Raw genomic sequence first — 72,089 nt, forward strand, 5'->3', positions numbered from 1 at the left:
ACCACAAAAGATCTCAAATAGCCATAGCAATCCTAAATAAGAAGAAAACTGCAGGCATTATCACTCTTTCTGGTTTAAAAAAGTTACTAAAAATCTATAGTAATTAAAACAGAATTGTACTGGCAATAAAAAAAAATGACATGAAGACGAATGGGACAGTATTGAGAGCCCAGAAGTAAACCCCACATACATGGTCAACTAATATTTGTCAAAGGAGTCAAGAACACTCAATTGGGAAAAGGATATATATTTCAATAAATGAAGTTTGGAGCACTGTGTAACTCTTTTGAAACAATAAAATTGATCCCCTATCATACACCACTCAAAATGGATTAAATATTTAACATATGACCCTACACTTCCTATAAGAAAATGCAGGGAAGAAACTTGACATTGGTCTTGAAAACAATTTTTTTTTTTTCGGCCAAGCCACCAAAAGTGCAAGCAACCAAAGCAGAAATTAACAAGTGAGACTACATCAAATTCAAAAACTTCTGCACAGCAAAAGAAACAATCAGCAAAATAAAATGGTAACCTATAGGATGGGAGAAAATATTTGCAAACCCTAATCACATATGAGGTAATATCTAAAATATATAAAGAACTCATATAACTGACCAACAAAAAATATGATTAAAAAATGGTCAGAGGAACTGAATAAACATCTTTCAAGAAGGCATACAGATGTCCAGTAGGTACATGAAAAGGTGCTCAGCATCATATATCATCATGAAAATCAAAATTAAAATCACAATTTGATATGACCTCACATCTGTCAAAATAGCTATCACCAAGAGGACAAGAGATAACAAGTGCTGGCAAAGATGTGGAGAAAACAGAACCCTTGTGAACTGTTGGTTAGAATGTAAATTGATACAATTCTATGGGAAAGAGTTTGGAGGTTCCTCAAAAATTTTAAAACAAAACTACAATATGATCCAGTCATTCCACTTCTAGCTATATGTTGAAAATAAATAAAAACAGATTCTTAAAGAGATAGCTATAATCCATGTTTATTGAAGCATCATTCACAGTAGCCAAAATATGAAAACAACTAAGTGTGAGTTTATGAGTGATGGTTAAAGATGTACCTGTCAAAGGGGCTGAGAAAGAATTTACATTTATAGTTTTTTAAAGTAAATACTCTAAGAAAAAGTAGGTCAGGGGAGAAGAACTAGGAAAAAAAAAGAAACAGTCTGAGTTTAGTCAAGCTGAGGGGATTATTAGACCTTCTTGGTTAACACTTAAGAACCTGACTTTTATTAAGATATCATTATAATTTGGATCTTATTAGAGAAAGTAAATAATTTTTGCATAGTCACAAACATTTAAGTCTCAAGTCAGGGTTGTGAACCATGCAGACTTGATTTTAACATCAATGATCTCAATCATTGGGCTAATCTGAGATGCTAAATTACAGTCTCCTTTATGTGTCTTCCACTGGGCATCTGGCCTGGTGATTTCGATAACCTTTTATGCTATAAGATGGTCTACCTTTACAAAATATAGTTGTCAATTGTTATTTTTTGAGATGTTTCCTGAAACAATTATACTATCAGAAGCTATTTTGAACACGGTATTTGAAAAAGCTTTGCTCAATATTCCCCATCTCTTCTTTGAAATAATCTCAAGGCAGTAAATATATTACATGCTTAATTCTACCTCTAAAACAAGGAAACCCTAGTAAATAAAGCTCAGGCCCTTAATAGGTTATTAAGATCTGTTGTCCATGGAAAACATTCAATTAATATACCCCTTGTTTGTTTTTTGATTCTTTGGACAAACAGAACCAGAATAGAAATGAAATTGTTCAACTTAGTTTTTGAGATTCTACAGTTAGATGAGGAAAAGAAAAACTTGAAGGGAATTTTGCTCCTGGAGGGACACCTGAGGGCAATCTAGAAGTAAATAAATTAGAAAATTATGGGCCATGGCTGGATCACTCAGTTGTTTAGAGTGTCATTTGGATATGCCAAGGTTGCTGGTTTGATCCTCCATGAGGATACAGGCAAGACTCAAACAATGAATGCATAAATAAGCGGAACAACAAATTATCTCTCCCTCTCTCTCTCACACACTCTTTCTCTCCAACCAATAGAGCAATATTTAAAACAAAAGAAAATTATGAAAGGTAGCATATATGTTTTTAAGAAGTGCACACTGTGTACATGAACAATTTAAGGAACAGTTACAAAGTTGAACATTCTTGTACCACAACTGCAAGAAGGTACCCTAGTAGTCTCAGGGAGTTCCAGCTTGTTTTTTACCTCTCAGGAGGTTGAGAGGTTCATAAGAAAATTCAAACTCTCTAGTCTTAATCAGAATGAACATTTCTGCCTGTGTTTTTCTGAAGCCTTCCACCTCATTACTGCAACAATATATAAAAACTGAAATTTAAAATTCTCTTCAACTGGTTGTTTCTGTATTCGTCAAGCCTCAGGAGTGTCCTTGACAGTCCTGTTACAGTCAATGTTCCTTTCCCTCTACCAGAAGAATCAAGCTGTTATTTTGAAATTAATTTATGTCATCTTTCTTTACACTAGTCAATGAGATCCATTTTGTCACCTACATTTCACAGTGTGACATCTTGTCAAAGCCATTATGCTGCATGTCTTTTGAAACCAATTTCACAAATCAAATGGCTGGTCTATAAACTAAGAATAAAAATCTCTCCAGTCAGCTAAAATGTGGCTGTTGTCATTTTTAATGAAGTTGTCCTGTAAGAGCAAATCACCCAACTCTGACAAACTCACTTACACATGTACAGGTATGACAGGTGTAAATGAATGAAACTTTAAATAAAAATTGCAACTGATAGTCCATTTAGATGAAGCTAATTTAATAAACCAATAAAATATCTTCATTTGATAGGAATTATATCTGGGTAATTGTTTGCTGTTGACATGTCTGCCACTTGATAGAATTAGGAAGAAGGCTGCCAGTGGAATGTTAAGGCAATCAGCAAGTCGTCATCCTTGGCAACAATGCAAAGGCAGCACTCTATTCCCATCAGTCACAAGGAAAATTCAGTTCCTCAGCATCTGAATATTTCCTTTATTAAATAATATGGGTATTATTTTTAATTATCACTTTTCTTATTAAAAATAACTATTTGCTTTTTAAAGAGTTCTTAAATAAATTTTGGTATTGTAATATATTTGTTTTTTATGAATTTATTGGAGTGACATTGGTTAATAAAGTTATATATGTTTTGGGTGTACAGTTCTAGAATACATCATCTGTGTATTTTATTGTGTGTTCACCATCCCAAGTGAAGTCCTCTTCCACCACCATTTGTCCCCCTAATCATCTCTTCTACCTCCCCCCACCTCTCTTTCCCTCTGGTAATCACCACATTTTTTGCTTGAGTCTCTGAGGTTTGTTTGTTTGTTTCTTTGCCTAATCCCTTCACAATTTTTTTTTTTTTTTTACCTGGCTGGCAACACCACTCCCCTATGACAGCTGTCAGTCTGGTCTCTGTATCTATGAGTCTGTTTCTATTTTGTTTTTTAGTTTATTCTGTTCATTAGATTTCACATATGAGTGAAACCAAATGGTACTTCTCTTTCTCTGGTTGGCTTATTTTACTTAGCATAGTGTTCTTCAGGTCCACATATACTGCCTTAAAGGGTAGGATTTTCTCCTTTTTTTTTTTTAATGGCTAAGTAGTATTTTATTGTGTAAATGTACCACAGCTTTTTTATCCACTCATCTATTGATTGGCACTGGGGCTGCTGCAAAATCTTGGCTGTTGTAAATGATGCTGCAATAAACACAAGAGTACATATATTCTTTTAATTAGGGTTTCAAGTTTCTTTGGATATATTCTGCCAAGTAAAATCACTGGGTAATAAGGCAAATCCATTTTTAAATTTTCGAGATAACTCCACACTGTCTTTCACAGTGGCTGCACCAATCTCCATTCTTATCAAGAGTGCACCAGGATTCCCTTTTCTCCACCTCCTCACCAACACTTATTTGTGAATTTATTAATGAAGAAATAATGCCATTCTGAAACATGTGAGGTGATATCTCACTGTGGTTTTTGTTGTTTTTTTTTTAAGTTTTTATTTATTTATTTTTAGAGAGAGGGCAAGTAAGGGAGAAAGAAAGGGAGAGAAACATCGATGTGTAATTGGTTGCCTCTTGCATTCCCCCAAATGGGGGCCTGGCCTGCAACCCAGGCATGTGCCCTGACTGGAAATAGAACCGGCAACCCTTTGGTTCACAGGACAGTGCTCAATCCACTGAGCCACACAACCAGAGCTCATTGTGGTTTTAATGTGCATTTCTCTGATGATTAGTGACACTGAACAACTTTTCATATGTTTATTGGCCATCTGTGTGTCCCTTTTCGAAATGAGTCTATTCAGGTCCATTATCTAATTTTTAATTGAAATGTTTGATTTTTTGGTGTTGAGTTTTATAAGCTCTTTATAAATTTTGTACATTAACCCCTTATCAAGTGTATGGGCTAATATGTTCTTTCATTCAGTGGGTTGTTTTCTTTTTAATTTTGTTGATAGTTCCCTTTGCCCTGAAAAACCTTGTTTGATGTATACTCATTTGTTTATTTTTTTTCTTTTGTTCCCTTTGCCTGTAAAGCTCTTCCAGAAAAAAATGCTGCTATGAGTAATGGTCTGAGATTTTACTATGTTTTTTTTCTAGGATCTTTATTGTTCAAAGTCTAACATTTAAGTCTTTAATATGTTTTGAGTTTATTCTGTGTGTGGTGTAAGAAAGTGGTCTAGTTTCATTTTTCTGCACATATCTGGCCAATTTTTCTAACACCTCTTATTGAAAAGTCTGCTGTTACCCCATTGTATGTTTTTACCTCCTTCATCAAATACTGATTGACTGTAAAGGCGTGGGTTAATTTCTCGGCTCTCTATTGGGTTCTATTGATCTGTATGCCTGTTTTTTTACCAGTACCATGAAGGCGTAAACCATAGACAAATTTTTAAAGATAACTATTAAAAATAAAAATTAAATTTCTTAAGGAATTTTATCAAATGATTTCAATTGAGGCTATTTGCTTCACTCCAAGCAAAGGAAAATGAGACACTTTATATTAAATGGTACATGTGAGGCTTTTTTCTTGGACAGAAGTACAAGCGTATTATACATTTGTGGAGAAATTTAAAATTTTACTACATATTGAGGTAGTGCTTAACTATTTTCAAAGTTCTTGGAGATTATAATCACAGTATAAAAAAAGAGAAACGTTGAATATTTTGGGTGAGAAAAGCAGAAGATTGTCTGTTTTGGAATTGTGGCAGGGAAAAATCAGCATAATATACTGAATTTGGTTTTCTACAGGAATTATTCTCAACAACAAGTGTTTTCTTTTTTTTTAATGGACCTGTCTATGTTAATGTACTTTTCTAATCTTGTAATGAAGCAAGTTGGTCCACAACGCTCATTGAGAAATTAAAAATGAAACATTATTGTTATTAGTTGCATTAAAATGTAATTTTTCAAACAAGTACTATTAAATCAGCAGTGTTTAAGTCTGTATGTGATCCAAAGAAAACAAATAGAGAAAATAAGATTTTATATATAATGTCTATATCAGAGTACAAACATTTTGAGTAATTGGTTTATTGTGTGTGTGTGTGTGTGAGGAGACGGCAAACTAAGATGATGGCACATACCCGAACAATTGGATTTATTTGTATTTTTCCATACAGGCCGTGGAGCTGAGGCTGCTTTCGGCATTTTTTTATGGTCCCATATAATATGGTTATATACATTCTCACATAATACCTCAGTTTTGTCTTCTGACCCCAAAAGAATAAAATAGTTGCTATATGGCTCCTTAAGAAAGTTTAGTGACTTGTCTTTTAGAACACTGCCCATACCTCCAGTATGTGATCCTCTTGATAAACATCATACTCGATTGCTGACCATAGAGAAATGTTATCTAAAATTTTTCATATTTTTTTTCTGAAAAACCTAAGTTCCCTTATACCTTTTGATTCCTAAGGAATTTTCAAAGATTAATAGGAATTGAAAGGTATGAAATAATTTCTGCAACCATTGAGATAATCATATAACATTTATCCTTTAATCTGCAAATGTGTTGAATTACATTGATTTACTACTGTTGGACCACTTTATATTTGTCTAATAAATACTACTTTACAATGATATATTATTATTTTCAAATAGTTCTAAGGTTAACTAAAATTTATCTATGTATTTATTTATTCTCTGTTAATCTTGTTTTCTTTCATTGTTTTACATTGTACTAACATTTTTTCAAGTTACATAAACCTTATAAGACAATCTGGTTTATAAAACAGTCCACATGTAGTTTAGATTAAACTTGCATATCATATGAATTTATCATCTCTTGCATATTTGTAAAAAAATAAATTATAAAGCCATCTACACTTGATTTTTTTTATTGGAAGGCACACTTGTAATCTTTTGTAGTGAAACACTGTGGTTATAGAGAAAATATTTTTATGATTCTGCATAGTTAAGACTTTGTGAAGAAACTTTACTGAAACTTGGAACTTGTGTTAAAAGAGCAAGCCAGAGAAATTAATTTACCACTTTGTAAATGTTGAAAACTCCAAGAGATATATTTAACTACAGAAGGATGTTTTTACACTTGAAGAGAAAATAAGTCATCTTGAACTGTAAAGCTTAAAGTAATGGCCTTGTATTTTCCCTGGATGTTTTATTTAAACTCCAATGTATTAGGGTAGAATTTTCCAAGAAGACACTCTATAATGTGTAAAGAGAGTCAACTGCCTAAATGTTCAGTATGTAAATACAGAAAGTTTATTTTCTCTATTCCTGGCCTAAAAGACAGACTTTGTATGTGTAGGAAATTTGACCTAACAGTCATAATGTTGGTGTAAGCATAAGAACTTAGAGCATAAGCACAACATGCTCATTATTTTCTGTGAGGTAAATAATAACAAATCTGCTCTGATTCAGAAATCTCCTGTGCACAAGTCAGGAAAAAAAATAAAGATAATTACTATAGCCTTATAGTATAGTTTGATATTAGGTAGCATGATTCCTCCTTCTTTTTTCTTCTTTCTCAAGATAGCTGTTTCTATTCAGGGTCTTTGATAAGTTCCATATAAACTTTTGAAATATGTGTTCTAGTTCTGTGATATACACCATTGGTATCTTGATAGGAATTGTGTTGAATCCATACATTGTTTTGGGGAGTATAGACATTTTAATAATGTTAATTCTTCCTATCCATGAACATGGTATAAGATTCCACTTACAAGAGAGGACCAAAATAAAATTCAGAATTCACTTACAAAAAATCATGCATTTATTCTTACATGTTTAAATTTCAGTTGCCTTCAAACCACTCTCCATTTGATGCAAGACACTTATCAAGATGGTGTTTGCGCTGCTCAAAAAGTTTTTGAACTCATCAATTTTGATATATTTTAGTACTTCTGCCATTTTCTGTTTTACCTCTTCCACGTCAGCAAAATATTTACCTTTGAGGACCTATTTCATCTGGGGAAACAAATTAAAAAAGATTCAATCTGGGCAAGATCGTGTGAATGGCGAGGGTGGGGCATGGGGTTCATGTGATTTTTGGTCACAAACTGCTGAATACTTAGCACACTGTAGACAGATGCACTCATAAATACCCATCCTGAAATGGGCAAACACATTGAAAGAGTCTTAACAAAAAGATTCACTGAAGCCCAACACAACCTCTCACAACAATGCCAGCTGATACACTGATGGACATGGATTCTTAAAACACTCACCTAGTAGAGGAAGTCTGTACTATAAGGGGCCTACCTTCCAAAATATAATTCTACCCTGTATTTGTATCTTCTTCAATTTCTACCTTCAGTGTCTTATAATTTTCTGAGTATAGGTCTTTTACATTCTTGGTTAAATTTATTCTAAGTATTTAAACAGATGCATAGATCAGTTGAACAGAATAGAGAGCTCAGAAATAAACCTACATCTTTATAGTCAATTAATATTCAACAGAGGAAACAAACACATAAAATGGACCAAGATAGTTTATTCAATAAATGGTGTTGGAAAAATTGGATAGGTACATGCAGAAAATCAAACTAGACCACCTTCTTACGCCACACACAAGAATAAATTCAATATGGTTAAAAACTTAAATGTTAGACTTGAAACCATAAAAATCCTAGAAGAAAACTTAGTCAGTAAAATCTCAGACATTGCTCATAGCAATAATCTTTTCTGATTATAGCTCCCCAGGCAAGGGAAACAAAAGAAAAAATAAACAAATGAGACTATATCAAACTAAAAAGTTTTTGTATGACAAAGGAAGTCATCAACAAAAATTTTTTAAAAACTCACTGAAATGCAGAATATATTAGCCAATGATATATCTGATAAGGGGTTACTATACAAAATTTGTGAAGAACTTATAAAACTCAACAACAACAATAAGAAACAAATGTTCCAATTAAAAACCAGACGAAGGGCCTGAATAGACACTACTCCAAAGAGGACATACAGAGAGCTAATAGAAATATGAAAAGAGGCTCGACATCACTAATCATCAGGCAATTTAAATTAAAACCACAATAAGATTATCACCTCGCAAATCTCATAATGGCTATCATTAATAAATTCACAAACAAGTTCTGGCGAGGATGTGGTGAAAGGGAAACCCTTTTGCACTGTTGGTGGGAATGCAGACTAATGCACCACTGTGGAAAGCATTATGGATTTACCTCAAAAAATTAAAAATGGGACTGCCTTATGACCCAGTGATTTCACTTCTTGGGTAAATTTTGGGAAATTTACCCAAAGAACCCCAAAACACTAATTCAAAAATATATAAGCACCCCTATGTTCACTGCAGCATTATTTACAATCACCAAAATCTGTAAGCAGCCCATGTCCAACAATACATAAATGGATAAAACAACCATGGTCCATTCACACAATGGAATACTACTTGGCCATTAAAAAAGAAGAAAATTTTACCCTTGGCAACAGCATGAATTGACCTGGAGAACATAATGCTAAGTGAAATAAGCCAGTAAGAGAAAGACAAGTACCATATGATTTCACTCATATGTGGAATCTAATGAACAAACTGAACTAACAAACAAAATAGAGACAAACTCACAGATAGAGAGCCAGCTGATACTTGGCTTGGGGGGCTGAGGAGGAGGCGGGACCTAGCAAAAAGGAAAATGGACATGGACAACAATGTAGTGATTCCAAGGGTTAGGGGTGTTGGTGGAGGTGGAAGAGAATATAAAAGAGATAAGTGGTAACTGAAAAAAATACAATAAAAGTATAAAATAAAGATAAATATTGAAAACTCATGCTGTCTAAAATGTTCTTGTGAAGATTTTCATTGAAATTTCTTCAAACCTGTAAGTAAGGAAAGAATCAACATTTTTGCCAGTGAGTCTTCCAGTCCATGAATATGAAATATCTCTACATTTATTTTGGTTTTCTTAGATATCTCATAATTTTTGTTGAAGTGATTGTAAATGGTTTGTGTCTTAATTCTGAGTTCCACACATTCATTGTTCATATGTAGAAATGTACAATAACTAGTTTGTGTGTTGATTATGTATCCTGCAATACGTCAGAACTAATTAATTCTAAAGGCTTTAATTTGTAAATTTCTTATGTTTTCTATATAGCCCATCATGTCATTTGCAATAAAGACAGTTATATTTTATTATTACAAGTCATATGCCTTTTTTCTTTTTTATTGCTGTATTGCAACAGCAAGAAATCTCAGTATTAAATTGAATAATAGTGGTGCATGTGGATATCCTTCCTTTTTTCCCCAGTTTTAGGGGAAATACACTGAGAATTTCAGCACTAAGTGCAGTGGACCTGGAGATGTTTTGTAGATGCTTTTATCAAGGTGAAGAAGTTCCCTTCTATTCTTAGTTTCTGGGAATTTTATAATGAATGATATTACATTTGCACAAAAAAAATTTCTAGGTCAATTGACTATAAGTTTTTTATTTCTTAATCTGAGATATTGTGTACTATGTTCTATGACTTCAGAATGTGAACTATCCTGTGCATTTGGAATACATCTTACTTGCTCGCAGTTACAATTCTTTTTAAGCATTGCTATAATTCAATTCGTTAATGTTTTGTTAAGTACTCTTTATTCTATATTCATGAGAGAAACTTGCTTAAAGTTCCAATTTTGATAATATCTTTGTCTGTTTTTTTGGCTTTTTTTTTTTTTAATCAGGCTAATCCTGGCCTCATAAAATCAATATGGAAGTGTTCTGTTTTCTGGAGGATACTGTGTAGAATTGATGTTAATTCTTATTGAAATGCTTGGTAGCACACTGGAGTCAACCTCTCTAGGCCAGGGATTTCTTCTGTTGGAAACTTTTAAATTAAAATTTAAATTAAATTTAAATTTAAATTTTTTAATTAAAAATTTTAATGGTTATGTAGATATTTAGACTATATTTCATATTGTTTGAGTTTTAAGTTTGTGGTTTGGAGGTATTTATATATTTTTCAAATTAATCAAGTATATGTGTTAGATTGTTTATATTATTCACTTATTATCCTTTAAATGACTACACAATATGCAGTGATATGCCTCGTCTCATTTCTAATGTTGATAATTTAGGTCTTTTAAAAAAAAGTTTTGTTATTCATGTTGTGTTAATCACTTTTATTGAAGTTTTTGAACATCCAGCTTTTGGTTTCAATGATTTTTGTATATTTTTGATAATTTTACTTGTATTCATTTTTGTTTATATCTTTATAATTCAATGTCTTCTGCTTGCTTTGATATTGCTCTTTTTCCTACTATCTTAAGTTAGAAATTCAAGTTATTGATTCAAGAACGTTCCTCACTTATTTTACAATTATAGATGACTTTCAATATTATTTTATGTTAGTTTCAGATATATAGCATGGAGTTTAGACATTTATATAATTTACAAAGTGATACCCCTGGTAAATCTAGTACCCACCTGGCAACATACACAGATACTGTAATATAATTCATTATATTCCCTATGCTGCCCTTTACATCCCAGTGACTGCTTTTTTTTTTTCACTATCAAGTTGCACTTTTTATTCCCTTCACCTTTTTCACCTAACACCCCCAAACCCCTCCCATCTGGCAACCGCCTTTTTATTCTCTGTATCTATGAGTCTGTTTCTGTTTTGTTTGGTTATTTATTCTGTTCTTTTGATTCCATATAGAAGTGAAATCATATGACATTTGTCTTTATCTGATTCATTTCACTTAACATAGTGTTCTCTACGTCCATTCATGTTGTCACAGATGGTAAAATTTCATTTTTTTTTGGTCAGTGTAATATTCCACTGTATATATATATACCACATCTTTGTCCAACTCTCTATTCATGGGCCCTTGGTTTTTGCTTCCCTATCTTGGCTATTGTAAATAGTGCTGCAATGACCATAGGGTTGCATAGCACAGATTTTAAAAGTTGTTTCTGCAAAGATCTTCACCCTTATCCAAATACTTTTCTTCTAAATATGTTTTTTATTTAAAGGAGACAAAGAGTTATAATTTAACTGGTATACTTTATCAGTTTTCTTGTCCATGGCTGTCAGTGACACTGGTAACCACTTGCTAAAGAGTGCTAGTCGGTATGCATGATGCCTGACTGCCAGCAGCAATATTCGTTAGCCTTAAAACCATCTGTTTTTTGGCTTCCTCTCTAAGAGCTGAACCATTATCCTTAGTTACTCTATCTAGCACTAGTTAAATTAGATTACTATGCCATTTCTCCTAGTGGATTTCATTTCAGTTTTGAGAAAGTTCCTCTCTGGAATAAAGAAGCTGAATTTCGACTTGTTCTTAAAACAAAAGTACAAGCCTGTAAGTTAAAATTTATTCATTGGATAGTTTGAACCATAGTCTCTAAAGCCAACATCTTTGTTCTCTTATCAACAACATACTTCTGGTTCTCTCATTTAGATATTTAAACATTTTTTTTTATTTCTACATTTTGCCTATTTAAACTTTACCTGTATGTCAGTTTTTCCTATAAAACAAAGTACCCCAAAATCAGTGACTTAAGACAATGAGCATATATATATCCCATCATTCCATCAGTTAAAAATTCAGGCTGTGCTGAGATCGTTGCTTTCTCTTCTTTCCACTGGGCACATGAAATCCGAGGATGCTAGAACTGCCTGGCTAGTGTGGGGGACCTCAGGTTGAATGGTTTGTCAAGCTAGTCCAGGCCTTCCCACATGTCAGTAATAAGGTCTCAAGATCCTGAGAATAAACATACAAAAAATCTCGAGGTCATGGCACAGAAATGGCACATTCTATATGCCAAAACAAGCCAATAGACTAATATACGCAAAGAAGTAGGGAGGTAGCATCCAACTCCTGATGAGAGGAGATTTGCAGTCTTATAAAGGCACTCATACTGGAAAGGACTCAATTGCAGCCAATTCTGCGAAGCAGCACTATTTTTTTTTCATATTTCTGTTCCTTTATTTTCATTTATAATGGTTTTATTTAATTATTGAACCATTTTTTTACAAAGTTTTTTCAAATTGTTCTATTAACTCATATTTTGGAGTGCCAATCTCTGGTTTATTGAGTTTTATTATCTTCTATATCATGGTCATTTCTTTGTGTAGTTGGTAAATTTTATTGTGAGACCCATATGGATGGTGTGTGTGTGTGTATGTGCACATGTGTGTAATGATGGTGAAGGGAGGGAAAAAGTCTCATTTTTCCTGAGACGTGGAGACTTTGTTAAAGATTTTTTTTTGTTGCTGCTTTGGGGTTTTTAAGTATTATTTCTACTTAATACTGAGTTCTGTTTGTATATACATGTTGATGGAAGATTCCCACACAATCAATGCAAGGGATATAAAATTTACCTCTAATCTATACCCACAGAATAATACTTTTTTTCTTCTTAAAATATCAGTCAGAGGTAACCATCCATGTTGCTTGTCAGTGCAAATAACAGACTTTTCTAGTTTCTATTTCCCATGTGAAAATGCTTTCGGGGCCTCAGCTGGTCAGGCCTTTTAGTTTCAGCTCTCTTATTTGGGCATATGCTGATTAAACACTGGCCTCAAGCTCCTTCCCAGCACTTACAGCAGCCTTGGTGTTTCCTAGACTTTCATGATATCAGCTTCTGGATTTATATTCTTTGCCTGAAACCCATATTGTTTTTCTTGGCACAAAGGGATTTTTCTTTCTTTTATATTGATTTAACTTTTTCATTTTTGTTCTTTTATTTTTAAATTTTGATGTATTTGAAGCAGGATGGATATTTTGTATTATCTCTCTCTAAAACACTCCCCAGATCATTAAGAGGGATGTTTTTATTTCTTCTAAAGTTTAACTAATCTCGACTATAAAACATACTTCAGTCAGTAATAGTAGCTCATTTTGAAAATTCACCTCAGTGTTTAAAAGTCAGACACGCCTGTCTTCAATATTAGTGTCTCCATGTTAATTGATTCCTGAGATTTTTATCAATAAACTTATCTCATTTGGAAGTAGATATCTCCTTTGTTCCACTGTAGTATTTGAAGTTTCTACAATATTCCAACACAGGGGTGCTGTACGAGGTTAAACCGACTACTAAAATCCTGACGTTCTCTATTACTCCTGACATACTCCTTAAAGATTATGTTTCAATATCAGAAGTGGTTTTATTTACTAGCAGATCTAACTTTTTAATCTACAGAGACTCCACAAGCTAGTAGTTCTAGGTGATAGTCTCTGCCTTTAACCCAGCACACTCTATAATCACCAGGCAGGAATATCTCTTCCAGATTATACCTTACATATACTGTTTTAGGGTAGACTAGAAGAACATTACTCAAATTGAATTTCAACAAACACTAGTTGAAGATGTATCAGTAAAAAAAAAAAAAAAAAAAAAGAGCCAGGTGGCCAAACAGTTTTGAGAAATACAATACATTATATGATTTGGGGGTATTTATAATCCAGGTTCGTATTATAAAAAGTTCTAGAAATCCTAATGTAAAGACTTAGTTTTATTTTTGACCACTATATATTTTTAAAAATTTTATTTTTTAGAGCAGTTTTAGGTTAACAATAAAATTGAGAGGTAGATACAGAAAGTTTCCCTATATTTTCTGACCCTACACATGTATATTTTCCCCCATTATCAACAATAGTCACCAAAATGATACATATTTTTATTGAGGAGGAACCTTCATTGACACCTCAAAATCACCTAATGCCCAGAGCTTACTTTAGGGTTCACTCTTGGTGTTATATATTCTATGGGTTTAAACAAATTTATAATGACATCTGTCCATTTTTATAATAATATAGAGTATTTTCACTGCCTTCATATCCTCTGTGCTCTGCCTATTTATCTCTTACCACTATTCCATAACAATTACTGAATTTTTTAATCTTTTTTTCTTCTGATGTGCACCCCCTCAACTTGAATTCCATTATTAAAAATTGGATCAGTTTGAAGTATACTAAAAAGACTGGAATTTGGCCCTGGCGCAGTGGCTCAGTTGGTTGGACAGTCGTCCTTAGGGTCTAACTTACAATTACAATCTTTTAGTTGTAGGTTTGACCCTCAGTCAGAGCACATACCTAGGTTGCAGGTTCGTATCTGGTTGGGGCACTTACGTGAGGCCACTGACCAGTGTTTCACTCACACATTGATGTTTCTCTCCTGCTCTGTCTCTTTCTTCCTTCTTCTCTAAAATCATTGAAAAAACCCTTGAATGAGGGTTAAAAAAAAACCCCTGAAATTTGTGTTTCAAAAATGTGGGTTAGGACATAGGTATTTTACTTGAAAAAACAGGATAAAGAACACCCAAATATCCTTATACCTATTTAAAGAATACTTGAGGCATATAAATAAAAAAATAATATTAACTTTGGACCTCCTTCACCCACTTCTCATACCTATACATAGACAATCTCTTTATCATCTCCATAGTGTTGCCTTTTCCAAAATGTCTTTTAGTTAAAATCACACAGTATATCACCTTTTCTGAATGGCTTCTTTCACTTAGCCATATGTATTTAAGGTTCCTCCATGTTTAAGATTCTTCCATGTCTTTTCATGGCTTGATAATTCATTTATTTTTAGTACTGAATAATATTCTATTTTCTGTATATACCACAGTTCATTTATCCATTATCCACCTAAAGACATCGTAGTTTAATACAAGTTTTGGTAATTATGAATAGAGTGGGCGTAAATATCTTTGTATTGGTTTTTCTGTGGACCTAAGTTTTCAGTTCTTTTGGATAATAAATCACAAGGCACACAATTGGTGAATCATATGGCAAGAGTATGTGTATTTTCTAAGGAACTGCCAAAATGTTCTTCAAACTGGCTATAGAACACTGTGTTTCCAACTGCAATGAATAAGAATTCTTTCTCCTTTTTACACAGAACTCTGTTTTTTAAAAATTTTTATTGTTTTATTGTTGTTCAAGTACAGTTGTCTCCATTTTCCACCAACCATTCTCCCCTGCCTCACCCACCCCCACCTCCCACCCTCAATCCCACCCTCCTTTGGTTTTGTCCACGGGTCCTTCATACATGTTCTTTAATGACCCTTCCACTTCTTTCTCCTATTCTCCCCCTCCCCCCTCCCACCCGGTTACTGTTAGTTTGTTCTTTATTTCAGTGTTTCTGGTTATATTTTGTAGCTCTACATTATTGCCAGCATTTGTTGTTATGAATTTGGGCCATTTTAATACATGTGCAATGGTATCTCATTGTTTTAATTTTCATTTTTCTGATGACATATGATGTGAAGCAACTTTTTATGTTTATTTGTCATATATATTTTATTTAGTAAGGTACCTCGTCAAGTCTTTGGCCCAAATTTTAATTATTTTTTTATTGTTCCATTTTGAGTTCTTTGAATATTTTGGATAGCAGGCCTTTATCACATATGTTCCTTGCAAATATTTTCTCTCAGTCTGAGGCTTGTCTTCTCATTTCTTAAAAATGTCTTTCATAGAGCAGAAGTTATTATTTATTATGTTTTTATTTTAATAAAGTTCAGTTTCCAAATTATTTCTTTCATAGATTGTGCTATTGGTGTTTTATCTATAAAAGGCAACTCCATATCCAAGGTCATATAAGCTTACACCTAAGAATGATCTTCTACGTTTTCTCCAAAGATTTTTATAGTTTTGCATTATACATTTAGGTCATTGATCCATTAAGAATTAATTTTTGAATAGTGCAAAGCCTGTATTTAAATTCATTTTTTTGCATGAAATTGTCCATTTGTTCCACCACCATTTGCTGAAGAGACTATCTTTGCTCCTTTGTCAAAATGAATTGACTCTATTGATAAGGGTCTTATTTCTGACTCTATATTATGTCCCATTGATCAATTTGTTCTTTCATAAATGACACATTGTTGTGATTACTGTCGCTTTATAGTAAAACTTAAATTCAGGTAGTGTCATTCTTCCAAATTCCATTTTCTTCTTCAATATTGTACTGCTTATTATGAGTGTTTTTCCTCACTCTATAAATTTAAGTATCAGTTTATAATATCCATAAAATAACTTGCCAGGTTTTTTTTTTTTTAAGAGGATATGAGATCAATGGGGAAGAAAGGCCCAGATCTCTTAAAGGCCAAGATTAGGTGTTTTTTTTTTTCTTTTTGTTTTTTTCAATCTTTTTTTTATCCTTACCTGAGGATGTGTTTATTAATTTTTTAGGTTCTTTAGAGAGTTTCAGCTTGTGAGTCTGTGCCCTGGTAATACTTCACTTCTTCTATTTACCTATTTTTGCAGTCTTGGGAGCACAGCTTTGCCCTGGGTTCATGCCTCCTTTATGGACCAAGAACATTTATTAATAAGGGACATAGGGGACTAACTGGTAATGGAAAAAAAATACAATAAAGATTAAATTTTTTAAAATGCTGAAAAAATATTTCAGTCTTTTCCTCTTTTTTTTCTTTTTTTTGTTAGGATGAAAGAAAAACCACACAACGTAATTCAATTGGATAAAAAAAATAAAAGTACCTTTATCCCTTTGCCAAGATCGACAGTCTTACAAGCTTTATCAGAATGTTAGGTATGTGTTTTACCAAATGGCTCTGTAAGTCACCAGTTTCTAAGTCCTTTCTACTATAATTATAAACCTAACACAAAACAATGATCACAGAAAAAGCAAAGGAAGAACACATCGTAAGAAGAGACTGGGTTGGATTGGGCCTGTTCTGTTCATCCATGGCAGTAAACAGAGGAGGCCACTTATCAATGTTTATGACGTTAGGTGTTATGCATTAATATCTTGTTCATTTTGCAAAAGAAAACCATTTTATGTTCCATACGTAATTTGAATCTTTTCCAATGAACTACATATTCATTTTAAACTAAACATAATAATGACAAGGAGAAATGTAGGATAATAGAAAAAGTTCAATCCACGACATACACTTGAACTTTTACTAAATTGCTCCATGCCCCAATCACTATTTTAGGTGTTATAGATACAAATTGAAGAGTTGGACTTTGTGATTCTCTCTTGTCTTCTAGATATTATCTAAATCTATATTCCCATGCTGAATTATTTTGGGTTTGTCCAACATGTTGGATGATTCATCTCTCTTGCATTATAAATCTCTTCAGGATTCTAGGATTAACTCCTTATACCATCCTGGATATAAATGTTTTATTATTTTTATACATTAGACATGGCAGAATCTCTTTATCTGTTTCAGAGAGCCCTATTATACTATCAGCTGGAAATCTTCACATTTCCTATTTTTCACCCACTCATGCAGAATTCTAATCTCCTAGTGTCTACCCTATCACCTTGAAGCCAAGTTGGCAATATTTCTTAAGGCACCACATAGAGAGATTTAATCCTAAAGTGACCATGAAAAATGATGCATGTACTACCAATTTAAATGCTGCATTTCTTAAGCGCAGTTTGAAAGGAGAAATTATAGGTAGTTGCAATGAGTTTTGAAACTTCTTGTAAGAAACAGTGTTATTGTAAGAAAACCAGTAAGTTATCTGAAAGATTATAAAAGCCAATGCATTTATTTGTATTCACAATTAACTAAATGATATGTAAAAATTTACTGTTCCATGATCGTATTCTAATTTTATTCAATGTAAATTTGTTACTATATTTTTACTGTATGCAATTTCAAATAATACATAATAGAGAGACAGGTATTTGTTTTTGTTTTTGTATTTTTGCTTCAAGATCCTCAGTGAAAGAGTAAAACTTCTTACATTAATCCAGAAAAGCAATATGTTAATGTAAGTGTATTTGTTTATAAATTGATTCAACATTTGTTAAACAATACCTCTCTCTAAGGAAATGTGCAAGTTTTTGTGATTCAAAGATGGCTTAGACAGGCTTAGTTGCTCAATACATGCTTTCAAAGAGGCTTTATGAAATTGTTGTTTGTTTGAAAATAAATAATAATTTCTATTTTTTCTTAGAGTTGATAAAGAGCTAAAGGAAACTACAACTTTATATTAGTACCAGTTATGTTATTTTCTATCCTGATGATTGAAAAAATCAAATAGCCTTTTGGAGACTAGGTATCCTCACTTGTTTATTATCAATTTATTTTAGATATCCTAAATATGCCAGACACTGTGTTCAGCACAAATTTTCAAGAATCTTGTCATGTAATATTCTCATCAACAAAGAGAATATTTCTTTCTCACTGCAAATAAGAAAATTATGAAAAAGAAGTTAAATTCATTGTGCAAAATTATTCAGGTTTGTAAGCATTAGACCTAGGATATAGGATAGGCTTAGTTGGCTAAGGTAAGGCTTAAATTCTTAGTATTAGATGCCCGTGCTTCTTCTGGTGACGTAATGACTTCTATTTGAGAGTGATGTGAAAATTCTTCAGGAACTGAGAAAATATCTGTGAATTTTAGTGAACATTACAAGTATAAGGCATACATTGATAATTCATTTAAGCTTATTGTTTCTCTGAAAAGTGTTACAAACTCAAAGGTAGTTTATACTTATATAAGAAAAATGTTCTTTGATATCTTGTTTTGATTAACTGTGACAAAATATCATGTTTGTGGGACTGTTTGACAGTTACACAGCCTAATAAAAGTAGAAAGATACATAAATGCAAATTGAGCAAAGGAAACCATGTGATAATGAAAGAAATGTTTTAGCTTTCCAGTCTTATTTAAAATGATAGAAGAAAGGAAAATGAAGTTACAGATATTTTAAAACATTAAAAACTGCAATATTTAATTTTAGTTCCAAATAACTGATTACAAATAGTGTCAAAATAAATGTGGCAAGAATCCATATCACCTTTTTTTTAAATCTGAAACTGTGTTGATTTCTCTTTCATTTTTGAAGGACATCTTTGCAAACAAAAATCTACTTTTGCCAATTCTCTCTCTCTCTCTCTCTTTTTTTTTTTTTTTAGCATTTCCTTCTTGCCCCAGTGATTTCAGAAGGAAAACCTGTTCTTATTGGAATTGGAATTCCTGTTAAAGGCAATGCATAACCACTTCTGGCTGCTTTCATTTTATTATTATTTTTTATCTTTTGCTTTCAAATGTTTACTTATGGTATGTCTAGAAGTGGATTTCTTTAAGATTATTATTTTAGGTTTCACTCAGCTTTTCTATCAGTGAGTTCATGACTTTTGTCAAATTTGGGAAGTTTTCAGCCACTATGCTTTCAATTACTTTCGATGTTTTTCAAATACCCTTTTTTTCTCTCTGGGACTTTAGTGATATAAGTGTTGGATCTTTTGTTCTGTCCCAGAGATCTCCAAGGCTTTGGTCATTTTATCTCCTTTTTTCTCTGTTGTTCATATTGGATAAATTTTGTTGTTCTTTCCTCAAGGTCACTGATTTTATCTTCTGTTATCTGTGTTGTAGTCCATCCGGTGAGTGTTATTTATTGCTATTGTGTTTTTCAATTTTATAATTATCTTTTGTTTTTTTTTTATATAACTTTGAGAAGGTTTTAATTTTATTTGTTTCAAGAGAATATGTATTTGATTGTTAAAGCATTTTTATGATAGTTGCTTTAAAATCCTTGTCAGTTCCACAATTTGATTCACCTAAATATTGGCATCAGTTAAATGTCATTTATCATTTAAAAGTTGATTTTCTAGGTTCCTGATATGACATGTGATTATACCCTGGAGATTTATGTGTATTATGTTAGAAGATTCTGGGCTTTATTTCCATTTTTAATTTTAGCAGCCACTCACCTTGCATAGGTTTAGTACATGGATCTTAGCTTACTTTTGTGGGCTGTAGTTCCAATGGTGGTTTAATTTTTGAAGATTTTGTGTTAGTTGGTAGGTTTGTCTTTCTGGAACTACTGGGGCTCTCACTCATCCCTGATGGTGCTGCCTGGGGCAATTGAAAAGGTTTCTCCTGTCTGATATTCTTCAGGGCATGCCATGCAATGAGATCTCTTTCGTCAGTGGCCGCCATCCTGCCTGGTGCCTTTGTGCAGGCAGGAGAGTCTTCTCCTGCTCAAATAAAACAGCTTCTCACACCAGAACACTAATGATGACTGGTTCTGTCTGCCTGCCCTACTGCAGGAAGAAGGGCATTAAGGAAGTACCCAACAGGTTTCCTTGGACCAGTTTGCTTCACATAATTTGGTGTCTCCTGCCAGCTCTGCTTGCTAGCTTCCATATCGCTTAGCATCATTGTCCCAGGCATTATTACCAAGTTTATGCTTTTGCTTAGTGGCAAGGAACAAGGAGACACAGGTCTATACCATCTTGGTTTAGACAAAAATTCCAATATAAACTTTCCTAATCATCAGAGATATAAGTCCAGGGAGATATGAAGTATAAAAGTTACTAATCATTTTCTATGTATTTTAGGAGTGTTTATTATTATTATTGGCATTTTACTAAGAATAAATATTCAGATAAAATAAATACAACATCTAGAGTTGTCTTATCATTGCACCAGTTCTCTTTCTCCAATGTATTATTTTAGCCTTGCCCACATCAGGAAACTCTAGCCCTGATTTTAAATAAATTATGTATTACAACAGAATTCTTGTGAGGATTAAGTAAATTAAGCTATGTAAAAACCTGGAGCAATATCTAGCAGCAATTCTTTGTTCCTATCTATATCTATCTATCATCTATAAATATCCATCCATCTAAAAAGCATTTTGTTAAGATATGATTGACATTCAAAAAGCTATAGATATTGAGTGTATTCAATGTGATGAATTTGAAGATAGGTACACATTCATAAAACCATGGCTGTAACCAGTGCCATAAACCTATCTCTTCCAAAAGTTTTTTCCTATATACTTATTGATAAGAACAATAAATGTAATATCTACTCACTTAGGAAGCTTTTAGGTATTCAGTAGTGTTATTAACTATAAATACTGTCCTCTCCAGTAGACTTCTAGGACCTTTATGACTTGCATGACTGAAACTTTATACCTTTTGACCAACACTTTCCCATTTCCCTCTCTCCCCAAACCCTTGTAGCCACCATTCTACCCTCTGTTTCTAATAGTTTAACTGTTTTCAATTCATCATGTTAAGTGGGATTCTATAGTATTTACCCTTCTGTTTCTGGCTTGTTTCACTTAGCGTAATATCCTCCAGATTCCTCCATTTGTTGCAAATGGTGGGATTTACTTCCATTTTTAAGTCTGAATAATATTCCACTGCATGTAAGGACAACATTTTTTAACCACTTATTTGTAGATGGACATTTAGGTGCTTCCATGTGTTGGTTATTATGAATACTGCTGAAATGAATATAAGGGTACAGTTATCTCTCTGAGATACTGACTTGATTTCCTTTGGATATGTACCCATAAATGGGTTTGCTCTATCAAACGGCAGTCCTATGTGTAATTTAATATTGCTACAGATAAAAAGGGCTTAGAATGGACAGTGGACAAGCTCCTATTTCATGAGAGGAAACTTACTGGGAGAAAAGAGAGGATCTCAGTCTTTATCCTCCTGATTTGTCAGTAACATTTGCCACATTTTTAAAATTAAATTTATTGGGGTGACATTGGTTAATAAAATTATATAGGTTTCAAGTGTACGGTTCTATGATATATCACCTGTATATTGCATTGTATGTTTACCACACAAAGTTAAATCTTGTCCTATCACCAAATATTTGGCCCCCTTTAAGCTGTACTACTACCCTAACTCCCATCCCCCTGGTAATCACCACAATCTTGTCTGTCTCTGTTATGTGGTCATTTTTGCTTTTAGTTTTATATCTCACATATGAGTGAAATCACCTGGTTCTTGATTTTTTTCTGTCTGGCTTATTTGTCTTAGCATTGTATCTTCAAGATCAGTGTATGTTGTCACAAATGGCAGTATTTTGTCTTCTTCTGGCAGAGTAGTGAACATTCTTTATTCATTAGAATGTTTTCTACACTTGGTTTCCACAATACTGCACTTCCCTCATTCTAATTCAGTCTACCATTGGCCACTCTCCAGGCCTCCTTGCTTGTTCCTGCTAATTTTTTTTCAATTTCTATGACTCCTCTGTGCCTTTAAAAAAAAATTATTTTTTTATTGTTCAATTACAGTTGACCCATTTCCCCCCATTACTTTCCCCTGCACTGTCCATGCCCCTCCCACATTGAATCCTTCCCCAGAGTTGTTCTTGTCCATGGGTTCTTTTTACATGTTCCTTGACTTGACCTTTCTCCTTCTTTCCTCCATCATCCCCCTTGCCCTGTCCCTCTGGTCACTCTCAATTTGTTTTTTATTTCTGGTTCTATTTTGCCTGTTTATTTGTTTTGTGAATTAGCTTCCACTTATAGCTTAGATCATACGATATTTGTATCACCACTTGGCTTATTTCACTTAGCATGATACACTCCAGTTCCATCCATGCTGTTGTGAAAGTGTAGGAGCTCTTTTTTTCTTATTCTACTGTGTAAGTGTACCACAGTTTTTGACCCACGCATTTACTAATAGACACTCAGGCTGTTTCCAGCACTTTGTTATGGTAAATAACTCTTCTGTCAGTATTGGGGTGCATAGGTTCTTTTGAACTGGTGTTTTGGGATTCTTAGGTTATAATTCCTGCAGCAGAATTGCTGGGTCAAGAGGGTTCCATTTTTTAGTTTCTTCAAGAAATTCCATACTGTTTTCCACAGTGGCTGCACCAGTCTGTATTTCCACCAACAGTGTACAGGTGTTCCTTTTTCTCCACATCATTGCCAGCACTTATTTGTTGATTTGTTTATGATGATCATTCTGACTGGTGTGAAGTGGTATCTCATTGTGGCTTTAATATGCCTCTCTATGATTGCTAGTAATGCTGAGCATTGGTTCATATGTCTCTGGGCCCTCTGTATGTCCTCCTTGGAGAAGTGTCTGTTCAAGTCCTTTGCCCATTTTTCAGTTGTATTGCTTGACTTCCTGGTGTAGAGTTGTGTGAGTTCTTTATATATTTTGGAGATCAAACCTTTATCTGAGGTATCATTGGAAAATATATTTTCCTATATGATTGGTTCTTCTCATTTTCTGTGCTCTTTTTTAAAACCTATTTCACCTTATTGGAAGTCTCATACAAAGTTCAGGCTTTAAGCAGTATACATGTCTATGTGTCTAAAAATTAGACCTTTACTCCAGAACTCTTTTGTGCATTCCTGACTTATATTCCTTATTGAACAGTGAATATCTTGAATGTCATGTAATATCATAAGTGTAACACACAATATTGATTGTATAAACTTCTTTTGATACTTGTTTTTTCCAAAATTATTTTTACTTAACGAAAACACAAATATTCTTATTCCTCAGGAACACAAAAAAACAAAAAAAGCTATTTAAATCAGCTTCAATTCCTTTCTCTATCTTACACTCCACACTTAGTCAACAAGTTCTATATAATCTAAATTATACCCAGAACCCTCATCATTTCCATTGCAGCTGTTATGGTCCAAGCCCACTCTATGTTACAATAGATTATTACAACAGACTAACTTCCAGACGTTTCTACAAAAAAACAATTTTCAATATAAGTTAAAACAAGTCACTCCTCTGCTCAAAACCAAAAGCTTTCATCACACCGAATGTGGGCCAGACTCATTACAATGTCTGCAAGTCCTATTGTGATCTTTGATACGCCTCCACCTCACCTCTTCCCTCTCTCCCAAGTCAGTTGGTCTTATCCTGCCAAAATTATTTCCTTCAAGTCCAGCAGGCAGACCCCACCCTCATGCAGCTGATACTTGCTGTTTACTTTGACTAGCTGCTACTTGCTCTGATATTTAACAGTTCCCTCTTTCACCTCTTTCTTTTCTCTTTTTGCTTTCTTGTCCTGTGAAACCTTTGCTAAGTGTTTTATTTAATGTTATAATATTTTAGTTTCTCTGTAAGCATGTCCTCTGTACCAACTTTTACCATTACAAAAAAAGCATAAATTTAATTTGTTTATGGGTTTTTTAACTGTATCCTGACATGAAAATCCACGTTCAGTGAAGGCAATAATTTTTGTGTGTTTTCTTTGCCCTGTCCCCTAGTACTTAGAATCGTGCATAGCAAATAACTATCTGTTGAATGCATGCAATGCATGGTGCCCTGCCAGATACAGGCAATAGTTTTTGGTGTCCCACACTGATAAATATCTGGTTACCATGTTATTATTTTTTATTTAAATTAAGCTAAAGGTGGGTGGTATTGAGGGTGGAAGGTGGGGGTGGGTGGGATGGGGGAGAGTCGTAGGAGGAAAAGGGAGACAACTGTACTCGAACAATAGAAAATATTTGTTTTCATGGTTATTTATAGCTTTTGAGTTCAAATGCAAATTCTTAAACTCTACAGACCATACACTTTCTGACTCCTACCTGGTTACTTTAGGCTCCAGTCACTGTTTCTTCCTATCACACAGAGAATTACTTATCATTTTCCTCAGCTGTATTATTTTATTTCACACTTTCTTGACACATATACACACATTTGTATATATGTACGTACACACACACACACACACACACACACACATATATATATATATTCCTTTTGGAAAGAATAGCTAATTCTTTTATTTTGTTTTAATGATAATTATAAAATTTATAAACATAATGTTTAAGATATATGAGAAGTTTAAAGAAGATTATTATAAAATTAATTTCCAAGTACATACCCTTCAAGTTAAAAAATAGAATATTTTAATTAGCTTGAAAACCCCTCCCTGTTTTTCACAGATCATATTTATTCTAATCCCTGCTTCACTTCTTCTCAGTGATAAAACAACCTTTAATTCTTTAAGATTTTTACTTTATTTTTAAATATTTTACCAGATATCTACTTAGACTTAAATAATATATTGTTTAAGTTTTCTTCTTTTAAGACTTTTTAATATGAGATTGCATAATCTACCAGAGTATTCTTTGAATGTGAGGAAAAAATGGAGATTGATCAAGAGATAATAAAAACAATGACTGTATTAAAGGTGTTATAACAAAATGGGATAAACCTAAAGGAAAATAGTCATTTACAAAGAATAGAAAACAGAATGAACTGAAAATATTCATGGAGAATGGTCAATCTTATTCAAAGGTCTTAACTATGCATCACCTTCTCACAACAAGCTTCACAGCTGTTTCCATTTTTCCTCCTAGTGTACATATTTAGTTGAAAGAAGCTCTACGCTGATTTTAGCTTTGATCTGTCTTCCCTGCTTTCTGTACTGGCCATTGATTCTGAATTCCATTTTTGCTTTCTGTGTCTTTGTACATAATGGTTTGAGTGTTCCTTTGTTTTTCATGCTTACTCTGGAGAAGAGGCATCAGTCATGCTTTTCTCCATGCTCACATGACATGGGTTAACTTACTCACTTCAGAGTAAACTATGCCCAAAACCTTCAGCCTGAGCTAGAATCCCAAACATTATACTACCCTGTAAAATAAGGTTAGCTACACTAGAAAAACATGCATCCTCAAACTTTTCAAGCTTAATTGTAATTAGAAATGGATTGCAATTTTTAACCGACACATATATATTTCTGACAAGATTAAAATTACCCCCTCCCAGGCCTCGTTTATTGTTTGGCACATAGTTGGTACTCAATGAATGCTTATTACATAAATAAAGGAGTGAATGAATGAATGCCAACTACAAAATATTACAACCTAAATAGATTTCTCCCAATGACTGATAATAGAAGACAACCGTTCACAGATTTAAAATTTCATTCCTAGATTCACATCACACATCCTCTGCATTCTGAATCTGTGACCTTGGACAAGTTATTTATTGTCCCTGACTCTCAGTCCACTCATCTATAAAATAAGAGATAGTAATAGGACCTACCTTGTTGAATTGTTATGAAAACTAAATGAGTAGAGCGCTTGGTATAAAGTAGAAAAAAATATTATCAGAAGTATTATGGAATGATATACAAGTAAATCTTCTCTGTATTTCTATTTTTAAATGTCATATCTTTAAAACTAATTTGCTTGTACTCATTTGTTTTCCTTGAGTTCAAGGAAATGTTTCATCTATCTGAATTCTTAACACACCTTGGTCATATTAATTAGAAAAGATGTACCCTTCACTACATTAATAATAGTAAGTCACACTATAGAAATTTGAATGACCTTATTATTGCCTCACCAATTTTTCTTGAAATAGGCAACAGAGTGTCTATTATACACAGAAAGGGTTTCCTTTGAAACATAACTATAGAAGCATTTTTTCCTATTTTGTATTTGCAGGAGATGTCTATTTCTTTCTTGAACACCAATTTTCAGTTGACAGCCAGAAAAAAAACTTACTGCAGTAATATATTTAAGCTTTTGGTCTGGTTCTGCATAATTTAATTTTTATATACGCTGCACAAATTGTACCCACTTTATCAATGTCTTATTATTTTTTTCTCTTAACAATGCAATGACAGTGATTAATTTCTAAAGACTGGTAAACAAAAACCTTACCTTGGAAGTGATTAAAACTGAGCGGCATACTCTGTGAGGGCTGACAAATTAATACACACTCTAACGTACCTCACGAACTCATGAATGAGAGAGTCTGCATGCCTAAATGTTCCTATAGAAATAAATAATTGAAAACAAGATAATATGCTTTGTTACATTTTGATAAACATATATTCCCTACAACTGGATACATTTAATTATTAATAGGCTGGATGTTAGTGACCACAAATAAAAAAGTTAAGTGAATTCTAAAGTAATGATTTCCATATAAAATGAAGCACAAATAACTTATTCTTTAAAGAATTTTTATGAAATGCTTACTTATGATTTTATTTTAAAATTATGCTAAATTTCTCTCTATAATAAAGTCAGAGTTGGGCCGTTTGATCACAGCCAAATCAAGTCAGAACAAAATTGGTAGTTTATTTACCTCGCTTAAGGATATTCTTAGTTATTTTAGAGTGAGAAAATTATTGTGTTTTTATAAATAGTTCTTGATTAGACCTTTGAAATTAACAATGAAAACCAAGCAGCATTTTTTCTATGATATAATTTTGTGTATAGATCGTACTCATCATATATTAAACAACTGAACAAGAGCATTTCAAGATAACTTTGTTGCCAGCAGATTTGTAATGCTATTATAAAAAAGAGAATAGGGTGCTGACCACAGGGACTTTTAGTTAAATTCTATACAATAGGAATAAAGAGCAGAAAGAGGGTGAATGAGTCTTTGCCCTAGAAGGACCATGCATTTTATAAAAGACAGGTTATAAAACCAAAATAAATATATTTACAGGGATTGTAACCTTCCCAAACTTTCTTTAGGATGTCAAATTAAAACTAGCCATGCAGTCTAAACTTTGTACAAACTATTGCAAAACACTTAAACAACAAAGTGGAAGATGGAATCTTAAGTCCTTCCAGAGCATATGCTCCAAAGTCCATCTGAAACATGCAAAAGTGGTTTCAGGAAATTCAGCCAAGAGGCTCATTTCCTAGAAACTCAAGAAGACCTATATACATTTAGTAATAGAAGAATAAACATTATACAGAAATGCTTAAATAGTTGCAAAGATTATTTTTTTTTGTCTGGGAAGTTAATAAGTAAATTGTTAAAGTAATTGCTATGCTACCTGGGTAAAGATTACTTTATCAAAGGTTGTGACACATGGAAATTCATTATCTGGATGTATATGTGAATAGAGTATAAACTATGTACTCATAGATATTTTGAAAAGGCAGATATTTAGACCATGATTCTTGTACTTGCTTTATATTGCCAATTAAATAATTTGAAACATGAGTCAAATGCTAGAAAACAGTGAATTCTGATTCATTTGCCTCTTCTGTACTCATTTGTATGACATTCATGGGTACGCCCTGATATGAGCAGCAGTTGAAGGGTTTAGATCCACTTCGTCTAATATAGCAGTCATTACCTACTGTGGCAGTTGAGCACTGGAGAACTAATTTTAATTTTATTTAGTTTTCATTTTAAAATTAGTGTAAAATATAATTTCCTTTAATCATGACATTATTGTGTTAAAAAATACACTTATCTTTTGCCATTGCCACATCGAAAGTATTAATTTTGTATTTGTTGCATAAGACCCCGGCCTGATGACAGAGATGCTAAGAAGGCCTGAGGCACTAGCCTGTGCCAGGCTTACACAGAGCGAACCCCTACAAACATTGCCCCTGTCTGGCTGAATCATCCCTGTGGTGGTTATTATTGCAGGATACACTGCAACAACACCATCAGGGCACTTTGGGCAACAAGGTGTATGTTGCCAGCAATATTCTTACCTTATGAGTATTCACACTATAGTCTTTCCTACAAGCCAGCTTCCAGCCTTTGTCATGGAACAGAGGCACCAGGCTGCCTATAGGGCCACCAGCCCTGCAGCCAACACTGGCACCAAGGAATAATAGTGAGTCAACGCAGGTAACTATGCTATTAACTCAGCTTTTATTAAGGATGGTTCAAACAACACATATAATAACCCAATAGCAATAATAATCACTCAAACAATCAGCAATAACATCATACAAGAGAATTTGGGGATAACAAATCTGAGTCCCAAGAGTCCATATTGGGTCCAGGTATGGGAGGCAGTCGGTCAGCATCTTGCAAGGCAGAGTCTACTGTGGCTTTAGATTCAGTTAGAGCAGGGTCCATTAGAGCATCTGAGTGTCTCTTGGCCATCTCAGCCCCTCTCAGCTGTCTCAGCTATCTGCTCAAAGGCCTTTGCTTTCATATTCTTGTGTGATTCAGCATTGCATCAGCCTTTGACTAGCACGTGTTATTTTGTGCCACCTCAATAAGCACATGTCATTATGTCACTCTACTGAGATTGATCTGAGAGGGTGCTGTTACCCTTCAGATAAGTGAGAGAGGTTGCATCATCCCTCTGAGTCATTGCTCTACTGTGCATGCTCAAAATATGGCTTCTTAGTTGACGGGACTGACACCATCTTAGTTCAGTCCTGTTCTCCACAGTTAATTACTCACAAGTTCTAGGGGCCACACAGTAAGTTCATGGGAAGAGAGAGAGACAGAGAGAGAGAAATAACAACCCGAAACTCTGATTTTATCAAGGTCCAACGGTGGGGTGTCCTGTATTTCTTGGGTTCACTCTTTATAGACTAATTTAAAGCCTAAGGATGAGAATTAAAGCACAGGGAGGAAGAAGTAAGTGAAGTCACTCAAACAGCCAGTTATTTAGTTTATCCTAAGTTTTCTGAAAGAGGGACCCCTATGGGTGGGGTGGCCTAATTCCTTATCTGTTTCTTTAGCTAGGACTTGTGTCATACACCTGGCAATATGTTTATTAAAGTGGATGCCTTTGAAATGAATCTCTCAGTAATCAAAATGCTTAATGTCAGGCACTTGTAATACAGCATTATAGTGTACACTTACTTGTCAGCCATATGTATCATACCTTGTATGACACATGAACACATAATCAATCTAGTTTATATCACTGAGTTGATTCAGTTCCAATGATTTTTATTTCTTATCTATTTATGTAAACTCCTATCATGTTCATTCCATGATTTTATGTGGACAGCCCAAATTACAGTGATAAGCTGTATAATTTACAATTGGATTTAGAATTAATATAATTAATTTTTTAGTTTAAAGTATTTCCATATTCATTTTCTGTCTAGATAATCTATCAATTGGTAAAAGCGAGGTATTGAAATCCTCTACAATTATTGTCTATTTCTCCCTTTACATATTTTAGTATTGCTTAATATATTTTGCTACTCTGCTACTGGGTACATATATATTTACAATTGCAATATCTTTGGTAAATGGACCCATCATTATACAAGGTCTGGCAGAAGTAAGGCTTGCTTGAGCATGGTTGGAAGGGCATAAGAATGTCGTGCATGAAATGGACAGCAATTTGAACATTTCACCTAAAATGTCATATGGTTTCCTTGAGCGCGATATTGTTATGTTACAGAATTACATGCTTATGATTTTGTAATAAAAGATTTTGTAATAAAAAAGGGCATTATTTGTGCCAGATCCTGTATAGTGACCTTGGCTTCTTGTTAGATTTTTTTTGACTTAGAGTCTGTTTTATCTGATAATAGGATAACTACACCTCTGCTCTCTCGGTTTCCATTTGCAGGACTATCTTTTCTATTCCTTCATTCTGAATCTGTGTGTGTTTTTAAAGCTAAAATGAGTCTCTTCTAGGCACCATATTTGCATCTTGTTTTTATAATCCATTCAGCTACTTTATGCTTTTGTTTGACTAACTTAATCCATTTAAATTTAAAGTATTTATTGATAGGTAAGGTTTACTAATACTATTTTCTTGTTTTCTGGCTGCTTTGTAGTTTTCCCTCTTCCCTTCTTCTTTTGCTATCTTTTTGTAAATTGACAATTTTCTACAGTGGTATTGAGAAACTCCCAGAAAGTAGGTTCTTCTTGCCAATGCAACAATTAGAGATCAGAGAGTCTATTAGGATGGGAGTAGGTTTTATTGGTGATCTGTTCTCATGGAAGAGAACAGGTTTAGTTAAGGTAGGGGTGGGCTGCTGAAGGACATAGGTTCAAGGTGAAGAATGGTATGGGCAGCAAAGATAAGAGCAACCAAAGGCCGGGGTGGCAAGCGCAGGGGTGGTGAGGGCTGGGGTGACAAGCACACACATGGCCAGAGGCCACATTGCCTGGCCTGGTGGCCAGAGAGCCAAGAGTGCCAAGACCCCGAGTCCTTTGTCCTGAGGGTTTATACAGTTGGTGGGATGGGGGAGGGTGAAGAAGTTGCATATTGATTGACAGGTAAAGGTAGTGCTAGCTTTCCAGGATGGGGGTATGAATACCTGAAGGTATTAACAAGGCTTCTTCCTTTAGGTACTATGGGCCCTTTCTGGCTTTCCAGGCCTTGGGATGAAGGCACAGTTTCAAAGGCTTTTGTTTCCCAGATAATGGAAGAGATACAGAGGATTTCAAGGACTACTGAGTCAGTGGGTGGGACATGTATCCCTCTTCCTCTCTGGCTTAGTTTCCCCTCTGGCTTCTTATTCTACCATACAGTGTGCTTTGATTCCTTTCTCTTTATAATTTGTATACCTTCTGTAGATTTTTGCTTTGTAGTTTCCACCAGGTTTACAAAAACTGCCTATATCTATAGTAGTCTATTTTAAGCTGAAAATCACTTCAATCCCATGCAAAAACTCTGCCCCTTTACATCCCCTAATAATTTTGTTTTTGCTATTATAATTTACCTCTATTTATAATGTGTATTCATTAATAAAATATTGTAGCTATAGTTAATTTTTCATACTTTTGTTCTGTTAACTTTTCTACCAGAGTTAAGTGCCTAATACAATCATGTTATAGTATTAGAGAATTGTGAATTTCACTATATACTTATTTTTACCAGTATGGTTTATAATGTCCTATTTTTTAAGTCACAAACTAAGCAAAGTGATGTCAGAGAAAATGGCATAAAAAGGAATTCTAAAAACTTCATTATAAAAGCAATTTCAAAAGTGGCAAAAATATTAGAATCAACTTTTTGGAGCTCTGAAAATTTATAGAATTTCAGCAACATAGAATGCATTTATTCAAGAGATATGACTAAATCTTGCTAAGCAATAAGCTTTTTGCCATTTTCATTTTTTTTTATACCAGCCTCTCCTTCTCCAGCTCTAATATGGCCTTAGAAATTAACAGGCCTCAGTGATAATTAAAACAGGTACTCTTGCCTTCACTAGAGGAAATAAAACAGTGTTAGAATTATTTTAAAAGATTTATTCACAGATATTCATCTACACTTGTAGTTGTAAGAGTCTATGAGTAAGGCTGTCTTTATCTGAGGTGACTCAGTGTGTTGCGGGAAATCAGACTCAGACACGATTCAGGGAACGGAGTAAGCCTTTATTCACACGCGGGGGCTCAGAGGAGACGGTCTCCAAGTTCTGAGCCCCCGACTGGGGTTAGGCCGGGGTTTATAGGCCTTAGCGTTGGGTGGGAAAAGGATCGGAATGCGGAAGTAGATTGTAAGGGTCAGGAGGAGGGGCTTATTGCAGCTGGCTGCGCAGATTTACAGAAGCGAGAGCAGAGCTGGTTAATAGTATCGGGCTTTCTGGTTTTTGGTTTTTCTTCCCCCCACAAGTGTCCACCCACCCACTAAAAAGCCTTGCCTCTGGAGACACGGTTGAACATAATGAGTCAATTGTTTACCAAATTTGTGGCTACTTGAGCTGCTGTTGGATAACAGTTGGAAGAAAACAATAGTGTAACCAAAAATCTTATAAGGAAAAAAACCTATCAAATAAGATATACACAACGGCTTTTAAAAAGTGTCAAATTGTTCATGGGAATCTAGAAAACCATACATGTGTTTAAGGTTATGTGCTTGTTCAGAGCTGTGCGCAACTCTGGAAAGCCTTGAGGAGGCCATAGTCTGTGAGGCTAGGAATATGTCCAAGCAGTAAGTGAAAGCAAAGGCAGAAGTTTTAACTACCTGCTTGAGTGTTAAAGAAGTACTCCAGCATATACACACACACAGACACACACACATCCTCAGTCAAGATTGTTACTGGTTCCAATTTTTTAAAGAAATTTTTATCCATTAACTGACAATAAATACAAGCATGCAAATACTTTAATGGTCATGCATGACAGAGAGTATACATTTTACAGGATTAGTCAGATATGTCACTAGGCAATTCACCATCAACAAAAATGTAAATAAACAGCAATAAAATCAAGTCCAAAGATGGGAGAGAACCTAATTTCCAGAGTTGCCACATTATATTATATAGTGTCCAGTTTACACCAGCAACAGAAAGCCTATATGCAAAAAGCAAGAACATATGGCAATCAATAGAACTTGAGAAATCCTGGACATTAGACTTACTAAACAAAGGTTTAAGTCAACTTTTAAAAATATGTTTGAAAACTGAAGGAAAACATGAATAAAGGAAGGAGAAAATTAAGTTATATTTAAAAAGCTTTGCATACTTTTGAAATTAAGTTGGTATCAATGCAATTCAGTTTGTTTTAGATTAGAATGTTAATTGTAATTTTCAGGGTAATAACTAAAAATAAATATTAAAAAAAGATACTAAAGGAAACAACAACAGAATTAAAATAGTATTACAGAAAACATTTAACACAGAAGAGGCAGTGATATTAGACAAACATTGAAAACTAAGAAATATAAACAACATATAGCAAATTGTCAATTATACATCGTACCTAATAGTAATATTAAATATAAATGTATTAAAAACTCTAATTAAAACACAGAAATAAGAAAATTAGATTAAACCATATTATTTGACTTTATGCAGTCCACAATAGATACACTATGGATTCAAAAACACAGTACTTTAAAAATAAATCAATGGAAAAAGATGTACCTTGGAAAGTTCAGCTATACTCATATCACACGAAATGCACTGTAAAACAAACAAAAAAAATTACTACAGACAAAAAAGAACATTTAATAATAATAAAAAAGTGAATTCATCAGAAAATATTTTAAACACATATACACCTATAACAGAGTCCACAATACATAAAGTAAAAGCTGATAAAATTGTAGAGAAAAATATGTAATTCAATAATAATAGTTGGAAATCTGAATATCTTAATATTAATAATGAGTAGAACAGGTAAAGAAATTAACAAAGAAATAAAAGATTTGAACACCATTACAATCTAAGTAAATATAATCAACATACAGGGTGTGGCAAAAGGAAGTGTACAGTTGTTAGTATATGAAACACAGAGTTTATTCTTGTACTATTATCTATTCACTATTTTATTATTTATTTGTATTATGACTGCCAGTCTACTTTTGCCCCACACTGTGCACAGAGCACCTAAAAATAGAACACCTAAAAACACATTTTTCTTGTGTGCACATGGCACATTCTCCAGTATAGACCACGTTTTAGATCACAGTACATATACTAATGATTTGAAAAGGTTGAAATCATACAGAGAATGTTCTCCAAACAAAATAAAATGAAACTAAAACCCCATAACTAAGGGGAATGCGGAAATGTACATATATATGAAAAACAAGGCATTCTAAATAAGCAATGGACCAAAGAAGAAATAACTAATGACATAAAAAAATACTTTAATGTGAATGAAAACTTAAACACAAACCTACCAAAATTTAGGAGATATAGCCAAAGATGTAATTATAGGGAAATTGTAGCTGTAAATGACAATTTTTAAAAAGATCTATGTTAAATCAGTAACATAAACTTTCACCTTAAGAAACTAATAAAGTGAGCAACATTAAAACAATGCTAGAAAATTCATTATAAATTTGAACAAATAAAAAGAACTGATAAATTTAGTTACCTGAAAACAAAATTTAGTATCTACCCATAACATTTAATTTTTTTCAATAGGATCTAGCTTATAAGTTTGGATAGGTATAAAATAATTTTGGTTCTTGCTAAAAGAACAAAAGGGAAATTATTTTTGATTAAAATGGTAAAATAAATTATTTTATTTTGAAAATTTGTTTGAATCTAAAAGGAAAAGACTAAAACAGAAAATTTGCAAAAAGTTAAATATGTTCAAGCAAGCCACCAAACAAGTGACAATAAAAAATTTTTATAACAATATAAAAAATGAGTTATATAAGGCTCAATTAATTTTTCATGTAAATTTTGTCTTCAGAGGTTTTCAAGTTTATGAAAGTGTCAATCTACAGCCTAAAAAGTTAAAACAGTAAATATTCTTTATATATATTTTTAAAGAATAATCTCATTTAAATATAATTTACCTTTTATTACATTTTAGAGTTCTTCAAATATTTCATGTTAGAAGTCTGAATTTAGTAGTGTTTTAAGAGAGGAACTTCATGTTTCTTTTAATGAATCATACTTCTCTATGATGCAGATTGAAAAATTTGTCACCATCTCTATAAAAAATATTATGGACATTGCTGTTACTGTCATTGAGGATATATGTACAAACACCGTGGATGATTGGCAGCTTATGGAAATGCTTGGAAAGATAGAAAACGATGAATTGAATGATTTAGTGTTCTCAGTGATACTCATCAGTTATGTTGTGAGAAAGTTTTACAAAGATTTATTGTACTGTTAACCTCTGTTCAAGTTTACACGAAAACAAAAGAAGTGTAAACAAGAAAATATTTGTTAACTAAAAGAAAAAATAGCGGTGTAATTTATCTTTATAATAAATAACATAATCATTCTGCTTTTGAATAAGCTAAATAGAAAACTGAAGAAATAAAAACACTTCTCTGTGACTTAACTGGAGAGGTATGAAATTTTGTTGAAATTAAAATGTTTTATAAAACAAAAATATCTGTACATACCTCTAACCTGAACCAATATTAGAAATCTTACTTGTAATTAACAGTAAATTGGCTATAAAAATTGAAACAGAATTTAAAGTTGCTTTTCAATTTATTGAACACTTCATTGAATTTGTACCTTGACAAGCACCTATATCCAGAGGACAGAAATTGTTCTCAAAAGCTGAATTATCATATGATCTCTCAAGAATTTTGAACATGTATTACTTCAAAATGATGTTAATTCCATCATTTTAGACATTTTTGGTTGTTTTCTTTGACAACATATTGTCAAAATAATCTGTTATAAAACTACATGAACTGGAATTAGCTTTTCTGTTTTTCTTCTTGTTTTGAAGGGAACCTTACAAATATTTGTTGTTGTTGGGATTCTCCACAGGCTCTCTCTTTAGGTTTCTTGACGTACTTTTTATAAACCTGTGATTTTCATATTAGTCTTTAATCAATGATACATACTCCTTCCATTTTGAGATATGTAATTATTTTGTTTACTTCTATGAGTTTTTAATGGCTGGTTGAGAAAAACATGCATGCAATGTTAGAGTACTCAAAGGGTACACAAAAGTGTATATACACCTAAAGGAAAACTGAGTTGGCTATAGACAGACTTTCTATAAAGCTGCAAGGAGTGCAGATAGCTGGCAGCCTCTAGTTGTTATATCTTTAGATATTATGTACATTTTAATAAATTTTCTATGTTCCATCCTGGAAATTCCTTTTCTACCCCATGATGGTTAGTTTTTGTGTATGTTTGTCTAGACTATAGAGTCAAACATTAATTTAGGTATTGCTCTGAAAGTGTTTTGTAGTTGTGGTTTACATCTACAAGCAGGACTTTAAGCGAAGGAGATGACCCTTCACAAGGAGCTCAGGCCTCATCCAATCATTTGAAAGCTTTAAAGGGTAAAAACTGAGGTTTCCCAGAGAAGATCTTCCTCAATATTGCAGCCACAACTTCTGGGTTCCAGCCCAATGCCCTCCTCTACAGATTTTAGACATGCCAGCCCCTGCAACTACAAGAGCCAATTTTTTCAAAAACACAAATAAACACATTCATAACATTCATATGAACATATAAAATGTATTATATTTAATATATAATATAAAACATCTAAAATATAAATATACCCATTCTATTAATTCTGTTCCCCTGTGGGACCCTGAATGATATATGTCTCCTAGAAATAAAGGTATTTATTTTGTTTTCCTTTTGGTAAAAGAAAATAAGACCAGAAATATTGATTGTCAAATAATATTATAGTTCTTTGTGACTTAAAACGACTTTTTGTTCCAAAAAATGATTTTATTTAATGGAAACCTTGATATTCTATGTCAAAAAAATTTCTTAAGAGCAGTTATTGGAAAATATGGGATTATACAACAAAAACATTTGCTTTACAAGAAACTAGTGTAAAAACACTTCCATAAAACAGTATACATTTATAATGAAGTGAACTAAATGCCATAATGTTGTATTTCTTTTTTTTAGTATTAAATGTATTTTAAGTTTTGGCATTGGAATATATAATTTATTCTCATTTTTCATCATGTTAAATTTTCATATTGGAAATGGCTAGTGTCTCAATCAAGAATCTGGTCTAGAACACACAGCATATAAGATTTGAATGCTAAAAGTTTGAAATGCAATTCAAACTCCATTCAAACTCCATGCAAATATCCATATAGTGGGATATTTGCAACTGCATATTTGTAATTTTAAAGAATTAGCAACAATGTAATACTAATACAAAATGACAACTAAATTTATTTTTTCAAAGAGTAAGCCAAAAGTAAGTACCAAATTCAATACAACATATGGTAAAGAAAATATGGGGCAGATTTATTCTAGCTTAGAAAATCTTTCTTTGAAATGAGACAAAAAACAATGTAAGTGATATCTAAGTAAACACTGGTGGTCTTCCTAAAAACATAAAAATATGCTCAGGCAAAGGACTCTCTAACAAGAATGCCCAACCTCCAGCCCGCGGGCCACACGTGGCTCAGGATGCCTGTGAATGTGGCTCAACACAAAATCATAAATTTACTTAAAATATTATGAGATTCTTTTGTGATTACATGTCTCATTGTATTTAGTGTGTGGCCCAAGACAACTCTTCTTCTAATATGGCCCAGAGATGCCAAAAGTTTGGACACCCCTGCTAGAAGATTTCTATGAATGGATTGGAATGGAGTCCGATCCAACTTAGAGTTGATTCTGATCAGTTTAGCTTCATTGGGATAAGGTGCTATTTCTCTTATAGGGTGAAGTGGGGTGGAGGAACAGAGGCAAGGCAGCTTTCAGTTTAAGTGAGAGGTTAAGTGAATCATCTCAAGGTTCAATTTCTGGCAAGACTGACGTTACCTATGTAGTTCAAAATTTAACTCATCAGTCTTAGGGTGCTCAAAACCTGCATATTTCAAAGAAATGACTAACCTTTGATTAGGTCCTATGAGATTAACTCTGAACCCTTGGAAAAAGGTCTGGTGAGATATGAGTGTCTTTGTATACCTGAGACCTTAGGCCACATCACTGTAGTTTAGGCTACACCCTGTTATTTACAGTGAATATCTGATGTTTATACCTAGGACCCTAGTATACACTGTATCAGTTTAACCTCTGGGGCTTTGCATACTGGAGACTACATTCAGTTACATAAACACTCCATGAATAAATGACTGACTTCCAACAAAGTCGTAGACACAAAGTCTAGAGTGAGCTGCCCTGCTTGCAAACAAAGTCTAAATGCTGACTCCTGATTACTGAGAGAAGGAAGCACTGTCCACTGGAAGAACACCTGAAATCCCCTGCGTGGTTTCTCCTGGACATCACCCTATAAAACCTTTCTTTTGCTGATTTTATTCTGAATTCCTTTCCTGTAATCATCCACAGTTATAAGAATAACAGCTTTCCTTTTCCAAGTTCTCTGAGATCTTCTAGCAAATTATCAAAACTGGCAATATTCTTGAGGTTCCTTGACACATTAAATCAGTGGCACTGCAATAATATTCCTTAAAATGCAAAAAAAAAAAAGAACAAAAGTAAATAAAATATTCTGCCATTATACCGTAATAAGGAGAATATGTTATGCATAAATTATGGATCTAGAGCTGTCCAGTTTGCACCAAAACAATTACAATCTTCTTGATATCACTGACAAGTGGTGTACACCACCAAGAAGTAAAGTGTAGCTATTTCTGAATAAATAAATTTAATATACACTAATGCTTCTCAGTAATTCTATTTGTATTCTTAATTGTAACTGAAATTTATCAAGTACCTGTTTAGCACCAAGGATCATATATACATATAAAGGATCATATATAAACTTTCTCAGATTACTTTGTCCCACCCCATCTGATATTGGAATCAATAGGGATTTTTGTCTGCCTATTCCAGATAAAAAAAGTAAAGAAGAAAGAAATAACTTACCCCAAATTACTCATATAGCTGTTATGTGACAGAACAAATGTTTGGAATTATGCGGTGTGATTCCTGATTCTTTTCATGTTGCACAACATATACGCAACATGAAAATGAAAAATTTTGATTTCTCTTTTGTTCCCTTTTTCTTTCCTCATGTTTTATAAAATCTTTGTTGAAATGAAACATCAGTTGAATAGTACCTGACAGTTTTTGACTGTGACAGAGCTTGCAAAAACTGTGTTATCATTGGAAACACACTATCTGGGGACTAGGAGTGTTGGTGATGGAAGAACCAAAGTCAGAGAATCTCAAAGGACAAAGCTCAAAGGGACAAAGCCAACAGACCAAATCAATTGCAGGTGTCCATCTGTTAAAATTGGCTTTTGCCATGTGGGTTGTATAACAGATAGAAGGTGGTGATTGGCACATTGACCATAGCTTTTCAACCCTTGCTCTGGAGAAACCGGTAGGGTAGTCAATGGTTAGAGCAGAGAGAGAGGCTTTTATTCGCAGCTTAACTTCCACCTATCTGGATGTGGTAGAAAGATCCAAGGTAAAATGTCCAACACAGAGATTCAGTAGCTGTAAACTGGATTACTGTGAATGTTCAAAATACTTACAGGGAAGAAAGCCCCACATGCCGTGTGTCTCAATCTCCTTCCCATATCAGTTGTCTTTGAACAAGTGATTCCTCACTTATTACATAGAAATCCTAAGTCTCTAAAAACTTCTGATTACATATTAAATATTTATTTGTGGACCAAAAAATTGAGACCTGTCTGAGGAGGCCTATGTGCTCCTCCTGTATTTTGTACCCTTTTTAGTAGAAGACTATTGACTGAAATATCAGTTCAAGATTACAAACAGATACCATATGATCTCACCTATAAGTGGAACCTAACCAACAATAATACAAAGATGCAAGGAAAATAAGACCAGCAACACTGAAAGGAAAAGAAATCAACAAAGACAAGAGGGAAGGAGGGAGGGGGGGTGGGGAAAAGGGAGGGAAGGGGAAAGTCAAGGAACATATAGCAAGGACTCATGGACAAAACCAAGGGGGAGGATCTGAGGGAGGGGGGTAGGGAGGGGTCCGGGGAGGGGGGGGGGAGGGGGAAAAAAACAGATTACAAACAGAAAATCTTTGAGTTTTTCAATGAAGGAAAATAAAAAATATTTTTACACACTATAAAAAATGAATATCAAGATAAATTAGTCTCAATTAATTCAATGTAGCAAGCAATGTTATTCATGAATTCAATGTAGCAAGTTTGCCTAGAAAGAGATAATAAAAAATTAGATTTGAGACTCTATTTTTTAATCCTTGTATTTTTAGCATCAATGCAAAATCAAGAAGGGGAAAAAGTGAAACATTAAAAGGTAAGATCCTGTTTATTCGACCCTGAGCAATCTGAGCACATCAGTTTCTAAGGCCACTTATTCTCAGAGAAACAGGTACCTTGGAGCAGAGACCCATAGAAAGGGAATCAGAACTGGAGACATTCTTAGATTTTCCATTTTGTCGATCCATGAGAATTAAATGATGATGGATCTCACCCACTGGTTGGTGATGTGAAATGTATTGGAAGGATTATTGGTTGGCTTTAGAGGTAGGACTTCTGAGTTCAAATTTGTATAGGTTGTTAACTTCCCTACATATCCGACTCAGAGATCATGTAGCCTGCAAAACTCACAGGTTGTTTTGATTCTTTACTAGGATAACATGACTTAAAAATTTAATATATGAGCCCTGACCAGTGTGGCTAAGTTGGCTGGGCATCATCCCACAAAGTGAAAGGTTGCCATTTCAACTCCCAGTCAGGGCACACACCTGGATTGCAGGTCAGGTCCCTAGCAGGGGATGCATGAGAGGCAACCGCATGTTGACATTTCTCTCCCTCTCATTCTCCCTCCCTTCCCCTTGCCCTAAAAATAAACAAATAAAATCTTCAAAAAATCTGCTAAGACATAATATATCATTGTATATAAATGAACCTTGTTATTGTTGCCATGGATCTTTTGACCTTGTATCCTAATCCCTGGAGCTCTTAGGGTCTATTATCATAAGATTCTGTTGCCAATGAACCATTCTTTTCGGTCTCCTTTCTGTGATATCACTTTGCTCCTACATTCACCACATGTAATCATTATTTCCAGCTTGGAGGAAGCACCTGAAAGCAGCTGAGGTGCCACCAAAAGCAAGCTCAGTGAATTGAGTGCCGGCCTGAGAACCAAACGGTTGTCGGTTTGATTCTCAGTCAGGGCACATGCCTGGGTTGTGGGCCAAGTCCCTGTTAGGAGGCACACAAGATGCAACCACACATTGATGTTTCTCTCCCTCTTTTTCTCCCTCCCTTCCCCTCTCTAAAATAAATAAATAAATAAAATCTTTAAAATCATAAAAAAATAACAAATTTTCAAAAACTGAGGTTAAAATATGAACTGGTATTTTAGAAAGACTAGAGTCACTTGGTGGTGATCAAGACTCAAACCCTCTTTCAACATATCTGGAGGACTGAAGGAAAAATAAGCCAACAGAAAATATCCAGGGATTCTAGGTCCATTAAGACAATTCAGTATATCCAAGATTCTGATGTTTGGTTTTTGATTGTTTGTTTGTTTTGTTTGATGTTGTTGTTATTTTTGTTCTTGTTGAGAGTATTGTGTCTCTTCCATTTAGCCAGAAACCTCTATACATTCCCTTACAAAGGGACTATTTCAAAGAAATGGTTTAACCCAGTTAAAGAAAAGTTCTTAGTTCTCAAGTTAATGATACTCTGAGGAGGATGGTATCTGTTTTTCATAACCAAGGATACTACTTTTCTCAAATGTATGTGTTTCTTCTAATAGCAGAGTGCTGTCTGATGTGTGTGTACAATGTTTACCGTATAGGTTTAGAATATAGGACTTTTGACTTGGTGAAAGAAAGGGATTGACTTTGTCTAATATTACCTGCCTGCTTTGGTTTCTGAAAATGACCGGGATCTGATGTGAAGTTTACAGTGGCATAGACACCCATATTATTAAGTAGTCTTATATTTGCACCTGCACAGGTACTCTGTTTATAAAGTTATTTATTTTCACTTTATTTAATAAGCTAGAAATTTTATTTCTAAGTATATATGCAAAAATAATTCAAAATATATAGCTACACAAAACATGTATAAAAATGTTCATAGCAGCATTTTATAATAATAAAAATGTAGAAGCAAACCTTATGTCTATCAATTTATAAACAAAAAGTGATATATGCATAAAAGGAATATTATTCAATCATGACAAAGATCATACAACATCACTGATAAACCTTGAAAACATTACATTAAGTGAAAAAAGCCAGAGTCAAAAGGCCACATACTGTTTGATTCTATGTATATGTAATGGCTTGAATAACAAATCTATAGAGATAAAAAAAATAGACTAATGTTTATTAGAGGGTAAGGGAGGAGCAGGGAATAAAGTGTAAATGCACATGATTAAGGGAACTTCTTTTTGGGGTGAAGAAATTATCTTGGAATTAGGTAATGGTGATTGCTATACCAACTTTTGAGTATATAAAACATTACTGATTAGTATGCCTTAAGTATTAAATTTTATGGCATATGAATTATATTCCAATAAAAAAGGCTGTCCCACTCAAATTTTGAAAATTGACCAAATGTTTCTCAAATCCATGTGAAAAAAATCAGGGTGAAGACAAAAACAATGTTTTACATGAAGAATCAAATTAAGTCCTGTTTCACTTCAAAATTCATTAAGCTTCTGTTGGAAAAATTACATTATTTGAAAATTTAGAAATAGATTAATAAAACCAAAAAGAGCTACAAACAAAAACATACATCTGGGTCCTTTGTTTGACTGGGGTAAAAAGCTAGAAATAAATGAAGAAAATGGATCTTTAAAAATAAATAAACTGAGGAAAAATTCCTAGCTAAATGGGGGAATATATGGTTACATTGATATCTGGCACCATTTGCAAAATGAATTTCTAACAACTTATACATCAAGTGTAAAAAACAAAATATTAACTCTCAATAAACACATCTCCATTGTTTAGGTAAAGGAATATAAAATAAGGCACAAAGAGCAAGAATCATAAAAGAACATAGCAGTAAATAAAGTATAAAAACAACTCTAGCCCTGGTCAGTGCCTCAGTTGGTTGGAGCATCGTCCTATATACCAAAAGGTTTCAGGTTAGATTCCTGGTCAATATCCAAAGGTAGGAGCAAGTTGATCCCCAGCTGGTGCCTGTACAGAGAAACTGATCAATGTTCTCTCTCTCTCTCTCTAAAATCACTAAACCTAACCTCAGGTGAGGATCTAACAACAACAAAGAAAACCTCTATGGGGTAAACAGCAGCAAATATATGAACAGATAATTCATAAAATAAGAGAGTGGGTCAATAAATTAACACATTGACAAACAGCAAGTTTAGTAAAACAATGAAATACTCCTCAAAAAATATGACTATTTTGTTGAGAATGTAATAAATTAAAACTCTCCTTTTCTCTCAGATACATTGTAGTGATATGGAAAGATCTGACCAGATTTCTGGAGAGAAGTAAGGAGGAGCCAAAGGAAGTAACTGCCCAAGGAAACGGTAAACAGCCTAGGGTAGGATTGGCTGAGAACTGAATGCCTCAAGTACAGGGCGTTATGGGCAAGAAGATTTGGAATAAAAGAAAGGCTCTCAAAGTGGTGCAGGCTCTCTCTGGCTCTCGGGCTCTCTTCTTCTTCGAGGGTGTCTGGATGATTGTGCTGAAGCTGCCTGCATTTCCCAGGGGAGAGTGTTTTGGATGGGAGGGAACTCTGGTCACAGCCTAGGATCAGGGTGGCCTTGCAGAAGGTGGCAGGTTTATTCCTTGGGTGTTCTACAGGAGACAAACTCAGAGGCATAACCTTTCCTTTTGGAAGAATGGAAGAATATACCATTCTTCCAAAATTGTGTAGCTTTTTTATATTATGTTGCTTTAGTTTGTAAACTAAACCTGCAGAAATAAGATAATTAAAACCAACAGGGGGAATGATAGGAGAACTCAAGTGTTAAGAGTTTAGCCTTACTGGTTAGGCCTAAGTGACTGCTTTTAAATAAAGACTGCTTTTTCACCAAACCTTTGCCTCTGGAATTTTGCCTAGAAGGTGGTGGCGGGCAGCAGGACCCCAACTGCTGTTTGGCAAGGTAACAGTAGCATGACATTTTGGTCACAGTTCTGCACTTGTAAGGTTGAAAATTGGCCATTCTTCAAGATCCAGAAATAGCCATATACAAACCTTTGTCCTAGAGAAATGTTTACAGATGAGCAAAATAAGGCATAAAAGAGGATGTTTAATAGTTAATGATTAGAAACTCCAAACTTGATCAAATATAAGAGGCTGGATAAATATAGGTGGAATATACATATGATAGGATATGTATAGTTGTAATACTTATTGAATCTAAGTGTATCAACTTTTATAGATCTACAAAATATAATGCTGAATTAAAAAGATAGGTTAAAATATGTAATATGTTTCTATAGCATTTGAGAAAAAATACTCTATAATATGTATGCATACAAAATCTCCAGAAGAATATATGAGAAATTATAATAGGAGCTTCTATGAGGTGGAACAAGAGAAAATAGTTGTAAAACAAAGTAAAATTTCCAAATAGAATCTGAAAACAATGAAACAAAATATTAACTTTTGCTAATTTTAACTGTTCTTTTTTATTTCTTTATATTTTATGTTCAAAATTTTCACTTACAGAAGTCACTCAGAATTAGACAAATTTTATTTCTCCTATATTTCCAGTTAAATTGCACTCCAACTGTATGATACAAATTAAAATTTAAGTACTCTGGCATAGTTGTGCTTAATGGTAAAATCAATTTCTCCTATATTTTGCCTTTATAGTCTGACAAAGTGTTAATCATTAAATGAGATGTCCAATAAGTTGAAAGAGAAAACAGCAGGAAACCACTCAAGGTAGAACATAACCCTTTGATTAGAAGCAGTTATTTCTAAAATTAATCAAATGTGACAGTAACTGTAGGCTTCTTTATTATATTTTTCTATAACTTATATACATATCCTAAATGAATGAGACTTTTCTCTGGAAATTAGGAAGTAAATTGAGGTATCCTTATAATTTGATTAAAATATATTTGATGGATGATAGATGTTAACTAAGCTTATTATGGTGATCATTTCATAATATGAACATATACAACTCATAATGTATACCTGAAACTAATATAATATTATATGCCAATTATACATCAATTTTAAAACTATTTATTTTGTGCAATTTCATATTTTCTTTTTTTAAAATTTTAATAGAATTTAATTTTTTTAGAATAAAAGTGAGTATAGATTAAAGTTCCAATATGTCTTTCCACACCCCAGAGGATCATCTTGCATACCCCTGGGGTGCTTTCACCCTACTTTGAAGACTATGACTCCAAATAGTTACTTTTTTTTTTTAATTAATTTATTTACTTTTTAAATACATTTGTCTCTGCCTTCCCCCCACCTCTTTCCCTTGCCCCCTTCCACCTTCCCTCCCTCAGCTCTTCCCCTTTGGTTTTGTCCATGAGTCCTTGCTATATGTTCCTTGACTTTCCCCTTCCTTTCCCTTTCCCTGCCCCCCCCTTCCCTCTTGTCTCTGTTGATTTCTTTTCCTTTCAGTGTTGCTGGTCATATTTTCCTTGCTTCTTTGCATTGTTGGTTAGGTTCCGCTTATAGGTGAGATCATATGGTATTTGTCTTTCGCCCCCTGGCTTATTTCGCTTAGCATGATGCTCTCCAGTTCCATCCATGCTGTCGCAAAGTTTAGTACTTCTTTTTTCTTTCTGCTGCGTAGTATTCCATTGTGTATATGTACCATAGTTTTTTGATCCAGTCATCTACTGATGGGCATTTAGGTTGCTTCCAACACTTGGCTATTGTAAATTGTGCTGCTATGAACATTGGGGTGCATAGGTTCTTTTGTAAAGCAATTTATAGATTCAACGCAATCCCTATTAAGATACCAATGACGTATTTCACAGAAATAGAACAGACATTTCAAAAATTTATATGGAACCATAAACGACCTCGAGTAGCTGCAGCAATTTTGAGAAAGAAACACAAAGTAGGAGGGATCACAATACCGGACATCAAACTCTACTACAAAGCCACCATACTCAAAACAATCTGGTACTGGCACAAGAACAGACCCATAGACCAGTGGAACAGAATAGAAAGCCCAGAAATAAGCCCAGGTCTCTATGGACATCTAATATTCGACAAAGGGGGCAGAAGCATAAAATGGAGCAATAACAGCCTCTTCAACAAATGGTGTTGGGAGAGCTGGACGGCTACATGCAAAAAATTGAAATTGGATCATCAGCTGATACCATACACAAAAATAAACTCAAGATGGATAAAAGACTTAAATATAAGTCGCAACACCATCAAAGTCCTAGAGGAGAACATTGGCAGGAAACTCTCAGATATCCCACGCAGCAATTTTTTCACCGATATGTCTCCTAAAGCAAGGGACATAAAGGAAAGAATAAACAAATGGGACCTCATCAAAATAAGAAGCTTCTGCACGGCGAAAGAAAACATCAGCAAAATGAAAAGGGAGCCAACCATTTGGGAAAATATATTTGCTAATGATACATCAGATAGAGGTTTGATCTCCAAGATATACAAAGAACTCACTCGACTTTACTCCAAGAAGACAAACGACCCAATCAAAAAATGGGTAAAGGACCTGGGCAGATGCTTTTCTAAGGAGGAGATACAGAGGGCCCAGAGGCATTTGAAAGGATGCTCTGCATCACTAGCCATCAGAGAAATGCAGATCAAAACCACCATGAGGTACCACCTCACACCGGTCAGAATGGCCATCATAAACAGATCCACAAACAACAGGTGCTGGCGAGGCTGCGGAGAAAAGGGAACCCTAGTCCACTGTTGGTGGGAATGCAGACTGGTGCAGCCACTGTGGAAAGCAGTCTGGAATTTCCTCAGAAAGCTTAAAATGGAACTGCCTTTTGATCCAGCGATTCCCCTGCTGGGACTATACCCTGAGAACACCAAAACGCCAATACAATTTCATATTTTCAACATAATCCAAAGAGTTGACAGCATGAGAAAAAGAGAAAACAAACGGGAGATGCATCTATAGGTTGATTCTGATCCTGAAAATATTCTCCTGTCTTGAAAACTCTAAAGGGAAATCAACTACTTCTATTAAAAAAAAAATAAGTCTAGCCAAGATGAAAAGGAATAGTCTACCTCTGCCTCAAAATAAGTGAACTAAGACAGATATTTTAGCTTGTCAAATTTTATCTGGTACATAGAGCATCCCTAAATTATCATTGGTAATTTTTATGCCACATTGTGAATAAAGCGAAAGGGCAAAACATGTGGAATAGTATAGACAGCATATCTTTCTATTGTTTACAAATTGTTATTGCACAGTGCTTACTAAGTTTGAGTGAAGAAAATGTTATCTGAGTCTCAACCATTAGCAAGGCATCCCATGAAATATTTCTTCAGTGCTAATATCATAAAAACCTTATGCTTAAAGCTCCATTTAAAAAGTCTTAGTAACAATAGCCATGATATTTGTGTGACCATATCAGACCAGTGTTTGGGTCCTGACTGAAACCTGGATATTAACTAGGAGTTTACTGTGTTGCAATGGAGATGGAGTGGAAAAAAGCATAGATATTATATTTAAAACATATGACTTACTTCCTGGTTTATATCCCGTATTTTTCTATTAGGTGAGAGTCATGAGAAAATTATGAAGTATTAATGATTTCATTTTTCTAAGCCTGATTTCTATTTATATAAACCAATTTTGAGTGGATTAAAAAACTATGGTACACTTACACAATGGAATACTACGCAGTAGAAAGAAGGAGCTCCTACCCTCTGTGACAGCATGAATAGAACTGGAGAGCATTATGCTAAGTGAAATAAGCCAGGCAGTGAAAGACAAATACCATATGATCTCACCTATAAGTGGAACCAAATCAACAAAACGAACAAGCAAGCCAAATATAACCAGAGACATTGAAATAAAAAACAAACTGACATAGCCAGAGGGGAGGGGGCAGAGGAATAATGGGGGACCGAAGGGGAGGGGTGTTAAGGAACATGTATAGAGGACCCATGGGCAAAACCAAGAGGGGTAGGTTCGAGGGTGGGAGGTAGGGATGGGTGAGGGGGAGAATGGTGAAGGGAAAATGGAGACAACTGTATTTGAACAACAATTAAAAAAAAAATTCCCGACAAACATATGTTTATAAATCCCACTTCTACAGGGTTTCTACAGACTTTTATATTTTGAAAGCCCAAATTCTTCCCTTTATTTTTTTCATGAATTTTCTACCTCAGCATTTGCATTTTTAGTTTTCTAATACAAATTTAACTAATAGCCTATATTCAATACCCTCTTCAATATATCTGATTTAAACCCTCTTTTACTAATGTATAACCATTAAAATGCCTATAAAGATTTAATAAAATAATAAAATAATTAAATTCTTGTAACTTCATAAAAATTTTGTGAAAAATATCTATCTCCCCACACAATAACAAAAATGGAATGTCATTAATGTTAATATCATGACCTCTGGAATTCAGATTCCCTGGCTATAATCCTGGCTCTGACAATTACTGTGTGGCCAGGGAAAGCTTAAATTTCTTTATTTTCTTAATTTACTCTATGATTGTTTCTTAAGTTTGCACATTATATTGATTGCAGCTATTATGAGTATGAAAGAATTGAGATGAAGTTTATTTTACTTTGGGCTTTGCATTCTACTAGAAGTATAGATAATTCAGCAATAATAATGTTATTTTATAGGTTCCTTTAAAGACATCTCTACAGCATAGTTACTTTTTTCCCATATTTTAAATTATAAAATAACCCAAATATTTACTTTACACAGATTAAAATAATGTACTCATTATTACTATGTATAGATGTAATATGATATACTCATGTAGCCATATCCAAAGTTATAAAATAGTAACATCTTTGCCTTGTTTCAGAACTTACTCTGCCCTCACCCTATCTAGAAGTAAATCTATAAGTTAAACATCTTGTATTCCCTCTCCTTTTTAAATTCCTTGATTTTTTAGTGATAACTGCTATTATAACCTAACAAAACAGAGGTTCGGCTGCCTGAGGGCACAAAAGCCAGACTTGTGAGGCAGGTGCTGGTGAGAAAGGAAAAAGGTTTTATTCAGGGGCCACCCAACCTGGGAGAATGGTGGACTCCCATCTCAGAGGCCATCTCAATGATCCTGCTGAAGCCCGAGGTTCTTGTAGGAATAGGGAGGGGAGGGCTTTTTTTCCTGTTCAATTATTGTTCCATCTTTTGGTTTGATCAGGTCCTATCAGTCAATATTTCTAGCTTTTGGCCCCCTTGGGTCCTGTGCATTACATTTCTAGGTTTCTGGCACAGGTCAGTATAACAGCCTCCTCTGCCACCATCTTGGCCAATGGGGGAATCTCCATGCACTCTGTCTACAATAACACTCTGATAGATATTTTGTAGGGTACATACACAGCTGGATTGTAAGATATATGCTTTATACCATTTTTATATATTTTAAAATTGTTCTCCAAGATGTTTTTATCATTTCATACTGCCACCTCCCAAGAATATTGCTCTTTACTAGATCCTTGCTTATACTTGGAACAATAGATTAGATCATTGATTGGTTCTGGCTGCTCCTCATACGATGAGAGTTTATACTCCATGTCTATTATTGTATGGCTTGATCAACAGAGCATTAGCACACATAATGACAACAGAAGCTTTACATAATCGTGTACTTACCCAGTTTTCTGTGCCTTACCTGTGCTTGATTGATCTGCCAGGGGGAAAACATTGCCTGCGTAACTCTGTGTTTTCTGCCCGATGACTGCCATGGTTGAAACTATGCTGCAACTACTGCCTCTTTTAAATTATCCCAGGACAGCTAATTCACCCTATCACAGTCACAGTGATTGTCTCAAACAAGTTATACATAAGACTGGATTGTATCACTGTATCATGGCAAAACTTTGCAGCAGACTCCTCAACTCTACATATAATCATTGAGCCCTTATAACTACTTGCATGGGCAGTGAACCAATTACATGGCCTGTCAATGTTTTCCATACCTCTTCCATCTCCTCTAAAAGGGAGTTCAAATCTTATTAAACCCCTGATAATTGACCCAAACATGCATCTGTCACCCATTAACTTTAATCTTTTATTCCAGAAAGCATTTCTGTTTAATTCTTTCTTTTATTCCCTCTTCAAATATGGACTATGCTTAGTTACTCTAAAATTTATGATAAAATCTGTCCTTTTGAAATCTGTGGAATATATTTGGTGAGTCTTGGCAATGCTGGGAGAGAGCTGTCTGTGTTCACTATCCACCACCCTCTGAGAATGCTATGGGATACTCACATATCTGGTTAGTAATTAAGACCCCAAAATGACACCTAAAACTATATGGACCTTTGCTCAGGTTTCCATTTTGCTAATATCTCTAGATTTATGACTGAGACAGAGGTCATTGTGATTGAAATCTTACTTAGGCTCTACTGTAAGATTCCAAGCTTTATGTAAACCTGGCTGTAGCAGTGATGTCTACGAAGATGATAGGCCAATGTTCTTGGAAAGTTTGTAGTAGCCTATCTACTTTTGTTACTGTGTTGAAGATGTAAGATATTGTTTACAATATTATGGGAGACCTCCTGGCAGCTCCTGAGAGAGTCTCTCCATAGCCTAAGTATCTTGAATCAAAAATCTATGGTCACGTATTTCTCTGTAATTTATTGTGGCTTCCAGGAAGCCTTAACACCCACAAGCCATGAGTGTTATCTGACCTCTGTCAATTGCTAATCTTGTTATTCAGTTGACAACATTCATGATTACACTTACTTGATCACTTCTTTACACTTTTTGAATTTTAAAAGGACCATTAGAAATCCAGTCAGGGCTCTGGCCAACGTGGAGGCCTAGGTAGATACACTTTGCCTCCTCGCACAACCAAAAGAAAGACAACAAATTTAAAAACAAAAATATAACCAGAACTGCCAGAAAATCAAACTGTATGGAAGTCTGACAACCAAGGAGTTAGAGAAGAAACATTCACTCAGACCAGGAGCAGGGTAGAGACAGGTTGCTGGATCGAAGACGATGCACGGCCAGCTGGAGGCAGGCAGACTGGGCAGTCCCACATTTTCATGTGGATGAACCGAGAGGAACACCTGGGGAGTGCGACAGACCACAGAATCCAGGGTTCCACTATGGGAAAAGAAAACCTCAAAACCACTGGAGGTAAAAACCTGTGGGTGTTGCAGTGGCAAGAGAAACTCCTAGCCTCACTGGAGAGTTCCTTGGAGATACCCATAGGGTCCCAGAATGAACACAAACCCACCCACCTGAGAATCAACACCAGAAGGACCCAATTTGCTTGTGGGAGTAAGAGAAATAATGGAAAGCTGGTGGCGAGCCAAGTAAGTGGCATTGTTCCCTCTCAGACCACTCCCCAAAACACAGCATCACAATTCAGTAACCTGGGTTGCCCCACCCTGGTGAATATCTAAGGCTCTGCCCCTTCCAACTTAACAGGCATGCTGAGACAAAGAAATGTGAAAAACAGATCAAATGAAAGAACAAATCAAAACTCCAAAAATAGAACTAAGCGATGAACAGATTGTCAACCTGTCAGATGCGCAGTTCAAAGCACTGGTAATTTGGATGCTCAATGAATTGGTTGAGTATGGTCACAAAATGGAGGAAAAGTGAAGGCTATGCAAAGTGAAATAAAGAAAAATATACTAACAGTAAAGGCAAGGAAACCAGGACTCAAATCAACGATTTGGGGCAGAAGGAAGAGATAAACATTCAACCAGAACAGAATGAAGAAACAAGAATTCAAAAAAATGAGGAGAGGCTTAAGAACCTCTGGGACAACTAAATGATCCAACTTCCAAATCATAGGGATGCCAGAATGAGAAGAGGAAGAGCAAAAATTTGAAAACTCATTTGAAAAAATAATGAAGGAGAATTTCCCCAGTGTGGCCAAGGAAATAGACTTCCAGGCGATCCAGAAGCTCAGAAAGTCCCAAAGAAGTTGGACCCAAGGAAACACACAAAGGTACATCATAATTAAGTTACCCGAGATTAAAGATAAGGAGAGAATCTTAAAAGCAGCAAGAGAAAAGGAGACACCTACAAAGGAGTTCCCATAGACTATCAGCTGATTTCTCCAAAGAAACCTTGCAGGCAAGAAGGGGCTGGCAAGAAGTTTTCAAAGTCATGAAAAGCAAAGACTTACATCCAAGATGACTCTATCCAGCAAGGCTATCATTTAGAATGGAAGGGCAGATAAAGTGCTTCCTCGATAAGGTAAAGCTAAAGGAGTTCATCATCACCAAGCCCATATTATATGAAATGTTAAAGAGATTTATCTAAGAAAAAGATCAAAAACTATGAACAGTAAAAAAGAGGGGAGGGGTGGGAAGAATGGGGGAAAAGGTACAGGGAATAAGAGCATAAAGAGTAGGTACAAAATAGACAGAGGAAGATTAAGAGTAGTATAGGAATTGGAGAAGCCAAAGAACTTATATATACAACCCATGGACATGAACTAAGTTGGGGGGGGGATCCTAGGGGGTGGAGGGGAATAAAGGGGAGAAAAAAATGGAACAACTGTAATAACATAGTCAATAAAATATATATTAAAAAAAAATCTAGTCATTGCTTTTCTTCTAGGAACTGGAATTTCTTGCTTTTTCTTGGTACATTCCTAAGCATCCCTTCCTTTTTAGGGAAGCTTATGAAGCCATGCTCAATCAAAACCAAATATCAAAAATCAAGTACTATATACCCTCATTTTGAATTATCCTCTGTAGTATAGGCTGGTGACCTTAAATTTGGAAAATTTCCAGAACCAAGATATTGAGCTTTTTTTTTTCCCCAAGAATTCTTATTCTTCAGAGCAATAATTATCTAGCTCACTTAACTAGATTTTCTCCTACAGAGTCAAAGCCTTGACCAGTTTCACAGGCTTCACTTTTCCATAAGTAAACAACACTTCTTGAAATTAAGAAATGTGGCTAAAAAATTGTACATTTACAATTTATGCATGTTTGGTTTCTAGATAAAGCTATGATTTTATCTTGCCTTGCCTACTTTATGAAAGCCCCTTAACTTCTATCAAAAGCATGAAAATACTCCTCATATCTTGATAATTTTGTTTACATACTTTTGGGGGGACTTTTTGGTCTATATATCTGTTCATCATTCAGAACCTTGATCGTATGTCTATCATTATTAATTGCTCTCTTATTACAAGACTGTACATCTGTAATCCTTACATATTTCTCCCAGTTTAAAGAGGTAACCTATATTAGGAGACATGAAGAACATAAGTTTTGAATGTATCAGATGCATTAGTTATACAAATGGACCCTGTCTGCCTTCTCCATCTTTAATAGGGCAATTCCCTTAGGTGATTGCTTTGCAATTTTTCATGGCAACAACTGTAATATTCATAAAGATATTAAAATATTTGAAATTGTAATATAATAACATTTATTAACCTAATCTATATTAATATTTAGCTCTGTGTCTAAAAATTGATATAATTTTTCAAGCCTCCATCTCAATTAGAACTTAGTGGGAAACAGTATGGAGGTATCTCAAAAAATCAAAAATGGGTCTGCCTTTTGACCCAGCAATACTTCTGGGGATATATCTGAAGGGACACAAAACTCTAATTCAAAAGAACATAAGCACCCTATGTTCATTGCAATGTTATTTACAATCACCAAGATATGGAAGCAGCCCAAATATCCATCAATAGATGAGTGGCTGAAACAACTATGGGATATTTACACAATGGAATTCTACTCAGCTGTTAAAAAAAGAAGAAAATTTTACCCTTTGCATGAATATGGATGGACCTGGAGAACATTATGCTAAGTGAAATAAATCAGTCAGAGAAAGACAAATACCATATGGTTTCACTCCTATGTGGAATCTAGTGAACAAACTGAAATAACCAGGACAACGAGGACAGACGCAGATACGGAGAACAGGCTGACAGCCAGCAGGGGGATGTTGGGGAGTGGAGGGGTAGAGGAAAAAGGAAAAAGGACTGATGGACATGGACAACGGTGCGATAACTGCTTGGGAGATGTGGGTAAAAGGGGACTAAATGGTAATGAAAAAAACAATATTTAAAAAATAAAAAAATAAAATGTGCAATTTTCTCATTCAAGTTCATGAATCTTTAAAATCTATTCTTAGATAACGTGGTGTTCACATACTCTCGGTTAAGAAAATATGACCCAGGGGCTAATCTTCCTCAGTCCCAACTTCCAGCCCAAGCTGTGATTCTGCCACTGATATTATCTCTGCTTATCTTCTCACTAGCTTCGTCATCCTTCCGCAGTTTCCTTTAAAAATATTTTCTCCACTTAAGTTTTTCAACAATTCAGGAATAAGAAAAAGGGACAAAAATTAAACATAATTTTCATCTTTTATACTGACAGGCTATGGAGTATAAAGATCAGGATGAGAGCCCATCGAGCCTCAGTGTTTCCTATCTAGAAATTGGAACAACCCATCTCATGGAAGCTCTGAGGCCATAAAGCAGACACAATTATCCAGGTCTCTGCTTCCTTTTATTTGAAATGAAAAATTACTAAACTCCTACATTTAGCACTTTTGATATATTAAATTCATAAAAGAGCATTCAGTTATAACACATAAACAGATAGCTGTCCCATCCACCAAATAATTCATTTCATCTTGAAAGAAAAGCAGCAGATAGCGCAACAAGACACAAACTATTTGGAAAATTTATTATTGGAAGAACCAGAGCTGTAGAGGAACAGCGATGAAGAGTAATTCATGAAAAAATCACCAAGTATACTTAATTTATTTACTTCTATAGTATCTCATCGAGTTAAAAATATTTTGGGGGAGCAATTAAATTCAAGTGATTAAATAACTGTTATATACATGATTGTGTGTGGGGAAAATAATAATTAAAATATAACTTTTCTTCTCAGTGAACTCATGGTTGTATTTGGAAGATATAATGGTTACATATGGAAAAGTTTTCTACTCACTGGTTGTATTTACCAAGCAGGGATATTATTAGGTGTTCAGAGTCTATAATAATTATTCTGTGTCATTTCATCCCTATTACAGCATCAATGTCCTGGATGTTTCGGACAGCTTTGGTATTCTATTCCTTCATAGGACATCATTTTAATTAAGTCACCTGTAACCAGACTATTCAGAAAGGCAAAAAAAAAGCAACAACAAAACATCTTACTTGAGAAAGTTCTATCTATTTTTTTCTTTTGCTAAACCCCTTTTATGAACTGTCTCTTCTATTTTTATCTTCATAATATCCTCTATCAGTTAATCAACTGTCCTTAATGTTTTCATATAATTTAGATGTATGCTTTTTCACAGTTATTTGTGAATAGGGCCTCCTAACAGGGTGTACCTTCTTACTCTCACTTTTCATAATCTATTAGATGAATTTAATTAATTTTACCAGGGTCACATGTTTATAAACAATAGAGTCTGGAGAGGAACATAGAATTTTTGACTCCTATTCCATTGCTCTTTCCCATAACCATCGTAGTATTTTTCATGTCATGTGTTCAAGAACTAAATATGACCTTCAGTGTTCTCCCTATCACAGGTATTATATCACTGGTACCACATCAACTCTATATCCCACAGGGACCTACATCATTAAACATTTTTATCTTCACCCTTTTATTTAAAATATTAACCTCACATTGCAATCACACCCACTTACTCTTGATTATGTCACATGTTCTCCTAAATTGTGACTGCAAATAAAAATGCTTTCAATTATCAGCCTGTGTGAACACTCTTTTCAAATCCCTGCTCATATCCCACATTACTAATGAAAATTATCTCACAGGCAATTTTTCTCTTCTTTGACCCCACTAAATGTAAAGGATGTTTCCCTACTTATTTCATTTATTGTTCATGTGTCAGAAGAGTTTTCCCACCAATGTCTTACATGTTTGATGTCATCAATAGTCCATGGAAAAGTTATATTCGTCCATTTTTATTCCACAAACATTTTTTGAAAGCTACCACGTGTTGGACTATGTTTACAAAAGTGAAAAAATAAAAAAAAATGGATGGTCATTGTCTTCACAGAGCTTAAATTTTAATACTAGGTATGCTGAAGACACACAACACAGCTACTTATTAATAATGCTTTGTTTTATACTATGGAGCATTCCAAACACATCGAATAATTGACATTAGAATCTATATTGCTGTTACAAAAATATTGAAGATCCTCAAGTACTTCAGGAAATAAAAAAACACACAGTGAGATTGAACAAACCTTTATAAACAGAGCTGAGTATTTGATCTTTAGTTAATTTCCAGACATTTCTCATTTTTCCCCGGTTATGTTCAATTTTCCTTAAATTCCTCCATCCCTTTCACTATCTTCCTTTTTTTTTCTTATTCTGTGTTTTAACAAATTATAAGATTGAGCATGATGACTTTAAATTATTCTGGACTTAAGCTCATAAGGTGTCATTTTGATAATGGTTCAGCCTTCTTGGAATTGATTCATTTAAAAACTTTTAAATAGTTTTACTTATTTGGAAGAATGGTAGAATGTATTCTGTCTTTAGACAGAAAATAATATTATAAGTATTCTATACAGTAGACTTTTGCTGCCCTGTGTTAACATGATTTATGAAATCAGCCTTTCATTTCAACGTGACCTTCCTCATTGGGCCACTGTGCCTGCTGTTTGACACAATGAATGTTATTTTCTTTTGTAAGTAAATGGATGCATCATTTAAAAACTATGGTGGTTGTGAGGAGCACAAACCTAATGGCTTCAATGCATAGTCATTTTTATCTTTACTAGACAAGAAGCCTGGTGTTGAGTGATTACAGGAATTATTTCAGCAGCTAAAGAAAGCAGAACCAAGGTTTCTGAAATTCTGATTACGTTTCTTCCATGTCCTCGGTGGGATGCTATAGCTCTATCTATCATGTCTAAACTGGAGTAAGAAGAAGGACTGGCTAAACTAGGAAAGAAATGTTTTAATATTATTTCTAATCAGAAAAAATCAATATAATGGTTATATATAATAATGAATCAAGCCTGTGTGATATTTGTCTTTATATAAACCAGCAATTCATTAATTAATTAATGAAGAGATCCACAAAGATCAAAAAGTGTCTAGGGTCCATGAAAGTCATGAGGCAGCTGTGTAGGTTTGCCTAGGATTAAAGGGTTTCCCAGGTAGGAAATGTGACCATCTCAGGCAAACTGGAATGTTTGCTCATTCTCAAAATATGTGGATACTGCAAGGGAATTTTGCAAGTAGCATTTTAATTAAATAGCCTTTAAAATTGAGGAACATCAGGGAGAAGAGGGTACAAATGGATTCTCATCAAAAAAACGGTAATTAACATAATGCATGCCTCAACTTTTACATATCCTTCTCAAAAAATGTTTTTATAAGATTTTACTTACATGAAAAAACAAAAATTGCCTAAATTGTGTCAGTTACTGCCTGTAGGTTTATATGTTTCTAATTGCTGTTGTAACAAATCACTACAAACTTATTTAAAAAAATATGTTTTAACTGTGTTCTGCAGGTAAGAGTACAAACTGGGTGTATAGGATTACATTCCTTTTGGAGGCTCCAGGGAGAATCTGTGTTTGTGCTTTTTCCACTTTCTAGATGCTGCCTGCATTCCTTGGTTCATGGTCATTTGTTCCATCTTAAAAGCAAGCAATTTAGCATGTTCCCTCTTCTATGACCTCTTCTTTCTCTCTCTCCAGAGGCCATGTGATTACATTGGGCCCACCTGAAAGTTCTGGGATAACCCCCATGACAAAGTTGTGAACTTAATCATATCTCCCAAGATTAAGATGTGGCTATCTTTCAGGAGACATTATTCAGTCAACCACAAAGACTAATCAAGTACTCCTAGGACATGCACAGATTCCTACTGCCCAAAAAGCCAAAGTCAAAGAAGGATTTCTAAGAAAGCAAAGCCAGGGGCTGTCAGATTGATTAACCAAGGGGCTTACTCTTCGAGGCATAGGGTCCCCATTATTCTTGCCCAGTAGACTGCTGTGTATGTCTCTCATGATCTTGTCTTCTAATATCTCTGTCCTTCAGTCTGAGTTTCTTCTTCTATCTTTAAGTTTATAATAATAATCATACTAAAGCTACTTTTTGATTATTGTTTATAGCTTACCATACTCTTGTAAAAGCTATTAAATTATTTAGCCTAGTAATTATACATATTTATATGTGTGATCCTATAAAACCATTATCTTGCTGTCAATTTTATTTCCATTATATCTGCTTTACTTTCTTTTTGGTTACCTTTTTTTTCTAATTTGCTTTGTTATTATTTTATCTTCAGACATTGTATAAAATATTATAGAGACTAGTTTAGAATCTAATCATAATCTTTCTCTAGATCTAATCACTCCCTTTATTGATAAAGGAAGATAACCTGGACCTAGTCTAACATTCTTGTTGACTCAAATTGGGTAAATAAACTAATTATATTCCTTGGAGAAAGTCGTAAAGTCTAGTGTCCCCACCGATATATCATTCTGTCCAGAAATCTCCACTCTCCAATGGGAATTTAATTTATATTTTTAGGGCTCTCAATTTACACATGTAATCCAGTTGTATGTATGTATGTATGTAATTCTAATAAAAATAAATGTTTAACAAACCAAAATAAAGCTTATTTCTGTCTATGTTTAATCCTTAGCACTATTAAACAAATAAAAAATGTGAATTCCTTGTAGGATTTTTTCTATATGTACTTTTTGCTTATGTTAAATACATAATGTCAAGTTAAATATACTGTTTCAGATAGCCTGGGTACAGAAAAATGTTACAGGAAATGAAATGCTATTAATATTACTTGGACTCCTCCAAAAGGGCAAGAGTGTTGCCTATAAATCTTCAAAGGGTATATCAAGTCATAACTTTTAGAAAGTCTTTTTTGTGATACTAAGATATTTCTTATAGCCTTTTCTTTTATAAACTTGGCAGGAATCCCATTATCGTAGCCTTGAGCATTCAAAATCGTCTTCATGTTCTCTACCATTCCTCCGTTTTATTCTTTTGTATCTAAATCTGCAGAATTTTTATATAACATCTTATACATGTTTCTAGGAAGGTACATACTCTAGTCACATATCACATAATTTGAACAAATTTACTGAATATTGTGGAATGATATCTCTCTAAATGGTAAACTTACCCAAATATATTTTCATCTGCCCAACTTTCATTAATGAATAAAATTAATTGGTAAATTAACTTTTCTTTATCTACTGGAGATATTTATTCAACCCTCATCTTTCCCCTTTACCTATAATGCCTAATGTCCTTATACTCTTACATTGATTATAGTTTATTTGACATATTTATAAGTATGTCCTATCTAAATTAAGTAAGGGGAATTTACCCCCATCCTTATTGCATCCAAAGTATTATGAACTCCTGTATTAAGGGAGCAAGAAGAAACCTTGTTATAACCAGCAACAGCTAATTGTTTTCCCAAGAGCTTGAAGTCCCTAAATATGTCTAACAGGCAAGAAGTAAAAGCACTTTTAATAAGCAAATAAAATGCAACAAAATATGGGAATTAGCCTGTATAAACAAGGCACTTAAGACCTCAAAATTAATAACAATAGGAGAAAGCTAAATAACTAACTTCAGTATACTGGACTATTTAGTTCATATACCATTGACTGCTAAAATCAGCTAATCTTTCAAAAGAATACATGAAAATAAACTAGCATGGCAGCTAGATAATTTATTATAGGAAATTTCCATGCTATTTCTCGCTGGTATTAAACTATTTGAATTATGCATCTTCTTTTTCTGCCTGGAATGTCTGTCCTCTTTTTGTCAATGTGTATAAATTATAATTAATCTCCCAAAACTCAGAAATATATATCACAATATTACACAAGTCTCCGTTACTACTCCCATTGTATTCTTGGAAAAATGAGACCATGTTTTAATTACTGATTTGTGGATCTTTTCTATTCTTTTCCACATCCTGGGTTTGTTTTATTTTGTTTAAATTATTCAATGTTTAAGAAGTTAATCTAAAGTATCACACATATTTTAGAAAAATTATAATAGATTTTCAAATACTTTTATTAATGGTTTTCCATTGAAAATACATGCTTCAGTTTTTTACATAAGATCACTATATACATTAACTGTTAACTCTCTTTCTTTCATATCAGAAAGAAGTGCAGTTAAAGAACACAGTGTTGCTGCTCTTATGATTTACATCAACAGGTTTTAGCACACAGCAATTTTAAAATATATGTCTTCTGAACTTCCCATATTGCTCAGCAAATTAGAAATTGAAGAAATATTCAGTTAATAAAGTATTAACAGGTAGAATAATAGGTAGACAGAATTTAAACTTTCTCTGAAATTTATTTGTTGATATTAGGTCTGATATTCTAATTCAAGGAAAAGAATCTGGAACATAATCTATGTTTTCTCCTCCCTCACTCCAACCATATGGATAATGAAATTAATTCAAAGAAATTTTGTTCTGGACTACCTGCTTGCTTGGTAGTTCTTTCATAGTATACGGTAGAGCTACTGACAATATAATTGCATAAATAGTTACATCTGTTAAACCACAGCATATCTTGATGTGAACAATAATAAATTAGCCTTTCTTGAGTGGAATTTCAGAATATCATTAACATACATGCAAAATTGGTTAAAATAGGCCCCAAGCTCAAATAGTAATTTCTACACAGGGTATTCAGTTTCTATTTTAAGCAAATTTCCCAAATCAAAATTTTTGGAGTTAAAAGCTGGTTTGGATAACACTGAAACTTTGTGAGGGGACATAATTTTTGGTTCTGAAGCAAAGAAAATTAATTCTTTGTGTCAAATCTGCTGAGGAAACATAAATATTCCCAGTATCACTTGTTATTAATGATCGACTAATTACTTCCATTCCATATAGTAATTCTGTGGAATATAAGAAGGAATACAAGGTAACCAGGTATGTCTTAAGGAAAATATTATATAAGACTCTGCAATGAAAAAGATAGTTGCCTCTGGGTTTATGAAAGTGGAAAAATTATAAAGAATCTTAATAGTGAGCAAGCAGCATTGTTAAAATGTTTGGATAATTAAATAAGTTTTCTTGGTCTACTAAACTACTCTGCTATTCAATTAAAAATTTCTAATGCTTAATATCCTTGTTTCTTTATAGTACTTTAAAGTATTTTAAAAGGGTTAATATATTTTGAGGTATTACCTATGTTTGTAGTGAAGTTTCATGATTTTCATGTATTTTTTGGAAATCAAAGTTTATTTCCTTGTTAAAAAGTTAAAAAAATTTGTGTAGAAAATTATGTAATTCCATATATCTCTTTTATGTCCCCCAGTCTATTTTTATTACTAATTATTAAATTAAATTATATATAGTCAAACATTCTATTTAACTTGGAATAGAAAAGAAAAACTTTTGGGGTCATTACAAATACACATATAAAATAAGCTTGATTAGGTTTAATTGTAAACATTTTTATTGCCTTTTTATTTTTAATATATCTGTTTTGTTTAATCTGTATACTAATAATGGAAGTAGTTATTTTGTCACATCTAGCTCAGTGAACTCTGCTTCAATTTTCTCATTTACAAAATGGTAATTAGAGTTTAAAGGACTAAATGATAATATTTTAAATATACTACCTTGTACTTATTGATATTTCACTTTCATTTGAGTAAAGAAAAGAAAGTTAATGTTATTTGAAATTAACATCTTACGAATATTATAATTTGTTTTATAAACACTTTTTTAAAAGAATAGTCAGATAACTTGACCAGACTACCAGAGTAGGCATTCACGTATTTTACAATAAGCTCAGAAGCAGAAGGCTGAAGAAAACTGCTCCAGAAGTTATTTGTCCCATTAAATTGTCTTCATGTTTTAAATATACTGGTATCTTGAAGTGCACTGAATATTTGAAACATACAATTCTAGCATTTTATTATTCTGAATGATAATATTTACAATAGTTTGTGATGATCATAGTTGTGATACTCCCTGTGTTTTTCACAGGACTTCTTGAAGAACTAAGTATTTGTGGTTCTCATTAAAGTTTTTGTTCTGGAACCTAACCATGGAGGTTAAAAGGGCTCAAAAGAATTTAACTTTATAATAAAAAAATGTCATGTGTTATTGTTTAAAATTAATAAGCATAACAAATATATTTTAGCTGTTTTTATGAGGAAGAAATATAATATTATTTCCTATAAGTCATAATTATAAAATGTTTATTTTCTATATCAGAAATTATGTATTATAGAAATATTACAATCCTCTTGGATTGCATATGCCCAAATCACATAACATACCATTTCATCTATTTAAGAATTTAAATTAATATCTCTGAAGACCTATATAATTTTTAGCTTCCAAAAATGTATTTTTAAAAAGAACCTAGAAAAAAGTAGCCAAAGTATCCTTCTTGTGTACCAGCCTTTTGTTTCAGACTAATCACCAAGATCTTTAGAACGGCATTCAGAACCCTTCGGAATGGTGTCCTGGCCTGTCTCTACAGGTTTATCTCTTGATATTCTCTTTCAAATTATTTTACTTCAGCCCTATCAAATTACTGCTATTCTTTTTTTAAAATTATATTTTTTTCATTGCCTTTTATCCCCTTTATTCCCCCTCCCATCCCCCCTGCAATCACCACACAGTTGTCCATGTTTGAGTCCTTTTTCCTTTTGCTCAATCCCTTCACCCCCTAACCCCTGCCTCATAGCTGTCAGCACCTCAAGCAGTTGGCTGCCTCCTGTCAAATACTTGCTCCCTGAATATAGCACCAAGACAACCTGATGATAAGGTGAAGCTGTATTTATTCTTACCCAGCAAAGGGAGATAACCAACTTGACAGATTTTTGGCAGATTCTCATAAGGAAAGGACAATGTTAGAAAATTTATGAGGTCTTTGAGTCTGGTTTAAGACAAGTCTTTCAATGTGAGGGCTTAATAAGTATTAGGTAAATATTATGGTATAAGATTTTAGGACTTAGCACATCAAGGATTTTTAAGTGAGGGTTTGGAAGACTCTTGGGAAATAAAGTTATTTGATTCTAGCTATTGAAAAGTTGAACAGTCTGACATTCATTTAAGTGTATTTTATTTTTAACAGGTTCCTAAAAAATAGAAAACGTTATTTGAAATGTTTATCTTCCTAGGCAGAAGTTCCCAAGAATATTATCATGTTTACATCTTGAAAACATTGGACTAGTAAAATCAAGTTAGTAAAGACAGTCAAACAGAAAGGGAAAGTCAACGTAGTCAGTAAACTGTATAGCTGTGTGGTTATAGGTGGTTTCTGAGTCATACTTCATCTTTGCACATATCTATCCCTCATAGATTTCTCTCCTTTTGAAAGTTTTGGGAGTTTCTCGATAATTATTTTTTTTGAAATCATCACTCCTGAGACATTAATTATCTTGTTTTTGTTGCTATTGTCTTTACTGCTATTATTGATGTTCTAAAAATTATAAGATTGTATGGTATTTAAGAAAATGCAGTTTGTAATAAAATGATATATTTACTTATATTTAGTTATTCTTTATAGTTGCAGTGCCCTTATTTTATATTTTTATTAAATTTATTGTGATGACATTAGTTAATAAGATTATATAGGTTTCAAGTGTACATTTTTATGATACATGATCTTCATATTACATTGTGTGCCTACCACCCAAAGCCAAATCATCTTCTTAAAGTTCCATGAAGGGATAACATAGATCACAGTAATATTTAAAACATTCATTGTATTCATCCCATTTATTTACTTAACACAGTACTACTTTTAACAACAATAACAAAAAAATGGCAGAAAATTTTATTTTACTTTTCATTACCACATTGGCTTTCTTCTCCTCTCTATAACCATCTTTGCTCAATTCTCACCTCAGTCTCATCTCAATTATTCTCAATTACAGAATTTTGAAGATGTACTCCAGCGTAGTAGACTTTTTTTTGCTCACATTCTTGTAATGTCTGTGGGAAGGGAAGTATTGAAGAATAAGTGAATAAAAGTAGGTTTTTCTTTAGTGGGCAGAGAGAGGACAAAACCTGATACTGCTTTCTCTCCAATTGTCCATGAATCTCTCTATTATAAGTACTCAATTGCCACACAATCTCTACTAATATCAATGAAAACCTTGAAAGAAAGGAACAGATCTTATTAATATTTCTACTTTAAATAAAAGTGTCATTGTTTGTGTGTCTTTTAAGGTTTACATAAATGACATAAGGTCTAAAAATTGCCTTTTTCAATTGTGCTATACTGATCTTATATATAATGAGTTAATTTATGTATTTGAATTGTATTAAAAAGCATAACATGAGATAATACTATATATTTAACAATGGCTTTCCTAGTAAACACAATAATAAATTGTGTTTTATTTTATTTTTTGTTTAAAAAGTGTTGAAATGATCGGTCTTTACATTTCTCATATTATGAGCTTGAGGGCTCTGCTAATAGAATTACAAGTCTTCTAATAGGTGCATTTTCCATTTTAAACAAATATTATCCACTTGATCTACAAGGTGATTGTAGTAATATCAGAGGTTATTTTAATGGTAATATGACATATCCTGGTGTGTAGAACTATTCCTATAAAATATGTTAATATTTGTCACTGCAAATCATAGGGTTTTCCTAGCTCTGAACTCATTTTCAGGTTAATTCTCAGTTCCTGTATACCACATTAGTGGATTAATAATGATTTTATTTATAAGCATAGTGGAGTATTCAGTTTCTAAACTCTCATGTGAGTCTCTTGTTTTATTCAAGGCTGCTCAGGGGCCATAGGCTTCCTTTACATTTCCACGTGACACTGAGCAGATATTTTCACTATGGCTCAGTCCTTTGTAATTTTCATTTATCAAAAGCAGCAATTTTCACCAAGTGTGCCTCAATAATTTTAAAACATGTGATACCTGACTATTTAGTCATGGTCATGGACTAAATATCTTTTCCCTTAGGTGTTGGAAAATGCACTGTCTGGTTTCAGGGACTACAGCCTCACCAACAGGTGAGAGGGCCCCAAGGCTGGAAATAATCAAGGAGACCTTGGGAAAACAGACCACTGAGGAGACGAAACCTGTCCCCCTGGCCACGGCGCAGCTCCTGCCCCCTCACATCACCCTGCTTGGCACTGTAATGGACAGTTGTTGATGACGGATAAGTTCTCTCAAGAGGAGGGACAACCTAAGCCAGACATTGCCCGGTATGGGCAGCTGGACAAGGACTTGGGGGACACAGAGAAAGGGCAAAAATGTCCAGACCCCTCGGCTTGGCTTGGACATGGTCGGGGTCCTCATTCTACCTGAAAAAAGTCTCCTTATCTCTTGATTGCTCTTCCCTACCCTCCTGGGTCAGGCTTGAAACAATACTAAAGGCAGGTACAGCCCTAAACTGAATCAGGTGGTTCCTGCGGATAATCAGGCCTAGAAGTAAGTTCCTCTAAGCATGTTTTGTTCTTCCCTCAAAAGAGATGATAATGGGTTCATACTGGGAAGAAGATTTACATTATTCACAGACCTTGACTTGAGGCAGATCTCTTGTGTTCCCTCAATTGTTATCTATGATCTCTATTTGTTTCTGTAAACACAGCCTGTTGACATTGATTCATGAGCTTAGTTGTATACCCTTGGGCACATGGTTCTCAATAAAAGCCTTTGGACATGGGGTTTTGGGGCCTTCTCCACTGGAGGGAAGTAGCCATGTGCCCTCTCCTGGCAAACAGAGAAGTGTGTGCAACAACTCGTGTTCATTCCCCCCATCTGTGACAACCCTGGGACGGGCTCTGTGGGATTCAGAGCCCCTCTCCCTCCTTGGCTGGCTCCGGACAGTAACCCTCAGATCCAGGAGCTCCCACGCTCTGCACTCCCTGCAATGCATACCCACCCCCCACCAACACTTAGATAGTTAAATAAAAAAATGACAACAGCCAATATAATAATAGCTGTTTTGTGTGATGAATCAATATTATACCTATTTTTTTGTCAGGTCAGCAAAAATATATATATATGATTTTTGCTACAGAATTTTAGTAATTAGTTTATGTGTGCCATGAAATGAAAAAGGTTAAAAATCACTGATTTAGAGTTATCTCAGTTTTAATCTTTTTTTTATTCTTGTTCAAGTACACTTGTCTCTATTTTCCCACCACTACTGCCCCCACTCCACCCACCCCCACCTCCCACCCTCAATCCTTCCCCATTCTGGCTTTCTCCATGGATCCTTTATACCTGTTCCTTAATGTGACCCTTCCTCTTCTTTTCCCTTGTTACTCACTTCCCTCCTTCCCTCTGGTTACTGTCAGTTTGTTTTTTATTTCAATGTTGCTGGTTATATTTTGCTTGCTTGTTTGTTTTATTGGTTAATTTCTACTTACAAGTGAGACCATATAGTATTTGTCCTTCACCACCTGGCTTATTCCACTTAGCATAATGCTCTCCAGTTCCACCCATGCTGTTGTGAGGGGTAGCAGCTCTTTCTTTCTTGAATCCATACTTTACTCTTCCTTACTTATTTTGGGGGCATAAAGTCTTAGTGTGGTCTGGGATTCCTTGGGGTTATGAGACCTTTTTAAAGAGAGTCTGTGAGATAAAATTATTTATTTTTTCATTTTTGTCAAATAAGTTTATGACATGTGATATCCAAACAAATTGAATAAAATATCTGACAAAGGAATATGACTATAATTTATTGATACAGACATGAAAGATATTTATAAATCTCATAAATTAATACAACTCTTATAGTATTTTTGTTTTGAAACATTGTTATGATTAATAAATTTGTATGTATGTTAACTTATGAACTAATTACTGCTATTTAAATGAATTTATGAATAACTTAAATTCTCAGATTTAATTTTAATAGAGTAAATGTCAATGTGTAATCTAATCAACATATGAATAAAAAAATAGCTCTTTGGGATATTAATTAACTTTTTAGAGCATAAGTGATTTTTAAGACCAAAAAGTTGGAGAACCATTGATGTGGGGCATCAAATCATAGTCATTAGGATCATATCTGGTTCTAATTATTGTGTAAGCACCAGGATTTTAGTTCTCTCTCAATTCTGATTTTGAATTTTTTTTTGTCTTCCATTGGATATATATCTTTCTTTTGAGCTCCAGAATTTATTAATTGTTTTTATTCCAGACATTATTATATGTGAGAAATAGGAAAAGGAAATTAATAGTTTTGTCTGCCACATTAACTGAAGGTGGTCATAATCATTTATCTTAATTCCCTCCATTCAATCAGTCCCATCTTCATTTTCCCAAAAGTTGGCAGTTTCCTGCATAAATTCAATTTGACTAACAATGAACAAATCTTCATGTAAACGAAGCAAAAATTGTAAAGGTGCATTTATTAAATAATTTTTTTTCAGATTATTAAGAAAATAGTTTACTGAAGGTTTTATAACTTTTCCATGATTAAGTCAGTATATATGAATGTTTATGACTGGATCAAGATCAAAATTGGATTCAGAAATGAATTATAATAATTAAAAAAAATTAAACTCAAAAGAAAGATGTTTAAAATTTAAGAGAAATGAGATGAATTTTATGTATAGAAGACAAATTTCATTGCATTGTTGAGTAGACAAAATTTATATAGATGTTTTGAGTTATTTTTAAAAAATAGCAGAGAATATTATTTGGGGGCAACAAAGATTCAGTTTCTATGAATTACCATGTAATCCCATTAAATCACTATTTCATATTTGTGAAAATATATAACATTATAGATTTTTACATAAGACTCAAAAGAAAAATAAATGTATCTTCTATTTTTTGTTCTGGGTAAATATTCATTTTTAATTTTAAAAGTTATTTTAAGAATATTTTATCAATGTCAAATTACAATAATATGCAAAATTCAGGTAGGCATATTTGCTATTGAATATTAAAACATTATTTGAATACTGATTCAATAACCATGTTAAATGAGATATATCTAGAGGATACAACTGTAAATTTTTAATTTGTGAGAAATTAAGGGAGAATGCTCTTTGAGGCCATAAGGGCTAAAAACTATTTTAAAAGCTTGTATTTGAAATCTGAAGAACAAATTTGTAACTTTGACATTATCTCTGTGACTGTCTTGGTGATATCCAGAGACATGCATGAGGCTATGATCATAGGCTACAGTATGGCTAGAAATCAATTCTAGGTAGTAACAAAATGTAGTAACATTTAAGTATTTCTAAAAACAGGAGAAAGTTTTCAAACTTCCCTGAAAGAGAAACATGTGCCATAAATAATTAATTGAGAATCATATTTCTAGCAGATGTTTCAAAAGCCACTCTAGTTGCAATAAAAATATAAGTAATATTTTAAAGTTTTAAAAGTAAAACCTTCTAATTTAGAATTTTATATACTCTTGAACTACTGTATTTCCAGATAGACTAGCTACCGCCGAACTACCTAGTTCCCTACAAGATATTAGAGGTACTAGTTCCCCCTTTTGTGACCAACAAAATGCAAATGATTTCAGTTAGGTACATCCTTCCATACTCATTTAGAACAAAATCATATAACAAAACAGTTTTATCAAGCTATTTATTAAATCCCCCAATTAGACTGCATTATATTTTATTTTTATATAAAAAAACTAAATTGCCACCCTAATTTTTAAGATAATTATGTAACTAGAACTGGCTAGTAGAAATTATATAAATTATTTGACTTATCAATAATGACACTACAATTAGAATTTTTAATATCTTACTCATATTATAAATTAATAATAATGTATTTTCTATCTTAAAATTGAATAGACTTGACTTTACAGCTGCCATGAAATGAATGAAAGACTTAATTAAGGTCAAAATAATAGATTTTGTAACAGATTTGCCTTTATGGGTTTAACTGTTCCCTCTTGTAACAAAGTTAAGCAGAATTAGCATGCTACAATTACTTAAATCTTCCAACAGTTCTTAATGTGGCACTTAAAGATAGCTCTTAACATATAATTAACTATAGTGTTTTATTTTTCATACATAATTATAGAATAAAAATACTTAGTTTCCTAGTATTATTTATTTTTGAGATTTCCAATTTCTTAAGTATTTTGAAAAATATATTTCCAAGGTAGATTATATTATTTCAATGCATTATTAAAACAAAAGATATAAGAGGTACTTGTTGATTTTCACTTCAAAACCATATAGTTCTAAGTAACATTGTTTAAATATGCACATATAATATCATCCAGACTCATATAATTGTTATCAGGTAATAAAAGTTATATTTTGGATATTTTTAAGAATACTTAAATGAAATCATGTACTCTGTCTTTATCCTCCATTCCTGGCACTTCTTCAAAAAATCCCCTTGAAAAAAGGAAAATAATAATTGAAGGGGATGTGAAAAACTGTATTTTTTTACTAACAGATAAATTGCTTATAATCATTTATTAAACAAAACCTACTGAAACTTTTTTCTTTTTTTAAATTCTCACATATAACTAGCAAACAACATAAACCAAAACCGCATTGTGAAATTCTAATGTTCATGTACAGAATAACTATCTTTTTTAAAAATATAATTATTTTTAATTATCAACTTCCAAAAGAGTTCTTACTCAGAATCTGTTATCAGTTCTCATTAATCTTTAAACTCTTCCTGCAAACTACAAAGAAAAAATTACAATATCTTACCATTTATTCTATCCAAACACTTGTGTGACACATTGAATCATTTGGTGAACATTCGATAAACTGAATTCCTGTACTTCCTTTCCCTTGCCTTCCTATAAAAAAAGGGTATAGAAAGCTCTCACAAACTACCGTTCCCTAATTAACCAGATTATACTAATACCTAGAAAATGAAAAAAAAAGAAATGAGAATTGAAGCAAAATAGAATATATATTTGCAAACAAGAGAGATAACAGCTTTATTTTGATTAGCATGAAGGCTACATAATATGTATTAGGAAGAGTATTTACCCCTTTGTCATTGTGAATTTATGTTCGTAAAATTTACCTAAAATTTTAATTCCTTAAACATTCAAATTGCTTTATGTCTCTAAAGACAGAATATTCAGGAGGTTCTTTTAAACCTTCTGATAAAGTAGTATCATATAGCTACACATGTATTTAATAAATGTATCAAATATTCTCTGTGGGCCACTTCGCTGGACAATGAGTATATATAAAGATGAAAAAGCAGTCTATATCAAGGTCTGTACAGAAAAAGTCCAGCCATTGTTAATATAAGGAGAATAGTTTGTGCGATATTGACGTAACTTGGCAGCCAAGGAGAGTGGACTGGAACATGCCTGCATCAACAATGATGACTTTATGGTACCATTCAGTGGGGGTGGTAGATGCCATTGAGTGAGCATGTGTACGGTGTGACAGTTGTATTCAAAATAACTGAGAGAGTAGAGAAAACGGATCTGTATAAAATTTGCATTAAGCTTGAACATTCCTCCACAAAAACTATTTGGATGATTAGGAAGGCCATAGTTTTGGGCACCTGGTGATTGGCAGCTTCATCACAACAATGCACCGACTCATGCATCATATCTTGTGCACAGTTTTTTGGCATAACATCAAGTTACCCAGGGGACTCAGCCCTGCTACAAGCCAGTTTTGGTGCACTGAGACTTCGGGCTTTTCCCAAAACTAAAATCACCTTTGAAAGGTGTAGGGTAAGTGGAAACAGTCTGGCTTCCTTACCCAGGTGCTTGGGTAATGACGGGAAGCAGCTTCTCACAACCTTGAAGGAGTCTGATAAAGCAGTGTTCTCATTGCATTGAGCCTGGGTCTCACAGCCTTGAGTCTGGGTGTGATGAACTGCCCCTTAGCCTTGAGTAAGCTCGCATATTCAGCTTATGCTAGGTCGCCTCACTTTTTGGCCTGAGGTCGGCTTTGTTTTTGCCGGTACTTAAGGAAGTAGGGGCTTCTCACAGATGGAGTGAGGGAGTGAGGGAGTGAGTAGGGCCAACATAGACACAGGCTTGTGGCCTGTGTGACTCACCTGAACATAGGCATGTCAAGCATCCCCATGGCTCCATGCATTTTCTTCCATCTACCTGAGTCTCGAGTAGACCTGCCCAGGCTAGAGAGGCTGCAACACAAAAGGGAAGAGATTTCAGACTTTTGATGAGACAGGAAACTGCAACAGGGCATCTGATAGAGATTGGGAGAACTGTGTGAGGTCCCAAGGTGCCAATTTTGAACGGGACTGAGGTGTCATTGTCATATGTACAGTGTTTCTCATATCTTGTATCTTCTTCAATAAATATTTCTGTTTGCATAGTACATGGATGGATACTTTCTGGACATAATACACACATTCACACTGTGAGAGTTAACTTATTCCTAATTGACATTTTTCAGTTTTAATAACTAATTAAAATTTATTTTTATAATATTAAGTTAAAAATGACAGGAAATTTTTTGATATAATTTGTAGAAATTAATATAGTGAATGCAAATGCTAGGATAAATTCACTCTATGATTGTTAATATATTTCATTAAGTGAATAATTTTCTGTTTCAAGAGTGAGAACTAAATTTTGTGTCCATAACATTTAAATTATTAATTAAACTGGTAAACACAACAAAATAAAATATTTCTAAATACTATGTTATATTTAAACTGTGCTACATATATACCTTTAATTTTGGAAATTCTTTTGGCTTTGTTACATGTCTTTTCATTTATACTTATCTGTGATTATTAAGAGAAACAGTCATAAGAGAGGGGAAAACCCTCCTCCCCTCAAAAAATTAACACACATAGAAAGAGTACATTGCTCCTAC

This window comes from Pteronotus mesoamericanus, unplaced genomic scaffold, assembly GCF_021234165.1.
Source record: "Pteronotus mesoamericanus isolate MK-2021 breed Mesoamerican mustached bat unplaced genomic scaffold, CSHL_Meso_final contig_73, whole genome shotgun sequence".
Classification (NCBI taxonomy): Eukaryota; Metazoa; Chordata; class Mammalia; order Chiroptera; family Mormoopidae; genus Pteronotus; species Pteronotus mesoamericanus.